At 38.9% G+C, this 72,089-nt stretch overlaps 1 protein-coding gene across 1 annotated transcript; it reads left to right on the plus strand.

Annotated features, from left to right (window-relative positions):
- The first annotated feature begins 2,977 nt into the window (after nt 1-2,977).
- EHF (ETS homologous factor) lies at nt 2,978-37,766 on the plus strand. The gene is made up of 9 exons (XM_065839687.2): nt 2,978-3,082; nt 22,453-22,552; nt 24,787-25,032; nt 25,334-25,393; nt 27,847-27,915; nt 28,007-28,075; nt 31,035-31,094; nt 33,276-33,471; nt 34,251-37,766. Exons 2-9 carry the CDS (start codon nt 22,456-22,458, stop codon nt 34,348-34,350), a joined length of 897 nt encoding a protein of 298 aa, XP_065695759.1. The 5' UTR covers nt 2,978-3,082; nt 22,453-22,455; the 3' UTR covers nt 34,351-37,766.
- Nucleotides 37,767-72,089: the final 34,323 nt, after the last annotated feature.

A 72,089-nucleotide genomic window follows, 5' to 3' on the forward strand; every position in this document is an offset into this window, starting at 1 on the left:
GAATACAGACAGATTTATATGATTTCCTCAATGTTTGACAGTTATAATTACATTAACTCTGGGCATCTGCACTGACACTTCTGCCATACCATGAATGTAGCCTCCCAGCTCCTAATTATAGAGGTTTTCATGTTTTCTCTGTCACCTAGAATTCTGTGGGGACTAAAATCATGTTAATGTGGCTGCAGAACTCAAGAAGGATATGCAGAGGGAAAGGTCTAGTCTGTCTCCAAAAGCCATCCGTAATCCTCTCTGTGCTGAACCACATGAAAGTGTCAATAAGCATACTTGGAAGCACAGGGGCAGCATAGCTGGCCAGACAGGGCAATAAATTCAAGGAGCCACCACCTTGTGTGGCATCCTGCCTTTGAAAATAGCACACCACTAAATAATGCACGCTGTTGCGCTGGCCAAGTTAGCTTCATCTTGCCCAAACCTGTTGGTACAATGTGCTTTTTTGTCTGTCTGGAAGTACTCTCAGTCTTAGCACCCAGAGCTGTCTCTGCCTTTGGGAGCTGAGACAGAAAAGGTTTACAGCCACACAAACAGAAAGTGACACACCAGTCTAAGGACAACATTGGAACAAGATTTCTTCTGCTTTTGCTGGTATCCTTTCTAGCAGTAGGAAAAGTCTAATTTCCCTATCTCTGTTGAGATTCAGTGGTCACATCCTCCTTTGGTGCTTCTGCAGCATATGGATGAGATGTATTTCAGTGTGACTTTTTAATTTCATATGCTTAGCTCAGTGGGACAATGTAAGAGGTGGGTTACTTGTTAAAGATGTCCTTCCTGGGAAGTGAAGTGCTCTTTATTGTTTTCTCATTCTTTGCTTACTTCTTAGCTTTTTCCTGTTCTCCTCCTCTGGATTGATCATTCATGCTGATATGATGATGAGACATTATGTTGATAAAATCATAGAATATTTTGGATTGGAAGGGACCTTCGAATCTCATCTAGTCCAACCCCCCTGCAATGAGCAGGGACATGTTCAACTAGATCAGGTTGCTCAGAGCCCCATCCAACCTGGGTTTGAATGTTTCTAGTGACAGGGCACCTACCACCTCTCTGGCAATTTGTTCCAGTGTTTTGCCATCTTCATGGTAAAAAATTTCTTCCTCATGCCTAGCCTGAATCTCACCTCTTTTAGTTTAAAACTCATTGTCGGAATAATGATGGTGAAAGCTTTAGTATAAATACTCACTAAGATAAGAACTGGTATGCAAATACTTAGATACTGTGACATGAATGCTTAGAGAAATCTTATAGGTGCTAGACATACTTATGAAAACTCCAAACAGTTGCCTAGCTGATTTCATTGACATCCTTAACCCTTGATGTTGTAAATACAAGACAATACGGGCATTTACAGCCTTCCTTGTTCCTCAAGGACAACTTTCTTTGATAGATGAGAATCAAGGTCACGCAGCTGTGGATCTTCACTATAACCTGGGTGAAAAATGATGAGGTCTTCCCAAGCAACACTTGTACACAGGTGCACCTTATCCATGTGAACAAAATCAACTCAGGTTTTAAAGTAATTATTGCTAGTGTGGATGACAGGAACAAAGGTGACATTCCTTGAGTCTGAGATGCACTATTTATCTTGAAATCGGGTTCAGCATAAATAACATATATGAAATATTTCTCCTACACTAACAATGAATCTTGGTTAATAATCAATAGTATCTCTGGATGTTTAAGGACAATTCATTCCCTGTGCTTGGTAAATCTTGCACAGAACGCTTGTCAGCCTCTGTCAGGAGAAAGATTTATGATGAGCCGTAGAACCAAAAGTGAACAAAGACTGGAAAATTTACTTCCCCCCATAGTCACCAAATAGTAATATTCAACACTTCTTGTGTTTTATGCATGCAAATTAAAGAAACCTCAGAAACTTCCTATGTCACTACATTTTTAGCTGTGCCTTTTCTGACTGGTGAAATAATGAGAGACAGATAAAGGTTCATATTTTCATTTAGGCACCTTGTTTCCTGCTCAAATTCATGGTTGTGAGCTGGAGCAGTAACTCACACATGGTCAAGGAAAACTTTGGACTCACAACTATTTAAACTGTCCAGCAAGCACAGATCATCTTTGAGGAAACAGCCTTCCCTTGCTTTTTACCCTAGTTGAGAATTGAACTGATGACTGAATCAGTGAGAGGCTTCTAATGCAATGCCCAGGCTGTGGCTCAGAGGAACAAGCAAAAATATTTTACCTGAATTCCATGGGCTGTGAAGCAGGTAGCTTTCCCCTGCTGATCTTAACTTTCACAATTAGAAAGGTTAAATGGAGAGAAATGTAAGACTGGGCACTCATCTGCTGATTCTCTGCCCTGCTAACCTGCATGTCGCTGAGTTTTCATACTCAGCCCCATATAGACATATAAAGATCTTTTTTTCCTCATTTTTTTTTTACTTTCAGTTACCCAGAGAAGTTGGCAGAACAAGAGATTCCCTTTTCTGCAGACTCATGCATTTTGCAGTGTGTTCAAGTATGAAAAATAAAGAGTCCAGCCCATTATATTGGCTCACTCAGTCCATACTGTGTATCTCCTAATGTTACTTCTAGACTGATTTTAATTGATGACATTTCTGCTTTTCACTTCTCCTCATTCTAATTATAATATTCTTATCTGTCTGAAATAACCTCAATTGGGAAAAAAAAAAAAAAAAAAAAAAAAAAGGATGGTCTTAAAAAAACAACTACAAAGAAATCAAACCCTCATCCATTACCAGATTTTTCTTTTGTTCTGGAGCTACACGTGTAACCCGGTTAGACCTGTTCTCTTTGAATACTGAGGACTGAGCTGGCCTTATGCAAATTCTCCCAACCTCACCTTGGTTGTTGTTGTTGCAGACCCAATCAAATGAACAGGAAGTGACCTAAGGAATTTTGCTATTGGCTGCCTGAGTGTTCAGCAAGATGTTTTAAAATTAATATCACATCCATTTATCTTCACTCCTGGGAGTCTTTTGGACACATAACCTAGTACCTGTGTTTACCCAATCTACTGCTCTGTAGACAGTTTTCCCATTGCCTCAGTTAAGGACTTCCACTCCAGAATCTGCAGCTAAATGAGGTAAGGTGTTTGGGGTATTTTTTAAAATATATTTCCTTTAAGTTAACACAAGTGAAAATAAAAAGGAAAAAGACAAGTATGTACTGGAGTCATGCCCACTCTACGAAGCCTCTCCCTTCCCACTTCGGAGCAGCAGCTAAGCTCAGTTGATCAAAAGGTTTTTTAACATTATAATAAAGACTTCTGTTTTCTTATTTTGACCTTGTATCTTACTTCTGCTTAAGTATTTCTGGTTTGTTTATGTTTTGTTGGGGCCAGATCTGCTACCTTTACTTACCCAGAATGTCACTGACTTTGAATTTAGCCAGAGACTTCATCAGGATTACTTGAAGTTTCTTTAGGATCCTTTTTATTATGATGTATCTAATAACATTCTGGGTCCTAAATCTGCTGCTTTCGTCCACAGAGTGGTCATTTGTTCAGTAAGGCAAGGGGCAAAAAAGCGGACCTTCTCAAGCACAATTGAGAGTGCTGATGTCACAGAACTGGGAGACACTTTATAATGGCAAAGTTTCTGCTGCTTTTGGTGATGGGGATTTTAATGGTGATTGTGCTGATAATAAAAAATCTGAACATACGTTTATAATTTGGCTCAGTTTTATCCTCAAGGCAATTTCTTGACATTTCTGGGATGAGGGGGGTTCTGGCAATCTCAGTCCCTTCTAAGCTAAAGCATCACGCAGAACCCAGTTCAAGCACTGGGTAGGTAAATATAATGTGAATAGAAACCTGCAGTGCATTTTCCTGTTTAATTTATTTGTCTTCCAATGGTAAAGTTATTTGAATAGAACCAGAATTGGCCCCTTAATGTGTAGACACAGCTGTTTAAGTAACAGTAGAAGTGAATGTAAAGAAGGAGTTGCTCAAAAGCTACATTAATTTTGTAAAATATGTGTAATGGGCTTAGTGATAAAGGTTTGCATTTCTCCAGATGAGACATTTTAGGAACATACTCTTCTGTATATGGTTATAAAGTTATTGTAAGGTGCTCTTGGATTACTTAATCTAAAAATACCAAATGTCATCTTTGCTTCTGAAGTACATGCAACTCTCCTTTCTTCCTATTCTTTAGACAATAAAATCAGTTCATAATGACAGAAAGGAACCTTGAGGTAAAAGTTTATTTTAGTGATTTTATTTGTACTTGTGTCTCATGGGACTGTGTTGTTGCATCAGTATTTCCCATAATTTGTGAAAACTTTAGTGGAACAAAAAAGATGCACTCCTCTAAGTTTTGTTTTGATAATAAATTTGTGGGTAGCCAGTTTTCTGACATCTGTTTTGCACTGTAGAAAATACTGGAGTTGGAAAATATAGCAGTTTTATATTTAAAGTAAATGTAGAAGCCAAAGAAAACAGTTGCAAGTAAAACTAGAAAAACCACAGGATTAAGGTGTTTCACCAAAAAATATCACAATGACAGTTTAATTCCTGGCTCTTACAGTTTTCAAAACCAGAAGTGGTTGTTGCGATAACAACATAGGACTTCCCAGAATTTTTCAGAGTTTAATTAAGTGACTCAAAGCATACTTTATCTTCCAGAAAACTTCCAATCTTGGAAAAAAAAAAAAAAAGTCCGAAAGTCTAATGATGGGAAATTCACCAGAACTTTTTAAAGTGCCCCAGCAATTAAATACCCTTCCTCTGAAAATATTTTATCTCATTTTCAGTCTTGTGTGGTCTAGCTTTAACATTCAGCCACCTGATTTTATTGCCTTTTGATGGTTAATGTGAAATTGCCCTGGGTTTAAATTTCTATCCCTTGGGTAGATAGCGGGGGACAAGTCAGTCCTTAGCCTAGTCTTTGATAATTGTGGTAGTTCAAGCTCCATAGGCTATTTCCTCTCATAGATAAACTTACACTACAGTGAAAACCTCTAGAACCTCAACCTGTTCCACTGTAAGCTTTTTCATTGTTTAATCACTTCAGTGGTCCCCTCTAATTTTTCAACATCTGCTGCGAAATTTGGATGTCAGAACTGGACGCAGGCTGCAGGAACGGCAGTGCTCAACACAAAAGCAATATGAATCAATACACTGGGAGTTCAGGGTCAGGAGTTTATAAGCTGTTTATAAGAAAGTTTATAGGCTTTCTTAGAGTCATCATCCTCCATACCTCCTTCTCACCTTTAGCATTGGTTCTGCGGAAATGAAGTTATCATTAGTAGAGTTGATGTTATTTGTTTTGTTTTGTTTTTATTTCCTAGTCCTAGTGTCATTCGTACAGCATATAAGGATGGTAAAAAAAGTGTATTTTTCCACTCATAGTAGTAAAGGATCTCATATCAGACCAGAATAATGCTTTGTTTGCCCCAACACAAATTAAGTTGCCCTTCATAGCAGTTTATAGAGTGACAACAATACATATTACACTAGTTGTGGTGAGATCAGGTAATAGAATGTGATCTGTTTAACATGGGATATTATTACCCTCTTGTCACCTGAGAGAATAAGCTATATTGCCATAGTAATTTTATATCACTTCAGATATTCCCAGGGTGTTGTGAGTTTTCAGCAGTGGTGGAAACAGACAGTTGGAGAAAGACAAAATTAAAAAATTTTGCTCCCACTGAACTTCCTTATTTTTTTTGTTCCCAATGGATTTTGTTATTAACATTCATAGTTGTTCTGTCTGGCAGATGCAAGGTAACAAATTGCAAGGGAGAGAGATCAAACTAAAATGGAAAAATCGTCCAGAGATGCAGATGAAGAGAGATTAGAGAGGAAAAATGAGGATTTTCTGTGGGTGAGTCTGTGTCAAGATAGGACTTACATGTTAGCCTGTCACCTGTCCCACAAAAATTTGCACCAAAAACCCCATGACAATGAAACTCTACACCTGCTGAAGAAGTGAATATTCATGTACATTTCTCACAGAAGAGGATTAATTATTTTATTACCTCAGTGAACTCAGAGAACTGTCCATGAGTCATGCTACCTTTCCAGAGTTAGTGTTTACCTTCTCTTCCATGTTCACCCCGTGCACATACTTCATAAACATATCTAACTTAGTCTCAGAACCAAATGATTCAGTCTTCTGCCAAGCAAATGTTCCACTCACCGCAGTGTAACCTGGATCTGTTCTGGGGACCTTACAGTTATGTGCTTTCTATTACTGTTTTACTTGCTTAGCTTCAATTCCGACTACAAGTGTCTGAGCTGCTTCTGCAATACAATGAATACCATCTCTGTGAACAGGAGCAATGACCTACAGTGCTACAGGACAGACCTGTCTGGCTTTAGAATTGGTCAGTGTGCTGAGATCAAGCTGCAGATAGAGAAGAACTACCCCTTCTTATTCTGTTGGTGATGTGACAACCCTTTGTAGGATTTTCTGTGGTCTTGAAGAGCTCTCTTTCTCACCAGCCTTCCTACAGTTGTAAAGTTAAGTATTCCTGTTGAGGGCTAGGCGTTCCTGCAGCAGGCGGCACATAAAAAGAAAAGGGTCACAAACAGAATTGTCAGTTGTCATTGCTAATGACACATCAGGTTACGATGTAGTAGCAGCAAGTACAAAGGCTCTGCTGTACATGAGGAACTGAAAAGAAATGCTAATGAATTTCGTAGCTTGTGTAGTTCATGATGTTTATTGAAGTTCAGTGTCTGATTATTCTCACAGCTTAGTTACTATTTAACTTTCGAGCACAAACACATGGAGATTTCTTCCTAAAAAGAAGCTCCTTGTGAGCACCAAAGAAGTCCAGCATCATCTTCAGCGACATGCACTGGATTCAGCTGCTCAGCCAGCTTAGTGCTCAAGGGTGCTTCAAGATTTCTAAACACAAATGTCTGCTTCTCTTTCTCCCTGTCCCTGCCTTCAGCATACTCTGCAGCTTACATATATTTTGTCCACTGATGAACCAAGGATATATTTCTGTATGTTTTCAAGAAAAGCTTACATTGTAAACTTGGTAAGAGTGAAATTCATAAATAACTCTGCTAATAGAAAGGGTAAGCAAAGAAGGGTTTGTTCACACAGCTGTTACATGGAGAAGTAAGGATTAATTCAGTTTATGCGGAAATCATCAGGAGTCTGTCTTAGTATGAGAACTGCTTTGAGTTCTACTAGGAATGCAACTTGCACCAAATCCTTCACTGAATGCCTAAAATACTTGGGACATCTGTTGGTCATTTGTCTACAGATGGGTGAAAATGAATAAACATGGAGTCATGTAGCCAGTGGAGCAATTGACTGGTATATGACATTTTGGGGGTCTCCCTCTGAGGGGCAGCCCTCAAAGACTACCTTTCCAAAAGCTGACATAGCATGTGTTTATCATTGCCTGTTCCTCTGCTGATCTTATGAAATGTGCTCTGCAGGAAAGAGTATGAAAACCAGTAGACAAAACAGCTAGCTGGGGCTACATAATCACTGGTTATACAGCAATAAGATGGAGCAATAAAAAAGAATTGCTTTGCAGTGGTGAAAAGAAAGTCATTCTACTTAAAGGATCTGCAAACACGTAGAATAGAAGTTTCTATCTGTTATGGAGAAAGGATACAGACATAAACACTTGAGATATTTCCTCAGCTCACAAGCAGTTTTAGCCAGAATAGTGTCCGGAGCACCACTAGTCTTCAAGGATTAAGCATGCTTTATTGGCCAAACTACTAATGCCATCATCAGAAGAAACGTTTTTGTTTTTTAAAACTGCTCTGGGTCTCCTTTCATCTAACAGGGAGCAGGTAACTAATTTGTATTGCTGTATAACTAACAAATCAATGTAAAACTGCCCAAGATGCTACGGTCAGGAATAAGACTAAGTTCGTAATATAATGATTACCCCCAAACTTTCTTAATGATTTTTACTGAAATATGTAATTATTATTACACAACAGTTTAGAAGCTTGCATTTTGATGATGCATTTTCAAAGTATGCTTGGTTAAGCAATTGTCTCATACATTGGCACAGCTGTGGAGGGGCTTTATCAGGGAGTCAAATTCTGACACATTCAAGGGTGCCATTCTCATCGCTTTTGCAGTGGGATCTAACGCACTACTCACATAAAGTAGACTTGACTTGCAATATATCCAGGCAGCTGCCCTGACAGAGGAAACTGAAAAAGTTTTAGAAGACTGAATTAATAGGTGGTTAGATGAGCAAGATATCTTTACAGACTTACTGAAATTCAGATGTACAAAAGAAAATAGATAAAGCTTTTCCTTTGTTTAGCGATGTGTAGATATTCAAACCATCCCTAAACCTTTTTTTGATGGAGTTGTAATAGTTTGTAAAAACAGATAGAAACTTCTCTTCCTTCTTTAAAACTTGAAATAATTAAATATTTTTGGATGATGGTCTATTGTAGTCTATTCAGTAAATTTTTCTTAGTCTGCCTGTAGCCTCTCCCGATAGACATACACTCACACAAACATACTGCACCGAGAATATGCACATGGACATCCCGTATCTCCTGCACCGGTATTCTTGCTTTACTTTTTATAACAAGAATTCAAATAATTGCCCCAATTTCAACCAATATTGTTTGCTAATCCGAATAACTCCTTCATTTAATCTTTTAAAATGCAAAGCTATTTGGTATATATGTGTATTTTGTTGGTAGGTAGTGACTAGTGTTGTCCTGCATTGAGCAAGGGACTGCTCATGCCAGAAGCCCTCGACTGAGTTGTCTGCAACTTCCATGCCTACTGTTTTTTCTCCATGCTGTGGTAGTTATTCCTGCAGGAATATGTGGATGGCCTGAGAGCTGGTGTGCCCAGTGCTGCCCTTTCCCAAGCCCCAGAATATGAGCAGCAGGCCTTCAACTCTAGCACCAGTCAGGCTCTTCTATGCTAGCACTGATATAACGGAGGGAAGCATAGACTCAAAGGTGTTAAGATAATCTGTGCAACTATGCACATGAAAATGGCTTTGGGCCATTTAGAACCCAGGTATCAGCCTGACATATCTTCAATATTAAAAATCTTACGAAGATATAATCATTAAAGGTAAAAATAAAAGAAGAAAAACTCCCCAACACCAGAAAATATCTTTTATAAGGATCTCTACTTCCTAGAAGAACGTTAAAATTGGTATAATTCACATGATAATAAATATCCTTTTGAAGAAAATAGTTGTTTGAAATAGTCTCGAAATATTTTTATCGATTTTGTTGGTGGAACCTGTTCTAGTTACCTTGAGGAGTAAGTAAGATATATACCTGTACAGGGGAGTAAAAAGAACTGAGGGAAGTGAGCTTTTTTTCCCCTGTTTCTGACTCCTCCAGCTTTCATCCTAGAGACCAGCCACAAACTCCACAGTTGCTGCAAGACCTGGCACTCTTATGCCACAGGTAGATGATTGAAGATTATGTTTTTGCCTGTTTTACTGGTTACAGGCTTATGATGGTGTTTGAAAGAAGGTTCCTTGGCCAAGTCAGCCAGTCTGACTAAGTAGACAGCAAAAAATGAGAGAGGAAAAAAATGAAATAAAAATTTTAAAAAGATTAATAGAAGAAATAAGGAGGTAGAGAGGGAACAGCAGTGAACAGTGAAAGAAGAGGAAGAGGACTGCAAACTTCCCATCCTAAGTAACGTTTGAGGCAGTCAAATCTGGTAGTCCTCAGAGGCTGCATTTCAGGATTGCTATGAGGAGGCTCTGCAGAGGGTTCTCTTGTAACCATTTGCACAACAGCCATGTTAGGCAAGTTTATTCCTTCCAGTGTAGCTGCTCTTTCGTGACTTTACTGTTTGTTTGCAGTATTGTCTTAGTTTGGTATTTGATTGTTTTCTTTTGTTTTGTTTTGTTAATAAACAATTCTGCATAATGGGATGAGTTGCACTTTTGTTACTTGGACAACTTGAATATAGGTTTTTACTTGGTAGTTGACTGGGATTGGGATCTTCCCTCTCTGTTGCCAGGATACTTGTTTTTTAAAATTCCTTTATTTCAATGAGATTATTAAAAGACAAAGACAAAGACAAAAACAAAAACAAAAACAAAAACACACCACAAACAAACAAACAAAAACACAAAACAAACAAACAAAAAGCTTTGAAACAGCCAAATAGCTACAGCTCTACTTAGCGCATTTTAAGGATTACACATAGGTCAAGGTGTCTTCTTAATTTAATACTTCATGTATAGATGTAATTGTTTGGTTAACTTTACATTTTTACATTCAAATCTCTACTAGGCACATTCAGTCATAACAGATCTCTTTTTAATAGAAAATTATTTCCCTTACTTAATATATTCTTTTTGCCCTCAGAAAAACACATGATCATTCTAACTCATCCACATGTTGAAACTTTTACTGGAAATGTGATGTAATGGATAACAATGGAGCTTGAGCTGGTAGATATGAGTTGGACCGGCTTGTCTATTGACTTGTTATATGATTTAAGCAAATCATCTCACCCCTGTGTCTCAATTTTCCTATTTGTAATGAGGAGGTAATGCTAGTTTCTCCCTTCATTTCTGTGCTTTTACTGCTTTCATTGTCTGTGTGGACTCTTCCTTTTCTGCTCTATGGTTGTCAGTGTTTCAGGAGTTATTCCATCACTGGAGATGCTTTTAGCAGCAGATGAGCCCTATAGGCTGAATTTTCAGAATAACTTAAAAGCAGCCTAGTTCCCAGTTAAGTACCTACTTCTCATGGGCATTTTATTTTATTTTATTTTATTTTATTTTATTTTATTTTATTTTATTATTTGTAATAACAGATCAAGGGTTGGAGTGTGTGTGGGTTCATATGGGAAAACAAACCTTCTTAGTGTTTCAGGTTTTCTTTGTCTCTCAAGAAAGTTCCTTTACTGCTTACACTTAATTTATTGTTTTTTCTTGCTAATTTTTGAACCACTGTTTCTCAGCTGAATTTTCTTTATGTATTTTTTATGACACCTTTTCTGACTTCAGTCTTAGAACAGCATATTACTTTGACCTGTTGAGGTTTCAGTTGATGGAAAAGTGTGGTATTGAACTGTTCTCCAACACCAGGCTATTCTGTAGTAAAGGACTATTTATGAAGTGGGAGAGAGTTCAAGTAACAATCAAAAAAGTACTTTTGTACAAAATCTTTTGGGAAAAGCTCTGTTGTCAAACCGGTCCAGGCTGTTAAGGCAGATGCCTGGCTTTAGTCTTTTGTTTATATTCCAACAAATCAAAGCTGACCCGTGTTGTTATCGGAGTAGAGCAGCAGGTGCAAAAAAATAACTCTGCTGCCAACTCAAATGAAAAGGTAAGACCAATACCCTCTGGGAGGTATTGAGAAGATAACAGAGGGCCATGCCAGCAACTGAATCAATGGCTCTATTTATGGTGGATTTTACTTAATAACCTGCTCCTAACACTGGCACATAAATACTCCATTGTATTGTTCAATGCAGTCGCTGGAGAAATCAATGGAAATAGGATCGGCAGCTCTTGCTGTGCCAGGTGAGAAGGAGCAATGCCATGGAAGCATGGCTCCTCTAACTACATGCAGGAAAGAGGAGGAAGCTGTTCTCATCTTTTACAAAATTGGGCAAATGTTTCCCACAGCTTCTTGCCTTACTTATAGAAGATATCTCAAGAGCAAGGCAAATTACTTCCCTCCATTTTCTGTTTTATTTTAATTAAAGTAGGGCACATAAATAAACCCCAGCATATATGTCATCTACTGTCCCAGTGTCATGTGGCTCCAGGAGGCTCAGAGCTTCCTTGAAGCACCAGGTGCATGGGTTCAGTGAGCCTGCTGCTACACCCAGGGTTTAAGCATACAGCTCTTGTGCAGCGAGTGTAGTGGGATGCCAGAGCAGTGGTCTTGCAATCTCTTATTCTTTACACAACAAATAAAATATAAAGAAACCACATGGATACAGCTGAGTTCCAAACAAATGTTAACTAAAAACCCACAAACGTGCAAGCCTGAATCACAGTCAAAGTAACAGTCTGACAGCAGGTTTCTGAAACAGGGTCAGTGAGCTCCATTGCACTATTTCATTCACAGCCACCTCCTTGGGTACACTTTCCTTTGCAAACAGCTGCCCATCTTGAGATACTTGGTAGTCTGAAGAAGAATGCAGGCATCCTGGCTGTAGTTATCACGGAGATGGGATTGGCGAGTCCCAGCTTGCCTTAGGGAACATGGCTGACCCAGGCAGAGGAGTTATTAGTCAGCCATATAAACTCTTCCTGTCAGCCACACAGATGATCCTTCCCACCATGAGCCCTGCACTGCCTTTGCTGTGTCTCCTCCTTGAAATATCCTTTTGTTATCATGCCAGCAAAAGTGAGATCAGATTGTGGTTAGTCAGGAAGTGGGTTGTAATAAGGTATAAACACTGCTATTGACTAGGTTAGTCAGGCCACAAGCTACCTAGTTTGGAATAAAACACTTTATGCTCAACTTCCAGATGCCCCATCCTAGCTAATTTGTGCTGTACCCCTTATGTTTTTAATGAGGAAAGATAGTTAGTTTGTTGATTGAATGAATCAACTCATGTAAAAAATAACAGTCATAATGGCAAAATTTCCATGCATCCTAAGACACTTTCCTGGTTTTAGTCTCTATCTCACATTTCTTATTCTGTTCTCAGAAACCGGCCTCAAATAGGAAACCTGCAGTTTCCAAGCAGGTGCACTTTATAAAAACAAAATGTATGAAACAGAACTTACAAAAAGGAAAACAGAAAAAAAGAATCTTTTTATTTTGGAACTAGGCAAATTAGAGGCTGTTGCTGTTGAAAACCAGACTGGTCCCATAAGAGAAGTGCTGATGATGAGAGTGATTAAAAAAAACTTCTTCATGAAATATTGGTTGCTGCAGCAGCATATGTCAGAATTTCTATATCTGAGTAGCTGTTATGTTAGAAAGACTTCAGTGCTTGGGAGACAAATATGAGTACAAACACAAAAATTATTGTTATTATTGTCATTCACTAATAACTGAACAGGATCGCAGGCTACATCAGCAGTATGGAAAGCAGTTCCTTCAATATGCTGTTAGTCTTTAATGCAATGCAAAGACAAGCGGTCATGGAAGGTAGAGGGAAGTGGCTGTGGAACTAGAGCCAAGGGAAAAGGAGAAGGTGTTAGAACATGATGGTGATATTTTGTTAACTGATGAGGTTCTTGCTTAATCATAAACATGTGGCTTGTCAAGCTACAAGGGCATCTAGAGTGCCTTTTGGCCATTTGTGTATTTAGTGTATTGTAAGAAAAATAAAGGTATTTAGCAAAAGGAGATTAGGTAGATGAGCTGGCTCCTGAATAGAAGTAGGATGTACCAGAGAGATAGGAAGGACATGAAAGGAGGTGTGGAACTGTTCCATGAGGTGTGGTATTAAGTGATGAAAGAAGACTAAAGAGCAAAGGCAGTTTTTCCCATTACTATGTTTTCCAAGACTCTGTATCCCTGAGGCTAGACTGATAAATCTATGTCAAATGACTTCTAAATATTCAGGAAAAATGGCTGACCCAAATTATCATGAACTTACTGAGGCAGTGCAGACACTAATGAAAGGAATGCCACACACTGGTCAAAGCCATGTTTTGCAGCATCAACTCCAAAAAATCAAAAAAGAAAAAAGCCCCCACCCACCCTGCCCCAGTTTTTAGTTGGTATATCTACTTGTTCCAAACATTCTAAGGACATGTCAGTGCAAAAATGACACAAACATTTATCACAAGAAATCAAACCTTTTCTTGGCTTGCTTTTGTCTTAGCTCTATGACTAGCAATTCCAACAGTAATAAACAGATCACAGGTTTTCTGCAAGAGAAGAATGAGCTTTTTGACAGTAAAATAAATGATCATATTATTGTTTTCATATTCAAAACCCAGTGTCATGTCATGAAGAGGCACATCTAGCCTGTGATGTGACAAGGAAGGATGGATCTCAAACACTGGATCCTTACTAAGCGGTAGGTTCTGGTTCACTGTTTCCTCTGCTAAGGTAGCATAACTATAGGTAAAATTTGCAGAAGTATCAACCTTTGGTGGTTACCACTGTTAGACACATCTATGCCTTGAGGACTCTCTGTTCACACTTGGCCTTCTGTTTGCTTCTGATTTAAAAAACAAACAAACAAACAAACAAAACCTCTTAAAATTCTCCCTTTTGATGAGTACCTTGAAAATTGAAGTTCATATTAGTTTGTTAATCATGGAAAAAAAAGAAGTCACAGAAAAAACAACCTATGAGACTTTGCATATCATCAAGTAATTTTTAAAAAAAAAAATTTCTTAATCATAAAGTGAACTTTCTTCTCTCTCAAAAAGGACACCGAACTATGGTTTTGTCTTGAAACTACACCACTAAAAGAGAGATAAGAACCAAACCCAAACCCTGGAGCAGGAGGAACAGCTCAGATACAGATCTAGATCCTAACTTTTCTACCCAACTTCTCTTTAGTTAAAATATATATGCAATATTTTGAAGCGTCCACACAAACATGTCCAAGCAACCACCACATATCCTATTAAAGTTACCATGTAGTGCATCATGAAAATCAGATCTTTAGTAATAAAAGATTCCAATCAAGTTTTATTTGATTTTGTTTATCATGATCCTATCTGTAATGTAGGTAAATGTTAAATGCTCCTTTTGTATTCATCTTCCTTTTTGTGATCTTTCAGTTTACCTTCATGTATACATTTAATATGCAAGGTTCAAAGAAAACAAAAGAATATATGCAACTCTTCCTTTCCAAAAGCCTACAACAGTAAATGATCAAGGTCTCAATATAGCCTCTGAAAGCTCACCAAGAGTTAGTTTTGCACATGCAAAGATGAATTTATGCATATGAACCACAGCTGTATACACAAAAAATACAGAAGCATAGGAATATGCAGTTCAGAGAGGTGTAGAAAGGGAACAAAATTGGCCCCAAAGACCCAAACCAGAAGTCTGAATACAAAGAGTTTTGGATACTATTTAGAAGATGTTCTTATAAAAATGATTCCTTGAACTTCACACTCACAATGTGATTCTGTAAACACATTTTGTTACTGTGGCCCAAAGGTACATATGATGGACTAAAAGCAAAATGCATCAAACACTCAGTATGTTTTACAACAAATATTGAGTGTGATCATAGTGCTTCTTCACGTGAACTTTCTTCAAACATTTCAAAGAATTTGGAAACCATGTTTGCAACTGTATTAGTGATGAGCCTTGAGATTATTGTCAGTCAGGTCAAGCTGCATAGGCAGTCAATCTGAATGGTACACCTTGCAGATCCCATCCAAGAGGCCCAAAGTTGAGCTTTCTGTTGTGAAGTGGATCTCTGCCAGTAATCAGCCTGAAGATGAGTTGTTTCTTTTGAGGCTTCTCTTTGTTTTTTGGCACTAAAACAAAGGGATGGAAACAAGGAAGTGTGTAGATGGCTACATGTGGATCTAAATAGCCAGAAGAGGTACTAACATATTGCAGAAAAGGTCATATCTGAAAGTGAGCTGTGACAGGGATGGTATCTTATCTGGGAGCTTGTCACAGACACCAAGGATGAAGCCAAGACCTTTGCAAAATAGACAGACATCATAGGGCAATCTTAGGGTCAGCCATGACTGTATGTATTGTCATACTGGCTCAGAATATGACCCTGGAACCGTGGTAGTAATACACATTAAATGAAAGAAAAAGAAAAAAAAAAAGGACCCAAAGCACATGGTAAGGTGCAACATTAATATATTCAGTTTGTGCCTGCCCTTGCCTCCACTGGAGATGTAAAACAGGTAGCTGGAATTTAAAGCAGCTAATTGATCATTCGCATTACAAATACAACACAATTATGTTTCCAAAGTAACCATAAGTGTAAAGCAGACCTACCTGCTTTGTTGCAAATGTTCTTTGTTTCTGGTGTCTTGATAATTCAGCTCACTTCATTGTCTTTTGATTTTTCAAGAAAAATATTAAAATTCAGATTCTGTTCCTCTGCAGCTGCAGTTATTACCTGTTATCTTTTCTTTTAGATTACTGTTGAAGTGCTTGACTGTAATCCAAGGTGCAGTAATAATCTAAAATACTAAACAGACTCTGTAGATACTTGTTGTACAAACTCCAAGCCCTGAAAAGCAGTGATTGTGTCTTTGCTGTGTACATAATATACTTCAAAGAAAATAGGCCCAGGTGAAATGTACATTTGAAGTTCATCCATGATGGTAAAAGGGGAAAAATGGGGAAGGCTCCCATAGGTAAACAGTCCAAAAGAGATCCACCCTTTTGGATACGCCAGGAGGAGCTGCGCTGAGCTTGTCTCAGCTAGAAGTTACTCTTAGATTTTGCATGACTTACGGGTGGAGTCAAAGTTTAATAGTTTCAATCAGTTTTGTCTTAGACTTTTTTTTTTTCATGGAGTATATAGTTTATAAACCAGAAAGCTGTAGGCCACCTTCCCCTATAGGATCCACACCCCTCATATTTGTAATAAATGAGACCCTCAGTTCAGTGTTGTAACATGAGCAACCATACAAATCCATGTCAGAACAATCACTCTGATTGTAGTACTTTAGGATACACAGGTTTTCTCTCTACTGTTCATACGACTTTCATACTGTGTTCAGCATTTTCCTGTCATTTACTATGAACTGTTCTTGAAAGATTCTGGCTCAAAGAAAGGAGAAACTCATTATCTGGATGTTAAGTCTCATTGGGTTGAAAGTGAAAACGGAGATCAGAGTAATATATTTTCAGAGCACACTTGTAATGCAATAAAATAATTTGCATAGACTGCACTATACAGTGTTCAAGGTTCAAGGATTTGTAAATATATCTTTCTGCAATGCTGGATTTACTCCATGGGCAGGCCATGGCTCCTTGCTCTTTCTGTCGCTGGCGTTTTCTCAGTCAGTCAAGGAAGACCAGATGAACACAGCAAATAGCATCCTGTTACTGCCAAGTTGCTGGGTTGTGTGTGGCTTGGTCAAAGCTCCTCCTGACTCCACTGAGAGCTTTCACTAAGAGAGGCCTTCAGGGTTTGATCTTTGAATACCAGCTGATGTATTGCATATAGGTGAAAGATATTTTTTTAAAATGCATTCATCCATTCTCATAGGACTCTCTCCTGAAAGAATGTTGCTGAACACCACTGCACAACTGTATTTAACCTTACTGACTGAATAAAGTGTTATTTGCTTTCGCTCATGACTGTGCAATGTTATAAGATTATACTCCAGAGACAGCTCCTCTTCAGTGGAAAACAATGGAAATGTGTGTACAAATACCTGCAATGCACACACACAAAAGTATTTGTGTGTGTATAAACACGTGTGTGTATATACACGCATGCAATATTTCACGTGTGCTTTCATTTATGATGTACTGTGTTCATGGAGAGACAGATCCCAAGATCTTTATATAGTTTTCCAAAATCTCAGCTTAGCTAGAATCCCTTTTTAACATGGTTGCCTGAAGAAGTGAGGCTTTTGTGGTTATTCTGTCTGTGTGTTGGCTTTTGCATTCAGCCTGTAACAATCTTTGAGTCCCATCACTAATTTTAGTTAAATTTGATATGGGGTAGAAGTCCCAAAGATATGAGTTCTTACAGGATTAATGAAAACTGGCTGCCAGGTACAGGAGAAAGATCTATTAATACTGCATCTGAAAGACAGAGTCAAGCTTGAGCTCACTGCTTTGAGACACCGAGATATTATGAATACCCAAACCATGGGAAAAACTTCAATCAGTGCTCACATCTTACTAGACACTAGAGAATCCAACCACAAGATACGCATTCATAGGAAACCAGGCTTCATTAGTTCCATCATTCACTTTGATACATGGCATGTGATTAAAAGAAAACTGAACATATTATGTGTCCTTCCCCTTGAGGCTTCACACCCTCTAACCAGGTTTGTCTGTACATAAGGGAGATTTGAGGATTTGGCCCTAAAATAGTGAAGAACACTTCCCTTCCAACATCCTGACTCAAAATCTTTCCAAATATGGGATGAGACACTGCTATAAGCATAGATGTCATGAACTTGTATCAAAGAAAGGCATATACAGGATGAAATGTAAAAAATCACAGTTTAATTTTCATAGGGAAAATGAACATCATACTCTACACTTCCAATGAAGGTGTGGGACTTTATACTCACCTTGAACAATGAGCTATAATAATTTCCAAGCAAGCAACACCCTTGCATTAAGATAAAGGAGGTGACTTGACAGCTGTCAAAACCCCAGTACATTGAATAATACACAGAAATTTGGGAAAGTTTGGGTTAAAGATAAATCCAGTCCTGTTCTTGTGATTAATGTCATATTGTAAATTCCTCCTTGCATGCACAATTGTTTCCGTTAGTGATACTGGAAATCAATTAAGTTGTTCTGGTTGAGATAACTTATACAGCTTTCAAAAATGGGATGGATGGATTGATTAATTTGTAAAGGAAGTTCCATGCACATTACCTGAAACTATTCTTAATGTTTTTTAGGGATACTGTGAAGAGCACTTGTCTGCTAAACTGTGATAGGTAATGAAGGTTTTATAGGAAAATAACTGAAATCCAAACCTAGAGAAAATGCTGTCGGAGTGCTTCTACTCAGATCACTAACGCACATTGGTTTTGGTTACTGCTGGGGCAGAAAAACTGTGCAAGACACATGACATGGTTTATTTAACTATCCGTAACTTCAGTTGCTGAATCAAAGTGTTGAAGGATCTTTTGGTTTGGAAATTCACCTCAATAGTTATGAAGAAAGAAAAGCAATAGTTTATCTGAACTGAATTTTCAGGGCAAAATTACACAGGAACTTGAACATAATAAATGTTTCAGTTCATATGCACACATGTTCTCAGACACATTTTTATTTACACAAGTATTAGGCATGAAAATTATGTAGAATTCCAGAAACTGCAGAAGTTGCAGAAGACAAAGCCACATAACACAGTACCTGAAATGTCACTCCATTGTCACCATATGTCACTCCAGTCATCAAAAAGGGCAAGAAGGAGGACTCAGGAAACTACAGGCTGGTCAGTCTCACCTCCATCCCTGGAAAGGTGATGGAACAGATCATTGTGACTGTCATCTTGAAGCATGTGGAGGAAGGGAAGGGTATCAGGAGCAGTCAGCGTGGATTCAGAAAGCGGAAATCATGCTTGATCAATTTGATAGCCTTCTATGATGGCATGACTAGCTGGATAGATGAGAGGAGAGCAATGGATGTTGTCTACCCTGACTTCAATGAGGCTTTTGGCACTGTCTCCCACAACATCCTTATAGGTAGGTTCAGGAAGTGTGGGTTAGATGAGTGGACAGTGAGACGTATTGAGAACTGGCTGAATGAGGTTGTGATCAGTGGCACAGAATCTAGCTGCAGGTCTGTGCCTAGTGGTGTTACCCAAGGGTCCGTACTGGGTCCAGTTTTGTTCAGCCTCTTCATCAATGACATGGATGAAGAGACTGAGTGTACCCTCAGCAAGTTTTCTGACAATACCAGATTGGGAGGAGTGGCAGAATAGCAGAAGGTTGTGATGCCATTAAACAAGACCTGGACAGGCTAGAGAGTTGAGCCTAATAAAGTAGACAAAGGCAAGTGTAGGGTCTTACGCCTAGGGAGGAATAACACCATGTACCAAACAGGTTAGGGGTGGACCTGCTGGAAAACTGCATTGCAGAGAAGGACCTGGGAGTCCCGGTTGACAACAGGTTGACCATGAGCCAGTGGTGTGCCCTTGTGGCCAAGAAGGCCAATGATATCCTAGAGTGAGTTAGGAAGACTGAGACCAGCAGGTTGAAGGAGGTTATCCTCTCCCTCTACTCTGCCCTAGTGAGGCCACATCCAGTTGTGGGCTCCCCAGATCAAGAAAGACAAGGAACTACTGGAGACAGTCTAGCGGAGGGCTACAAAGATGATTAGGGGTGTGGAGCATCTTTCTTACGAGGAAAGGCTGAGAGAACTGGGTCTGTTTAGCCTGGACAAGAGAATGTTGAGAGTGGATCTTATCAGTTCTTATAAATATCTTAAGAGTGGGTGTCAAGAGAATAGGGCCAGACCCTTTTCAGTGATGCCCAATGACATGATGAGGGGCAACAGGCAAAAACTAAAACACAAGATGTTGCATCTGAATATGAGGAGAAACTACTTTGAAGGTGGCAGAGCACTGGAACAGGCTGCCCAAGAGGTTGTGTAGTCTCCTTCTCTGGAGATATTCAAAATTTACCTAAACACGATCCTGTGTAACCTGTCCTAGGTGTACCTACTTTAGCAGGAGGGTTGGATTAGATGATCTCGAGAGGTCCTTTCCAACCCCCAGCATTCTGTGATTCTGAAAATTCTGAGATGACTTCTGAAAATGTGACTTCAGATCAATAAGTTGAAATTCAGTATTAAGTGCATACTGTTTTGTTTTTAATAAGTAATTCTACCAAACTAAGTTCCTAAGAGTGTTTTGCTAATCCTCAAGTTCTATAGTTTTCCCAGAATAGATGATATTCTACCTCACCTGTATTTGATACTGTAACAGGGCATTTATCATTAATATTTCATTCATTCATACCTAATTGTCTTAAATAATGAAAACCCAAGTTAAATAAATAACTTAATATATCATTAATCTGGCCAATCTCAGAAGTGTATATATTGACTGTCAAGCATGCATTATTGCTTAGAAGTTCTTATATATCAAGTATGAGATAAATTACATTTTCTTATATACTAAACACCTTTATACTCAGAATAATACATTTAAATGCTTCCTTACACTTTCTACCTCACAATACTAAGTCACTCCGCTTAAACATGAGACTAAAAAAATGTCATCTCTTCTAACTTGCATAAATATACTGACTGATATGGCAGTCATCTTTTATTTGGTCAGAGTGGGACAACAGGTATCTCTTTTAATTGTTAATATTTTATACCCCCACATACCTGCTATGAAAATTTCATTTCTCCTTGCTGGTGGTCACTGAGTCACAGAATGGCTAGAGTTAAAAGTGGAAACCAACTGTTAATAAAAAAACTAGCTACAAAAAGACCCTGAACTACATTATAATGTAAAGCACCATTCACTGTGATAAACTTCCTAAGGCTTTGTTTTTTTAAGCAATTCTCAGTAACCTGTCCCTCTCCTTCTCCCTCTCTAAATATATATATATGGAGGGGAGCAAAGAGAGACTTTTAAAAGTTACATAATCTATTTTAAATGACAGAGGAAAACAGTAACCCTGGACATCTTCAGGCTATTCTTTGAAATGGAGACTCCGAGTGTTTCTGTTGACTCTTTCTTCTACCAAACTGGTTCCTGGTATGAGCTTCTACAAAACTGATCAGGCTGTGCTCTCAGTGGAAGTTTTCTCATTGGCCTCAGTTAGTGAAGAGTTTAAGCTTCACAAGTCCATTCTGTATTTCATCCTCTTTTTAAATCCAGGGTGAATTCGATGAATTCTAGCTGCATACACATACCATCCTGATGTCTAATGTTTTGGTTTTGCAGACTTTGTGGTTTTCAATTTAGACTATTTTTAAACATTTTTTTTCTGTGTTTTTATAGAAGATAACAATCTGAAGGCTTTATACTATTTAACAAATTACTTTCCCAAACTCTTGAAGAATGTCTAATGGTTATAATTTATATTTTTAAACTTTGCAACTTCAAACCATTGAAAGATAATATAAAATATCCAGAGCACTTGTAATTGGGTAATTTTGTATACCTTCACTGGAATGATTGAGCATGTGATAAATAGATAACATTTTTCTAAAACATCACCTAAATGGTTTTGGGTATTTTTTAAAGGATAAATAAAACAGAGGAAGGTTTTACTCATGGTGCTAATGCTAAGTGGAAAGGAAAGTTTTTGTCACTTTGAAGAGAGAATACTGTCTTGGGTGTGGTGTCACTCCAAAATGCTGTTTCTGTTACACCAATGACTGTCTCATTTACAAGATCTTTGACAGTCCGAATATTTTGGTCATTTGAAATGTCTGATCTGTGATACTTGTTACTGAGAAGTGCTATGGACACTGCTGACACAGATTAGATAAGAAACTGGGTCAGCTGACATGATACTCCCTGTAACATTACCTCCCTGTAGCATTAACATATGGGTCCTTTTGTTTAAGGGAGTTTCTGAAAAAAACTATTACTATTTCATTTCTCAAAGTACGGCAGTTTTCCTGTTTTGCTCTGTCAGGAGCATTGTCTTTTCATTCGGCTTAATTTCTGGTTACAGTTCATTCATTTATGGAGGGGCAGCTGTTGAAACTTGCTTCTTGCATATGCAAATCAATCATGGTAATTTTTATCAAAAGGAAAGTTTGTGGCAGTGGAAAAGGGGTTGTGGCAACATGTTCTTGATTTTAGTTGCATCTTCTGCAAGTGGAATTGGCTTCCTCACTTCAACTTCAGTGGATTTTTTAGCTTAGGGTTTTTTTGCCATTTACCTCTTGGGCTAGACATTACTCACTGAGCAAGCTGTTCAATTCACTTACAGATCATGATTTTGGAAGGAACTGGCAGAATGAGTATCAATTCCAGCAGCAATTTACTCCACCAGCAGCCTTCCTGGACAGATGGATATTCCACATGCAATGGTAGGAGGAATTCAATGGCTCTGAGACATGTTTTTTGAGGTGAGGCAGAGGGAAGAGGCTACTGTATTTTTAAGCATGCAAAAGTAGTATTTTTCAGTAATAGTAATTTACTGGAGTTTCACTTCTGGTAAGAAAAATTTCCATTTGTTACATACTTGTAAAAAAGCTGAGCTCACAACACTAAGTTTCTGAAAGTGACCAGTTTATTGTTCATTTCTTTACTGGTTCTTTTTCTTAAAATGAATTTAGTGGTGTTGAAAGTGCCAAAAGTTCCCTCTCCTCAGTCCAGAATTCTTTCTCTCCTACCTTTATCCCTCACATCTTCTCTGAACCAACATTACTATTCAATGCTAATCACCCCTCTGGCTTTCCAAGTGTACAGTCTTTTAGCTCCTTCACTGTTTGCTTTTTCAGCTCAAATTGCTAGATAGCTTTCTAATTAGACTGACGCTAGAGCACTAGATAGTCTGTGATCTGAGAACTGTTTTTTTCTTACTATTTTCTGATTATCTGACTGTACATATGAAAATGTGTTCATATATATCTTCACTTTCACTATAAAAATACAGATATAGACATATATCTATATAGTGTTTAATACAATTTTTAAATTATTTTTATCTCTCAGTCAACAGACAAATCCATACTGCAGTTTTCCTTCTAATCCAAATGCTGCAACAAAACTTACAAATAAGGTACTTACTCAATGGAACTCTTGTTCTTTTTTATGTGTAATTTCTAAATACACAAAAATACAGAAGTGTGCACTTAATAAATGTGCTGACCTGTCTGTAACAGATTAATGGGAAAAAAGCCCTGGCTGAGTTTCACTTTGCACTGGATTTCATGAACAAAAATGGTGGGTTCTGTTTACATGTTTCCAGTGTGGAACTCCTCAGGATTCACTCATGTTTTAGAGGAACGGGAAGCCAAAAGCTCAGACCATTCTCTACAGTCATTCATTGCCTCACCTTCTTTTATTTATTTGCTCTTGCACTTTAAGGCTCTCCATTTACATTAGGAGTCTAGTAGCCTCTGAAATCTCTTTACCATTCTGAACTAATGGGAGTAGAAAACAACCTCCTTTTCAGTGAATACTTGACGGCTCCATCAAACCTTTATTCTCTGACATACCACACTCTTAATCGTTTCCACTCTCACTCCCCAAATCCTTCAACAGGAGGATGAGAAACAGTCCTGCAAACTTGGTAAAATACCGATGCAGATCTTCTTGGCCAATATTGATAGGGTTACTGTAGAGCTAGGCCTTGGCAGTATTTTCTCCTCCCATAATTCAACCACCTCTGCAATCTCATTTCTGCATCCCTGAATCCTTCATGAACTTGTGAGAACTTTTTCACACTGCTGTTTTTGCCTGGCATACTCCATTGTCCTCCTTTCCCAAGGAATGAATTGCACTGAACTCCTTTTGCCAGTGCTTCTGTGAGGGCAGACCAAAGCAGTCTTGCCTTTACTCTTATCTTATCTATTTATCCTATCCCCACATAAAATTTCTTTCATTTGCACATGTAAGTTATCATCATGCAATGACATCTAACTGAGAACAGTTTAAAAGATTGCCAAGAAAAGATTCAGATATCCTAACAAGAAGATTAGACAGTTTCCATAAATAAAAATGGATTTTACAACTGGATTCAGAAATCACCTTACCTGACCACAGAAATAATACGCATTCATCAGAACATGAGTTCTATCAGGAAGCTGTGGGCCATACTGACAAGCTTTTATGGTGGAGCAATATGAAAGTACCTTGTTTTTCTTTTGACTTTGATTGAATCCCACAACTCTTAGTCTTTATTAAGTCATTATTCAAAGAAAATTTCCACGTCACATTATGAGAATTTTTCAAGGCTTTTTCCATCAGTTTCTGATGCACTAAAATTATTTTCCAGCCAAAGAATCAACATACTTTTTCAACAGTCCTTCTGTAAGGTATCTCCCATTAACGCATTTTGGTGTATTTAGCCGATATTAATCAATTAATTCCTACATACTCAATCCGCCAAGAGAGGTGTAATGCAATAATTATCAGTTTTTAACTGGAAAACTGAGGTAAAAAAAGTAACAATTTCTCTAGCAATAACTACAAAGATTGAGAAAAGAATCTAGAACTGTGGACTTGCAGGGCATGCAATTTACCTATAGACCTTTCTTGTCATCAACATAATCCCATGGTCATAACAAATATAGTAAATACCTGTTTTCTTTTCCAGGGTCCAGCAGCTTCTATGGAACCCAGTGGCAAGAAATACATCCGCAGTATTGGACTAAGTTTCAAGTCTGGGAGTGGCTGCAACATCTCCTTGATACCAACCAACTGGATGCCAACTGCATACCCTTCCAGGAGTTTGATATCAATGGGGAACATCTGTGTAGTATGAGCCTGCAGGAATTCACTCAGGCAGCTGGGACAGCAGGGCAACTGCTTTACAGCAACCTTCAGCACCTAAAATGGAATGGTAAATAGATTTTAGGCAGAGATGCACATACAGTGGTCTGAATTCTAGGGTATTCAGAAATCAGTTATGTTCCTCAGAGACCTATCTGGCAGATCTCATTTGCTTACAACTCACTCACTGTATTGCTAAATTGCTTAGCTATGCCATAAGAAAAACACCTTAAGGACCATGGGAAAGGGTATGTTTCCCACTCCAAAATTAGCTCTCTGGCTCAGCTGTAGCAGTAGCTGCTTGGAGATAATACCTTTGATTCTTCTGTGCTCATTGTCACATGTTCTAGTTGCCATATGCTTTCTTGCAGGCCAGTGTGGAAGTGACATGTACCAATCTCATAATGTCATTGTGAAGACAGAGCAAACAGGTGAGTAACAGTTTGGTAACTTGTCATTTGATGGTGACAAAAAGAGGAAACTGTCCATTCCTACATATATATATATATATATATATATATGTATAATTCCAAGAGTGATATCAAAAAAATACAATGGAAAATGATCACGCAAAATAAAAGAAGTAACACAAATATCAGTCAATGACTACTTTTTGAAGTTTTAGGTAGTACCACTGTTTCTTAGTTTGCATATGGTCACTTTTCCTTGGAGACATCTGCATTATCAGCAGTCTATACTGATGTTTATAGTTGGCATAGTTTGCAGTACTCAGCGAGTGCAACTTTGTAGAGGACTTCATTGTACGCCTCATTCAGCAGACTTTAAAAAAAATTTTCACAGTATTCTTAGTTTAAAAAAATTTAGAGAGAAAAAATATTTTGTTATGAAGTACTGTTAATTCTTGAAACATGAAGAAATTTCCAAACAAAAAAACTTTGAGATAAAAAAGATGTTATATTTAAATTTCTTCATGTTTCAATGAAACTGAAATACAGGTAATATTTTTGTTTGACCAAATCTGGGTTTTTCCTGTGGTAGTTTGTTGTTTTTTTTTTTTTTCCAGTGTGTTCATAGTTAGATCCGTTTTCTCCAGGACTTCGTGTCACGAAGAAAAGAGCTCCAGCTTGGTTCAGCCTTTCTTTTCAGGCACAATTATTTTCCTGGTTCTTTTGCCGGACCACTCCTGTACATATCCAATCATTCTCTATCACACCAGTGTCAGCCTCTTGTATGTTGGTGTGTTCATGAACCACATTTTAATATCTTCTGGCAGAATGAATACAGATTCACGGCGTGCCATGTCTCCAATAAATACTACTAGTCTGTTTATTCAGGTAACCCAGAGGAGCCCAGCCTCTTCAGCCAGGGACACTGTGTACCTTCTCCTTGCAGCAGGCAAGCATTGCAATCTGCAGTCCATTCCTTGCCTGTACTGGTATAATGTGGGTGATGTGCATGCATCAGCCTCAATGATTGCCATATAGGAGACTACAGTAATTCTTTAAGTCCCAATTTATGAGATCTTGGAATAATATTGATTCCTTCTCTGGCTAGGGATATACAGTGCAATGCAAAGTACCTCAGCTGCACATTCTGGAAAGGTCATAGCCCAGGACTAACTAATGGTTGTTGCTGGGCTGAATCAGGAGTGGCATGATGGGGCTCTGGTTATTCTGACTACAGACCATAGGAGGAGGTTTAGTTCCTACATGAGCAGAAGCAGGTGCTGTGGATTGGGCCACTGGGGAAGGCACTTCTTGTGAACCTACAGGAATGGGGCTGGTGGTTTAGAGTGGAAGCCTGCATCATCCTAGCAGACCGTCACAGTTGCAAAGACAGGTACTGAAAAATGGCAGAACAGGGAGACAAGCTGTCTCCCAGTGTTTTGGCTAGTCAAAGCTTGTTTTCTGAGGCAACATTAAGAAGATGAGGTGTCCAAGCAAGCAAAAGGGGTATGATACTGTAGGAACACAAGCTCTGGGTGCCAAACATGCAGCTATTATTTAGCATACCTGCTAAATTCCTATGTCGTAAGTGTCAGCCAAACATGATAATTTAACTGTAACACAGTTGGGTGTTTTTTGTTGTTGTTGTTGTTTGTTTGTTTTTTAATTTCATTTTTATTAACATACAAAAATTGAGTAAAAATTTAGATTTGAACTTTATATCTCACCATTTCTGACCTGGATTCAAAAGAAAAATACAGGGTTTTAAGGCTTCTGACATCAAAAATGCACTCTGCAGAAAGCAATTCCTGATCAATGTACATGTCATAAAGATGATGCTTCTGCTCTGTTTATGTTGATCCATCTGACCAGATTGTCACAAAAAATTATTCCTCTTTAATCATGAAGGTGTTTTTTAGGTTAAGGATGGACACTTGAAATGTCTGGAGTAAAATTTCCCTCCATCTAGGATAAGGCTTTGATGTTTCTCACTATGTGCTTATACATACACATGAAGCTCTGTTTCAGAGGGGACTTTTGAATTCCACCATTATAGAAATTAGAATCATTATAAGCATCCTCCTATTTTACTAGATATTTGAGAACACTTTCATCTCTATGGCACCAAAGCACTGTCATAATCATGAGGGGCAGAGAATTCACTGAAGAGCCTACTACATTATTTCTAAAAGTCAGTGCTTTGTGTAAGTACATTTACCTCAATATGCAAAACCCCATCCGTAATTTGAGTGAAAGGATATAATTTCATACATGGCCACTTCACATCTTGGTTCCCTTCGTAGCTTTTTGTTTTTGTTTTTGTTTTGGTTGGTTGGTTGGTTGGTTGGTTTTTGTTTGGTTTTTGTTGTTTTTTCCTCTTTTTCTCATTTCTTATTCCCTTGGGGCTCAATATTTGCCTCTGCGCTAAAAAACATTCTTTTAGTGATCTGTTTTTCCTTTTGATACTTTACCTTCAGATCCATCATTAATGGTGTCCTGGAAAGAAGATAATTACCTGTATGACAGTGGCTATGGTAGCACAGTAGGTAACTAACATCACAATATTTCATGTATTTCTGAGATAGTTTTATTGTTGTCTAAAGCTATTACTTTAAATGTCCACTTCTTAATTCACAGAGCTATTGGATAGTAAATCATTCTGTCGTGCTCAGATTTCCATGATGACAGCTAATCACCAGCCTCCTGGTAAGGAACTAGCAATTATAGTGTTAATTGCTTGTCACTTGTCCCAGAGCTGTCATCTGTGTGGTCTTCTGTTGTAGGATTGAAACTGAGTCACCATTAATTTTAAACCAAGCAATACTGGTTCTGATAGCTTTTTAAGCTATCATTATTACAATAGCTTGTTTCATATAAATGCTTCTCTCCTCTCCTTGTAAAGACAAAGAAGATAAAATAATCTGTGACCTCTGCATATCTTTTAAAGTGCCTGAGTAAACGGGGAAGATGTAAGTGTCAGAGAGATAAGGTGTTCCAGCTGCACTACACTTTCCTGTGGTGTGGCTGAGTATGGGCGAATGAGTGTCATGTTCCTCACCAGAAATGGCTGCTTTTCCCTAGTGAGCTAGTGGTTCATGCTGAGTAAGTTGCTAGGTTTGGGGTCAGTCCAGTGGAGCATTAGGGCAGGCACCAAGTGCTCTGCCCAACTACACCAGCAGACGGTTTAATACTGGACCTCATCTCAGCTAACAGTAGGGCAGGCACCGCATGCCTCTTCACCTGTTCACAGTGCTTTCATGAGACAGAGATACAATCTCCCTGCTAAAGAGGAGGAGAAAGAGCAAATCCATTTACTGTAGTGCTCGGTGGAACTGCAGTCAGACCACACACATTGGGGTGCTCTGTGGACCATGTCCTGGGGGCAGGCATCAGAGGCAGAGGTTAGAGAATGAGGCAGTGGGAAAAGAGGAGAGCAGAAGTGTCAGGGGAGTGAGAAAGTGGGGAAGGCAAGGCAAGTCCTTCTTATGAGGCTGTTAAGCAAACAGACCTGAAGGAGAAAGCAGTTGAAGTCATGGGAGGATAAGAAAAGAAAGCACACTGCTGTAGATACAGCTTCACAGGTGCTGTCTCTGCATTGGGAGTAAACCTGTGTCTCTGCAACCAGGTGGCAGTCACGGCCTGTGTGCTTGCCCATTGGCTGCATCCCTCAGTCTCCCAGCACAGCCAGACTTGCCCAGTGACACACGGTTTCAACTAATGCATTCAGCAGTAAATTTAAAAAATTAAAAGAGAGAGAAAACCTGACCAGAAAAAGAAAACCACCAAACCTTAAAAAACCCAAACCAAACATTTTGTTTACTTCCTTTACTGCTTCCACCGGCTCTCACAAGATGGCTACCAGGATTTCAGAGCTCTCTGACAGGACTGGGGACCTGTTAAGATCCTGGCATGGTATGTTTACCTGCTGACTGCTTGAGCCTAGAGCTAGGGTGGCACGCCAAGGGCACAGCCTTCTGTGAAAGCTAAATTTGTATATCCTGTAAAAAAATGGCTCATTCCTGAATCATATGCAAATACTGTGCAACCTTTTGTCGAAAGTTTTGCAAGACAGCTTTGTTGAAACTGCATTTTAATATGTCAGGTCCCCGCCTCCTAACATGGCATGTTTGAAACTGGTCTCCATGCAGGAGTGAAGGCAGTGCAGGAGACTATTTACACAGCTGAAATACAGAATAAATCACCATCTAGGCAGAAGGCAACTGAATTTCCAAGAATAAATCTCCAGCTAAGTGCAACATAACAAACATTTGCAAGTGAATTGTGGGATTTTAAAATTTGAAGAATTTATATAAGAAGGCAAATAAAGGACTGGATCCTTCTGTCCTCATCTGGACTTTCTACAGATTTTTAATAACATCAGGGGAATCATAATCTGAGAAAAGGCAGTGAAATAAGCCTCATTTTATTTAGCTCCCCTCCACCCCATAAGCCGAGTGAGGTTCAGGTTAGTTCTTGCTCTTTGAGGGTGAGAAGGCAAAATGACTCAGAGTGCATTTACTGCTTGGGGGTCAAGGACAATAATTATGTCAGGCACAGAATATTGGAGGTTAGGCTTATCCTTATTGACCTATTCAGTTTATGTTGCCAGTTATGTATGAATAAAGCAAGTGTGTGAATAGCTTTGCATCTACCTTTTCACATGCAGTTATTACAGTTGCTTGTACAAATCAAGCAAGTTTTTATGCAAATGAATATTTCCTGTGAGTCATTTTCCCATGCAAATACCCAGTTTCCATGAAAACTATTATAATCATGCATTCATAGAAGCTGGGAAAATGTGCGTGGGACCTAAAGCTTTGCCTTATGGAATTCAGGCACAAAGTATGCTGAAAAGCAAAGGGGTTCCGTCACAGGACTATGTCTCAGGATTTTAGAAGACTTAGAGCGATCCAGACTGCTGTGGTTTGAGGGTGAGAGGGTTGAACACACAGACTGTGAGGTAGGTTACAGTCATAAACAGGAGTAACTTTTCCTTTTCTTCATTTCTGAAGAAATGCTTGTGCCAGAAACCCTATTCCTCCTTTGTTTGGCTGCAGGTGATAAAGTACCATCGATAAGAAACGGCTTGTTTCTATGGCTCTGAGCCATGAAAAAATATATGCCCATCCAGTTGCCAAAACTCCTACCAGTGCAAACCCATTTCCTCACCCTGCCTCCCTCAAACAGCCACATTTTGCCAGTTCATTATGTTTTAGTTAGGTAGGTGTTCTGTGCATCGGTACCAGTGCATACATTTCACATTAGATCATCTCTTCAGAAACAAATAAGCCCCCAAAGATACATGCTTCTGCAAAGACTAAGACATTATGAGACAATTCATGATTCCTTTTATAGATGTCATCATCTTCTTTTTCTCTCTCTCACACATAACATGAGGTGAGGTATTTGTTAATCAAATTTAGGTTTCAAAAGCCAAATGTTTACCTCTGCATTCGTTCTTTATTCATCAATGGTCTCTTTGTGAAATGTGCTAATTAACATACAGTACAGAAAACAAAACTCTCTCCCTCCTCACTTAGATTACCTTCTGAAAAGTTATTATCTTTAAAAGAGGTTTTTTTTGTGGTTTTATTTCTTTCAACCTGCTAGTCAATGGAAAGACTTTAATCAAATTACAAATAGGCTTCATTTTCCTTCTCTGCAGATTCTTCAGATGTGAAAAAATTGCAAGATCATACACCAAAGTCCCACACCAAGAAGCACAGTAAGTTGACATTCATGTTTATAATGGTTGGTTGATTTAAGGTAAATAAATACATTAAAGCAAATCACCTTTGGGAGGGAAAAGGAGGTATTTTGAAAGCAAAACTTGTTAGATTGTTATTGTGATTGAATCCTCCAAATATCTGACTGCTTCTAGTACTGTTTGCTCATGTTATTTTTGACTCAGTACTGTTATACTTTTCAAATTGTTTTTATCAGTGAGGGCTTATGGGGAAGCAACCAGAAACCAGTTGCCTCTTCTCTGTGTTGAGTTGAGATGGTGGACTGGAGTAAAGGAATGATGGAGAAGACCCAAGATTAAATCAAGAAGGTCTGTGCATGGGAATGGCCATGCTTGTGCCTATACCTGTCAGGTGCAGTATGCACCAGAGACCCTACTCGGCAACTCTTTGCAGACCTTTTCACACATGGTGTCAAGAGCAACACCTGCCCCTTATTTTTGCCACCTTCTTCTCCTCTGATATGACAGTCTTTCCACCCCCCTCATCCATTTTTTCTACTAGTTTTGATTCAACTTGACTCTGAAGACAGGTTGCCATAATTGTGATTTCTGGACATAGTTCCATTAATGTACTTTACTGAGTTTTTTATGCTTAAAATACCTTGTGTATGTCTTTTGCATCCTGTGTCATTCTCCGTTTATAATAGAAAAATCTAAATACTGGTCCTTCACTGCATTTTGTAGTATTTGAAGAGAAGGCTGAGAGATGACCTCATCACAGTCTGCAACTTCCTCACGGAGGGCAGCAGAGGGGGAGGTGCTGATCTCCTTTCTCTGGTGACCGGTGACAGGACATGAGGAAACAGAATGAAGCTTCACCAGGGGAAATTCAGATTGGACATTAGCAAAAGCTTCTTCACTGAGAGGGTGGTTGGACACTGGCACAGGCTCCTCAGGGAGGCACCAAGCCAGTCAGAGTTCAAGGAGCATCTGGACAAAGCTCTTAGTCATGTGGTTTAGTTTTACGTAGCCCTCTGAGGAGCAGGGAGCTGGACTCGATGATCTTTATAGGTCACTCCCAACTTGAGATATTCTATGATTCTAAGAACAAACCACAGCCTTGGCATGCTGGGTTAATCCCCTACATTTCCACTTTCTTCAGTACTGTTCTCTATCATGATCTGCTGAGTATGTTAACTGATATCCAGAAAGACTAGGTCCACCACATTTCATTGGTTCTAGAAAACAACTATAAGAACAAAGAAAAACAATGGATTGGTTGACTGAAATCTACTTCTACTCACGTTGCACTGTATATTGTTTTCTGTTTAGCTTTACATCTTTGACTAACTTCTTTCGTTTTTAATTTGTTCTAAACCTTTACATACTTTTAAAGCCAGACCAAAGGACTGCTATCTTTCCAGCCCACCTTGTCACTGTGTTTGTTATTCTTCATTCATAAACTACTACATCTGGCCTGTTGGAAGCTTTTTTTTTTTCTCCTGGGCTTTCTTATGCCATCTCTACAGTAACTGGAAAATGGATTTGTGCTTGAACTGCAAGGTCTGCCTGTTCAACTTAGAAATCTGGTTTTGCCTTTTTTGATATCACAGTAAAACTTTTTATACCCTTTTTACGTACAACATTGACTAGCCAGTTTTGTCACTATCACTCTATCCACTCTACACCTTCTTATTCAAGTCTACCTGGGACCAAATATTCATTGATGTGGAATGGCATTTCATGTCAGTTTAAATGCATGGAGATTCAGTCCCTGTTTCACAATTATCTTGGTCATTTCATGTACTACACGATAATATCAGGGTACATGCCATGCTGTAGAAGAATATAAGGAAAAAGGGGCAAATGAGATGACAGGAAGACTTAAACTTCAGGGCAGAAACAGTGTCAAAGGCAGAAGGAGGCAGTGGGTGATTTTGACTCTGCTCCCTCTGGTTGCTGGGGCTCCTACCAGCTAGCCATGAGTCTCAGACTGCCAAAGGCTGACATTCATGTCCAGCCTTAGTATAAAGACTGTCAGTGTCTTTTCCCTATATATCTCTGAAGCGAGACTCCTGTGCCTCAGGAGATATTGTTTCTCCATATCAAATACTCATCATTTGTAGATGATCCACTGTAAGAATATGACATAAAAATGACAAGCATAGCCTCAGGAGCTCTTTAGACACTCCTTCCTCCTGTCCCCCTTTCCTCTTTCAGACCCTCGAGGAACTCATCTTTGGGAATTTATTCGAGATATTCTTCTCAATCCTGAGAAAAACCCAGGATTAATCAAGTGGGAAGACCGGTCAGAAGGTGTCTTCAGATTTTTAAAATCTGAAGCTGTGGCTCAGCTCTGGGGAAAGAAGAAAAACAACAGCAGCATGACTTACGAGAAACTCAGCCGGGCTATGAGGTGAGCTGAGATTTTGCTGTAGAAAACTGTGGCACATAAATATACTACCCGGATGGAGAGCCTGGTTGACTTAAGAATGAATTGTCAGCAGCACCACTTGCTGTCTTTGACAGCTGAGTCTCTCACACTACTTTTTGAGACTGTAATGTAATGTCTTTTATTTCCCCTCCTGTGTATAATATACATGTGTTATATATACAATATACATTCTGTTGCTGTCCACCCAAACAGCCAATGTAGGAAGAAAACATGGTTGTATCAAGCTGAAAGTTCATGTGCTACTGAACTGGGAAGGCTTAAATGGCTCAGTAATAGCCAGAGACCTTGTTATTTCCAGCAATGTCCAGAAACTGAACGTACGCCTTAACTGTTTACAGTTACAGGTTTACAAATTCCATGTGAGGATTTTATTTTCTCTTTGCTTTAATGTTTTGAGCATTTTTGCATTATCTGTGAAAGTTCAAAATGTATTTTAAATGAAAGCTGAGATCCCTTCCTGGTCTGATTGCAGATCCTGGCTTATCTGGAAAAGCCACGAAATCTCCTAACAGTATGTAATAAATATGGCAATATTCTGTGACCTGAAATATGATGAAAATTCAACCTCACAATTCAACCTCTTTGTCTTTCAGTTATAACAACCTTAGGTGTTGTATATATACATCAATAGAAAGCAAAGACTTTTCAGGAAGCTGAGGGATCGTTTAGTTGGCAGTGGCCTTTTAGGACTGTAGGTGAATTTAATCTTAAATATTTTTCTATTTTTTTTATTTTAACAGATACTATTATAAAAGAGAAATCCTGGAACGTGTGGATGGTCGGAGATTAGTATATAAATTTGGAAAGAATGCCCGTGGATGGAGAGAAAATGAGAATTAACTATGTCAAGAAATAACATTTAAAACACCTGGCTGTAGATATTCAAAGACTATTTTCTTATATTTATGTACCAAACTGGGGTGAAAAAACAATTCTACTTCTGTTGGGAAGAAGGAACATTATCACTATTGGTGTTAAAATCATTTTATTTGAAGTATGTCCTGTATGGGGAGAAAATGTACACAGTTTTCTGTGATATAACATTATAGAATAATGATTATTTTTCCTTTCTTGTGAAGTTTTTATCTTTTTGTTTGTTTGTTTTGTTTTTTTAATCATACAGGCATAATGTGGTTTATGAGTCATGCAAGGAAAGGGAAGGAGAGAAATATTAGGGCATTTAGTATGATCATCCACTTTAAAAAGCGGCTATAAGTGGAGGAAGCAGTAAAGCATCTCTGAGCCAAGCACTCTTCTTCTATATTCATAGTCAGCTGGTTCATAGCTTTCATTGCCCAATATCACTTGTTTCTTCCCTCCTCCGATTTTTGAGTGCTATAACACCTTGCTGGCTTCTAGTTGCTTGTGTTCAGTTAGATGTTGGGTTCCTCTTCAATTGGCTTATCCCAGCTACAGAGAGCAGTGAGTCTGAAAGGTTGCTGTTGGCATATATTTGCCGAACCCATGCTACCTCCACCATTGGGACCTTCTTTTGTAGGAAGAAGTTTAAGATCTGACCTTACCTTGTACTGAGTATCCTCCCTAATCTCCAAGGGGCATTCATCTTATCTCAGGAAAAGGGCTATTTGTTTTTAACTAACATCTTTGAGATGAACTGCAGGAAGACAGTCAGTCTCAGGGACTAAAAGCTATTAACAGAAGATGATCGTTTTCTGACTGGGCAAACTTACTGAAAGGCAACAGTTTCCCAGTAGAAATACTAATACTCCTCTCACCCTCTTATATTGCTTTAATAAGCATTCAAATCCATGCCATATTGAAGCAGTGATGAGATGGGAAAGCAAAACATATGTTAATCTCATGGCATGAGGGAGCAGTCTGCCCTGCTCCTTCAAGTTGTAGGGTCCTCCTAGCAGGTCAAGTCTCACTTGGACAGATACTTTCGAAAAACCTTTGAGAAACACAAACCTCCATTGCATGTAAAAATACTAGTTCCCTTTGCTTTTCTCAAGTCTGACTCTATATTGTATTTGTCAGCTGTGCTTGGGATTCTTGGAGAAAAACCCACAAACATAAAGACACTGAGATTTTGAGGACATTCAGGTCTGGGTCAGTATTTTGGGCTCATCTCTCGCAGTGCTATGAAGAGACTGAATGTTCAGGGGCTGCTTTTTCTTTCTTCAACTCCTAAATGCTTCCCACTGGCACCAAGCACATGAGGAACATAAAAACTAGAGGATCACTTCACCAGATCACTGAGTATATGAGATGTGGGAACTGAGAAACAGGATTTTCTTGGTGATGTTAACAGAGGTGAAACCAGGATCAATTCCAACTCACTTTTTCAGGCATGGGAAATTCTGAATGCCGTAACAGGAGTTTAGAAGTCCAGGACAAGGAAAAAAAAAAAAAAAGAAAAAAGGACAAAGAAGAGAAAATAATATTAAGAATATTAAATCCATCCAATATCCATTTCCTCAGGCATCCCCTTGATCTGAAATGTTGAATTTCAATGCAGCAATGTGCAGCTGGAGGTTATAGGATGTTCCATTTTTTGTTTGACTTAAAAAGAAATAGAGATGAAACCAAGAGACAATGGAAGTATCAATATAAAGGGTATTAAATGTGCTTAACAACAATTTTTTAGGCAAATATGAGAGCCTAGGTTGTTATCTACACGTATAGTGAGTGACAAACAATAACATCACCTTCTGTACTGTTTATGCCAGAATTGTCACCATCAATTACCCACGCATGACAATTTTTGCTTTTCATAACCTGAGTGGAGAGAGGTTAATCTTATTTACAAATCAAATAATAAGCCTCTGTACTTCAAAGCATTTTTTTCTCTCAGTCTGTCTCCCCTTTTTTTTTTTTTTGAACTGATCATACTAGCCTTGCTTGCATTTGTGCAACTCAATAGTTTCTTTTTTTTTTTTTTTAGCTTGTTTAGATACATTCTACTTCCTTTACCGTCATTTTGTAGATCATATAACAAGAACCGGGCTACCAGATGAGGAGAGAACTCTCACTTTGCTCCAAAAACTGTTCCCATCCCCCATCCCATGGTTATTCGCAGCCCTTTGCTACATGCTCTTCAACCTCCTCCCTCCCCACCTGCCAATCGACACCTTGGGTGAAAATCTGGAATCAGTGGTACTGTCACAAATCTGCAATACTGTTGTACCTTATGTCAGGTTAACATACATCTTACAGCATTTACATTGTACATTGTACATTTACATTGTACATTGTACAACCTTCATAAAGCTGCTTTCTGTGAGATCTCACACCAAACTTCTTGGGAGATAAAATGAATTTGTGATCTACATCTACCACCACTGGTTACTGAGCAGCAGCTAAACCTACTTTTAAAGGTTTTGAAAAATCAAGCTTCAATTAGTAGCATACTGTAAAAATCTAGAGAGTGATTTATGCTGGGGTGCAGTATAAATGCCAGTCTTCCACTGTCACGTTTTTCAGCTTGTGGAATTGTGCAAGTTTCTATTCCCACTCTGTAGAACTTCTCAGACTAGGTACTTGTCATTCAGCATTATAATAGCACAAAGTTGGAATAGAAGCTAGCCAACATTCACTCTGTTTTACAAATATATTAACTTTTGTCTAAGGCAAACACAAAGCACTGTTTAAAACTACAGTTCTTGCCAGGGACAGATACAACAAACCAAAGGAAGTCTTTTTACCACACCTAAGTAAATGGAGAAAATGAAGACATGAATGTTTATGTAAATTACTGTTTAAACAAAAAGCATTTCTGATTGCGCTTTTATTTTATATTTCAGAGACTGAGCAATCATATTTTTAGATGCATCCTTTAAGTGAGCAGCTGCTGAACTGGTAGCACCATGTGTATAGATTTTATTGCACCATAATTTTCATATGTATAAAACCTTAGATAGGAAAGTGTGTTATATTTATATACTTACAAGCAAATGGCAATGTCAAAGGTGTTGGCATGAGCAGTGTCAAGTTATATTTCCTGTACAAAATTAGAGCAAAACTCTAAAACATCCTGAGAAACTGTGTGTAGGCTTGTGAACTACATAAATATTAAAGTGTTTAGTTACATTTTCATCTTTCCACAGCACATTGCGTAATTCCTCCTTGTTTTTCACAGCATCATCTTCAATGTATACATGTGGAAACAAATCCACATTAGATATTTCATAATTGTAAATTTCATCTTGGAGACTATGTATCACAAAATGGTTCTAAAGACTATTTTTATTTTTGTGGATATTATATAAATTCAAATAAAACCCTTCTGAAAGAAATTTCCTTAAATTTACTAATATGGTTAACAACCCATCTGTTGTGAAGGTACTAGATTTCCAACCTGTTTTTTGTCTCACAGGCCTCACTGCAATTGGATTATGTCAACACAGACAGATTACCTTTCTTGTTCAAGGGCTAAACTTTACAAAGTTCTTACTTCAGTACTGATTTAACTTCAAGGTATTTCGAAGTACGTGCAACCGCTAAACTGATTAAGAATGTAATTATTCACACTGAGCATTTTCTTTACTGAATCAAAGCAGGTAGAAATATGAAATCCTGTCCTTTCTTGGCTACAAAAACACTCAATGAACAAAGAGAACACGTGTTCTGACTTGGCCTGCAGCTTGAGAAAAAAGAGTGAAAACTCCTATATTTAAGAGAAAGTCAAAGTTGGCTCATACAGCATTAACATTCTGTGGGGGACTGTGCTTGTACCAATATGGTGTGAGGGTGCGGTGCATGGACCTGCAATGAGCCAACCTGTAGCCCCTGCTGCTGTGTTGCTGGGTATCCAGAGCTGGTTGGCAGCATGGTGCACCATGATGGTGAAGTGTGGTATGCCTGCTGCAGTGACTTGTATTTGTTGCTGTGCCAGCACATCTGGAGTTGGACTTGAATCTCAAACAAGGAGCTTCACTGCAATGGGACAAAATGACATCATCATGCTTCACAACCTGCAGACGTGCTTAATTTTAAGCAAGAGAGTGATTCCACTGCATTTGAAATTATGTATATGGGTGTTTGAGGATGGTGGCTTTAAAAATGTTCTGTCCATATTGAATCAACCTATATTCAAACCCAGAATTTCAAGGACCTCCAAAATTACATCCACCTAAGTAGCAGAATATGTTTGAATTTTAAAGACAGGTACAACCCACATGTATAGCATGTAAAAATCAGGCTAGTGCCTTGAAAGAATTGTCACATTGTAAGAACTTGGGAGTCCCAAGCCAGGTTTCAAAATAGAACCACATTCCAAGAAAGTTCAGACTGAATTTTAAATAAGCATACAGCTGGTTTTACTGTAAATGGTCAGGCCTTCTGTTTCAAGCAAGCTGAGGTCAATATTTGACATAATATTGTTTGGAAATACGCAAATAAATGCACACTAAAAACAAAACCAAAAATAAGCAAGCAAACAAACAAACAAAAAAACAACAAACAAAACCCAAACAACAAACAATAAAACCAAACCAAACAAAAATATCCCACAAAACTCTTATTTGATTGTGACTTAAAATCAAGCAAAACTTCAGCTTTCAGCTGAATTCTAAGGTCATATTAGATACAAATTCAAGGCAAAATTCAGAGTTTGCCTATGTAAATTGAGAATGAGTGCTGTAAACAGAGTCTACCAAGCTCTGGTAAACCTCATACAAGTTTGTGGGCATGCCTGCATCAAGGATGAGTGAGAATTGCTTCAGGTGAGTGAAATCTGGTACTGCAGAAAGAAGAGCAATTAAGAGTTACCAACACTAGCAGTTCCAAAGAAGTGTAAGTGGCGTATTTATAACAGTTTGAAAGACAGATCATCTATCTTGGTTTTCAGCATTTGCTCCCTTTCTCACAGAGCTTTGCACAATTCAAGCTAAGCTTTGTGCCAGCCAAGAATTTGCTCCAACAACCGCTCTTACTGCCTTTTCTCAGATATTTAGCACCTTCAGTCACCTGACTGATTCAACACATGAAAACATCAGAGAGAACAGCAGGGGGAAAAATTAAGATAAAGGAGAAAGAGACTGAGTAGATGGCCAGGTCTTACTGCATCAAGGAGCTCTATGTGGAAATACAAAGGCTGTATGCACAAAAAAAGTTTATGACATCCCAGTCCGTCTATTTATAGTCTTTCCTTCAGAGGTTGGTTGCAAAAATTAAACATAAAGTAGTGTTTATAAGACTAATTATAATTGTAAGGAGAACAAGAAATTAGAGAAATATCTGTATGTGCACTACATAATCTTTAGAGCATTAAAAATTACTTAATTATGAAAGCAAAATGACTGAAGTGCTACTTCTTCTAAAGAATTTCCCTCCTCTGTCTTCAGAATGGTGTGATATTCTCCTGTGCTTTCATCTCATTTTGAATTTTCAGCAAAAGATTCAGTTTCAGTATAGGGAATGAAGCGGGAGATGGATGGTCTGTAATGCTGTAGCAGGTGTTGCAAATAAATAGTTAAATTATAGCTTCTTCTTCCTAAGTTTTTTGGTTCCTTATTCAACATTTACACTCTTCTGGGAACAAGGTATTTTGTGTGAAGTTGGGGATAAATTTAGTCTAAATATGTGATGTCTCTAAAGTGAAAAGGAGAAATAAAACAACTTTTGAGATTGCAAATGTTTCTTTTTTCTACAGCTGAGTTTCTAACGCATCTGTCCCAATCAGTTGCCATGCAGTACTATTTCTCTCGGGAAAACACTGTTAACTTGAATAGCTAAATTTGATTTAAAAGGGCTGATTGTTTCTTTGGAAATTTGAAACACACTGAAGGATTTACATTTTGATTTAAGTAACCCATATTGTTTCTGCAAGGAAAAGCCTAACACAAAGATATGTTTTACAAGAGTACTTTCACGTTTGAAAGATCTCATTAGTAAATTTTGTAATTGAAAGCCAAATAAATTCCCAACAAACCAGGAAAATAAACAATGAAAAATAAATCAGAGGGGTTTTTTTAGACATTTTATATATAACTTTTGAGAAAAGGTCACATACTAACCCCCGTTTTATAATTTTGTTTCTACGTTTTTACATTACAGTCATTGCACCAGTAGTGAATCTACCTTAACTTCAGTAAGGCATTTGACACAGTCTCCCACAGCATCCTTACAGCTAAATTGAGGGAGTGCGGTCTGGATGATCGGGTAGTGAGGTGGACTGTGAACTGGCTGAAAGTAAGAAGCCAGAGCATCATGGTCAATAGGGCGGAGTCTAGTTGGAGGCTTGTATCTAGTTGAGTGCCTCAAGGTTCATACTGGGGCTGGTATTATTCAATATATTCATCAGTGATTTGGATGAGGAAATAGAGCGTACTATCAGCAAGTTTGCTGATGACACCAAGCTGGAAGGAGTGGCTGACATGCCAGAAGGCTGTGCTACCCTCCAGTGAGATCTGGTCAGGCTGGAGAGTTGGGCGGGGAAAAATTTAATGAAATATAACAAGGGAAAGCGTAGAGTATTGCATCTGGGTAGGAACAACCCCAGGTTCCAGTATAAGTTTGGGAATGACCTGTTAGGGAGCAGCGTAGGGGAAAGGGACCTGGGAGTCCTGGTGGACAGCAGAATGACCATGAGCCAGCACTGTGTCCTTGTGGCCAGGAAGGCCAATGGCATCCTGGGGTGTATTAGAAGTGGGGTGGTTAGTAGATCCAGAGAGGTTCTCCTTCCCCTCTACTTCACCCTGGTGAGACCACATCTGGAATATTGTGTCCAATTCTGGGCCTCTCAGTTCAAGAAGGACAGGGAACTGCTGGAGAGAGTCCAGCGCAGGGCAACAAAGACGATTAAGGGAGTGGAGCATCTCCCTTAAGAGGAAAGACTGAGGGAGCTGGGTCTCTTTAGCTTGGAGGAGACTGAGGGGTGACCTCATTAACGTTTACAGATATATAAAGGGTGAGTGTCACAAGGATGGAACCAGACTCTTCTCGGTGACAACCAGTGATAAGACAAGGGGTAATGAGTTCAAACTGGAACACAAGAGGTTCCACTTAAATTTGAGAAGAAACTTCTTCTCAGTGAGGGTAACAGAATACTGGAACAGGCTGCCCAAAGACGTTGTGGTGTCTCCTACTCTGGAGACATTCAAAACCCGCCTGTATGCCTTCCTGTGTAACCTCATCTAAGTGTTCCTGCTCTGGCAGGGGGATTGGACTAGAGGATCTTTCGAGGTTCCTTCAAATCCCTAACATTCTGTGTTTCTGTGATTCTGTAATTTTACAACCCAATGGATCACTGCTGCTACTTTGCTTACCTTCCTTTCTACCACAGGGCCTTCTTGACATTTCACTGCCATCCCTGATGCATACCCCTAATATCTTCATGCTGCAGAGTATTCAATCTAAAGTGTTCCTTTGAATACCAGATGAAAAAATGGGAAAATCTGGATGCAACCTGTAAAAATCTAAGTACTGCAATTTTTTTTTCCTCTCAAATCTTGAGGAACAGGGAGACAGGCTGTGCAAGAAGTGCAGTTTCTGTTCCTAGAGCTGACCTGCAAGGCCTGCTCAAGAGCAACACAAAATGTGGTTTTGCCCCATGTCTTTACAAGCAAGATTCTTGCATATGCAATACTTCTTGGCCCTGGGGAAGTAAGAATGCTTCATAATTATTTCTTAACCAGTGTTATACGTTGTGTGTATGTCTTGAGTTGATTTTTCATTTGTATTTGAGTCTGCAGTTTTATGACTCTCTAAATGTTGAAATAGATTCTTTTTCCAGTGTTTTAGTTCAAGTGATTTATTAGGTCAATCAGATCACAAAACGAGATTGGCAGGTGGACTATTTATTGCAACTATCACTCATTGTGAAAATCACTTTATTTCCATTGACAGGTGTTTCTTAACCAATCCCGGGTTTTTAAAAAGTATATAATATGCACTGGGATTTCCTCATTTCAGGCTACGGGTAGTCCAGTCAGGAATGAATGCGTTTTTAAGCAATGTTTCTGGTATCAGTGACATATCATGAATTTTACACAGGAGCCTCCCCCTGTCTCCTCTGAGAGTGGTGAAGAGACCATCATAGCATGAAGATTCTCTGAAAGCCTCTGTCTTGGAACTGAGGGTATTCGGAGGCTGAAGACAACACCTTACAAGCTGCTTTTTAAAGCTCCTTTCTGAATCTTGAAAACTTCGGGCAATAATGTGACCTGCATTATGTGGCAAGGAGATTATTGTGCTTCACAGCTCTCTAGGGAAGGCTACAGCATGGCTCCATAGCAACCTATGGTAAGTAGAAGCACTGCATTCATTCAGGTTGCAGACTCTGAAGACTGTAGGATTCACTGTGTAAAAACGTTCAGTGCCATTGTACACCTTCATCTTCCAGGCTGCAGGTCCTGCATTTCTCAGATGCGCCGAGCAGATGTAGGCTGAAGATCTTTAATGCTGTTGGAGAAGCACCCCAAATGAAACAACTGTGTGTGCTGCAGAAATGTCAGAAGATTGATGGGAGTGTTGAAGCTTCTGAAGGTGATGCTGCCATGAGGATGCTGAGACACAGCCCTTCTCTGGAGACCATGAAATACTTTAAAAGAGTGGACTGCACCTTCTCCTTCAAGACTTGCTAGTTTTTCTCACTGTTTGCCAGCTCCTACCTCCAATCTTTTCTCCCATCCCCTTTTCCCAAGTGTGGCAGTTGTCACATTTTCATGGCTTGCACCCATGGAAATTGCTCTTTCCCTGGATAAGAATGTAAAGAGTTTGTCCATCAGTCCCCTGGTCTTCTGAGTCAGTTTTCATGGACTAAGACCAAACTAGCCCTTTGGCTCTAGCTCACACAATTATAGGCTGTGAATTTGCCAAGTTAGGGAAATTTGAAAGTGAAACCCAAATCTGCGACGGGGGGCTCAGTGACTGAATCATTGTAGTTCAGAAAGACTGGAGGATCACACCACAGGACTGATGCTGCCCTGTTTCCTGTGGACTGTGGTACTTCTCCTCAACATTACCACCCCACCTAGCCTGTGTTTGAACACTGACAGGAGGAGAAACAACATTTGCCACCAAAGACTCAGAGACTGCAGTTTTATGCTAAGATCCCTGTATTTTCAAAGAAAGCTTAAACAGACAGTTGATTAGAGAGAGGAAAAAAAAAGTGTGGGGAGAAACGCCTTGAATTTAATCTTTCTCATGGCAGATAAAATCATAACATCTCAGGTAATTAGCTTTGCCTGAGATGATGATCACTCCTTTTAGGAGCATGTAAAATCTATCAGTTGCAAGGTGAGGCAACTTGCAAGTATCCATGCATCCTTCTAGAGTTCCCTCTGTACTCTTATCTCTCTCTCTCTCTCTAAATCGTACCTCCTCTCCTGGGGGAAGGCTTACCACAGCTTATCAGATTCAATTACTGCTGTTTCATATCAATGTTCTCATGTGAAACCAGAATACAAATAAGCCAAGACTACCTCCATACCCTCAAACAATTACAAATGCTCATGATTCACCAGTTATTCATGTCAAACCAATATTTTTCAGTATTTCGTACTTCATGAGTGAAACTTTTCAGCATGTTCAGGCTGAAATAATTGGCATACCAGAAAGTATCTAATGGAGAAGGCCACTGTGTGCAGATGCATGGCATATTCAACAGTTGTCACACAATCACATAAGGCTTATGGATACTTTGCTTTGCTAGTATGTTTGGGGGTGAGTGGATAATAAAAGTTATCTTTCAAGGAAATTTATCTGATGATAAAGCTAATCCAGTCTATTACCTTGCTGCCACTGGAAGAGGGACACATTTTGCTCTTCCATCTCCCCAGACTTATAATCTGGTGCATTTTGGCTCCTGCCCACTTCTGTGACCCCTGCCCAGCCATACCAGTCCCCATGGCTTGGAGGCTGCCTGATGCGCCTGTCAGCTGATCCACTTCCATAGAGCTCTGTTTGAGTTGATGCGGATGAGGGAGCAAACCACCCCATTGTGTCAGCTCTTTTCATACCCGACATTGTCAGTGGCTGCAGAGGACCGGTAGCATGTTGTATGGACCGATTCTTTAATTGTGCTATAAAAACAGAGATCAGGGTTGTCAGTGCTGAAAATGTGAAGGACTAGAGGACTGCAATAAATTCTGAGGCTGACAATCACCCTTTGGCTCCCTAAAACCTGAGTTTGGTACTTTAATGAAAGAAAGTAATTCACACACTGGGCTGTGGGCTTATATTGTTGAGGAACAATCTAGTGTTATCAAATTTAAGGAGACAGAATACAAAGACCCATTGTCAGTGTCCCAGAATCTTAGCAAGCACTGTGTCATCCCAAGTATTATCTGTTGCCATGAAGTATGGTCTTCCTCAACAGTTGTGATGAGACATGCCCTTTCTCTTGGCTTCCATCAGATGTAATTTTTCAATACACATAAAATAAAAACTTATGTGTTGGAGTTGAAACCCCTTTTTTCTGGTGTGTAGAAAGAATTTAATTCACTATGCATGCATAACTCATTTATTTATTATAAAATTAAGAAGAAAGCCAGGTAATAAGCCATGCTGTCACCTTTAATAAAAGGTTTCACAAGATAATGACTCCATGAGGTTACACCCAAGGGTCATCAGCATTTTTAAAACCTCTTTACATTTCAAGAAAGTCACACTGTAAGAGCCAGCAACACCGTGGAAGAAATATTACAACCTGATATTTTAGTTGGACATGACAGCTATGAGTTACAGGGGACCTGTGGGCACAGAACCTTTAAGCAGATCATAGAATAGTTTGGGTCGGAAGGGACCTTCAATGATCAGTTGCTCTCCTGCAATGAGCAGGGACATCTTCAACTAGATCAGGTTACTCGGAGCTCTGTCCAGCCCGGCCTTGAATGTTTCCAGCGATGGGGCATCTATCACCTCTCTGGGCAACACGTTCTAGTATTTTACCACCCTTATTGTAAAAAAATTCTTCCTCATGTCTAGCCTGAATCTCCCCTCTCTTAATTTAAAACCATTAAACCTTGTCCTATGACAACAGGCCCTGCTAAAAAACCTGTACCTATCTTTCATATACTATCCTTTTAAGTATTGAAAGACCTCAATAAGGTCTCCTTGAAGCCTTCTCTTCTTCAGGCTCAACAACCCCAACTTCTCAGTCTGTCCTCATAGGATAGGTGTTGTATCCTTTTGATCATGTCTGTGGCCCTCCTTTTGACCCCCTCCAACAGGTCCATGTCTTTCCTGTGCTGAGGACTCCAGATCTGGATGCTGTACTCGAGGTGGGGACTCCCACCAAAAAGGATGTACGCCAGCAAAATTTTCCTCAGTTTGGAGGAAGTCAACGCTGGAAGTGGGGCCTTATTAGAAGCACATGTCCCAACTCAACCACCATGTAAAACACCTTGAGCTTGATCACAGACTAATTGAGTCATGACTTGTTTAAGCTGACCTGAGATCCTTGCTGAAAAGGCAGCTCTGCCTGCCTGGTCTTGTTGCTCTGTGCCTGTTGTTGTCTGCTGTTGGTACCAACAATGTTGCATGGGCTCGCCTCACTCACTGATAAATCCTAAAATTTGGCTGAAATGAGAAAGGGTAAGTTTTTTGGTTGGATCTGCACACCCCAAGGTTTCAGGATCATCAGTCACAACTCAAGGCAGTCAGAGCAGCAGGAGACTTCCTACCCCTTTAGCAGCCATTTTCAGTTACATTGATGTAAGCTGATTTGTGAAACTTCAGCTGCTTCATGGAGAGGACTGGGGGTACATAGATGTATTATGCTTTAATAAATGTAGCAACACTTTTCTTTACATTTTCTATTCTAATGAAATAACTTTGTGGTTTACTTTTGCCAGGATGTTCTCCGGCCTTTAAGAGTGCTTTTTCACATCTAGCAAAGCACAGGTCTCCAGGGACCAGTGAGACTGGGGTGTGAAATCAGGGAACTGCCCCTATGCCCCACCACTGAACTCAAAATGTAAGAATCCAGAATGACTGCAAGTCTCCTCTGGTAAGTGGCAAGAACAAGTTTGTTGAGGAGCTAGTAACACAGGGTGTTAGTTTTGGAAAGATACCTCCCATCAGTGAGCGTTCTCACAAGATGGTGAGGAGGTCATATGAGTCACAGGAATCTCTGAAACTTTGACATCCATGCTGCCTGGGAGATTATGTACAGCCCATGTTACTGAGGAAGGGAAGAAAGGGAATCAAAGCTACTGATACATGGGGTTGGGTTATAAGTGGTGGAAAATAAGAAAAGGAGAAACCGTGAAGATTAGTTTTGGGAATAACTTCTTTATTGTGGATTTTTTGCTTCTGAAGGGCTGATTGTGTAGCTGGAGGTGTTCGACTGCAAAGCTGTGCTGTGCTCACTATGCTGCAGTGCATGATCAGAATTAGAAACCATTATAACTGTAATGACTGAAATTGCAGTGTGATGCATCTAATCCTTTTGAACTCTGGATGCTGCATTTTTATATTAATGTCTGAGAATAATCACCTCATGCCTCCTAAGGGAAGCAGTTGAGGCACCATCACTGAGTATCAGTAGGGCTTGATTTTCAGAGGTAGTGAACAATCACCTATCCCATGAAAAAAAACAGGATGGAAAATAAACTGCAGATAACAATCTGGTACTGGCAGAGGGATGGGATGGGATAGGATAGGTGTGACTTATTATGTTTTTTTCCGTCTCAAAATTTTATGATTTGGCTGTATGTATTCACCAGATATGACTGTTCCTCAATCAGTTCCCACACCTTAATTCCTCAGCCCATTCAAAGGGCTTGGTTGAAAAAAAACAAACAAACAAATGAAGAAACCACAAGTAGTGTGGATCATCACAACACAGAATGACTTGATTGCGGACAATTAAATTCTTTGGACTAGATTATTCTCTGGGCTTACACATCTATCCAAAAGACTGAGACAGAATAAAGCATCTCCCACCTAATGCTGAACAGCAGCTACATGTTCGGGTTCAGGTGTGATGCCTAGGTCAGACATCTGTTCTGCACATGTCCTCCCAAGAGCAAAGGTGCAGGGGCCAGGTGGAGTAATAGAGATATTTCTTTGGCTCGGGTGGTGAAAAAATAGAGATAGGAATTGCTCTGTGAGGAGTAAAAGATGCTACTTACTCACAGAAAAAGTCAAAAAAGAAAATATGACTCTAGCTCTAGCAAAGTAGATTTGAGGTGGTGGTGTTTCATGGTGTTTTTGTTTGTTTATTTGTTTTGGTTGGTTGGTTGGGTTTTTTTAAGCAAGATTACTGCAAGTACCCTTTCAATCTAGCCCTATATAGGGAGCTAAAGGTGGAGATCAAGGTAGTAAGAAATCTACGGTCAAAATGTTTGGTTAGCAGAAAGTGGACCTCTTTGTAGCTAGGGAGACTGAGATACTCCACTAAAAGTGTCCATTCTTTTATGCCTGCCACATTCTGGCAAACAAGCAGGCAATTGCACTGAGGGTGTCTTACAGTGGAAAGTGACAGCATTAAAAGATATAAAAGTTTTACCAGATGTTCCTGAGTATGTTATTTTATATCTACCAAATGCATTAAAGTATAAATCATACATATGATCTTGGTCATTACCTGTATATGAAAATGTACCTATGTGGTCATATATGAGTGCTTTCCCAGAAAAAACCAATTATCCTATGAAGGTCAAACTTGTTAATCACTCCGGCATGTATCCTCTCATTTTCTGGTTGGGAATGTCTGATTTTTTTTCTCCAGCTGTTGTGTTAAGATAATGGAGCTGGAGGCTTCTTTTTTTTATTTTTCCTTTAGTGTAATTGTAAATGTGCTCCTCCTAAGTAGATCCTACTTTTGATAAACAGGATAGTATGTTTATACCTCTGTGGAGTGCTATGTGGTTACTTATTCAGGACTTGTTATGTGTGTAGGAACATAAAATGTGCTGTATTGGTTTTGATTACTTGGAGGGATTTTGCAGTGGGTGCTATCAGCCATTTCAGATGGATAATCTCCTGTCTGTCATTGTGCCATATCATATTCCAGACAAAAATCTTTCTCAGTGCCTCAAGTGATTGTAGATGAAGCACTACATACAGAAAACTGTCTTATGACAAATGTATATGTGTGGGATGTGAGAGATCTAGCTGCAACACTTGGTCTCACTAACATATTTATGGAGTGTGATATGCTTGAAATGTTATATCTGCAATGCCTTGAAAATAAAACAGATAAATGCTTCTCTGTTTATTGCACACCTTCATTTTCTGCACTAATATGGAGAAAACAATAGTTCACCAAAGGGAACCAGTACACTCCACAGATGAAACAGCTCAGGTGGTGATCCCTGGAGTTGTCTGGTCATAAACCTTTAACTCTATTTCACCATGTAGAAATCATAGCACAGGTACTGACAGCTTATAACACAGCCTTTAAATCTTGATACATGTTGCATGATATGGAAGAGGAAAGTTGCTACTAGTAAGTTTTCCTTGATGTATGTCCCAGGGAAAAACAAAAAATAAATACTAATCTTCTTAAATTAATCACAACCTTTTAAATTTTTTTTTTCCAGAAAGCATGTTATAAATAAGTAAAAGAAGCCACGATTTATAACTTCTGAAGTTTTAACTTTTTTTTTTCTTTAATTTTCTTGAAAGTGGGTTTTATTTGTTTGTTTGGGGTTTTTTTTGGGTGGTGGCGTTTGTGTTTGTTTGTGTTTTTTTAATTACACTATAAAAAAGTAATATTTTTCAGTTTTGGATGGATTTGTTTTCTTTCTCCTTTTTTCACCATTCCCATCTGACTCATGAGAGCATTTTTAATTTCTGAAATTTTGCCAGTGGAAACTTGGTTGGACTTCTCACCAGCATGCCCACACAAATTAAGATCACAAAAAAAAAAAAAAGAAAGAAATGAGATTTCAGACTGGAAAGGTGAAAGTATATGAGTTAGGTGTTTCCCATAAGCTGGTCTTTTCAAAATCCATTCAAAACTGCTTAGGAAGATGTCAGAGACAAACTTTGAGTTGTTTACAATGTCATTCAAAAAAGAAAGGTAGAGATCTGGTAAAGAGAAAAATATAAATATAGAAAATATACTTTAAAAGGGGGTGGTGAGTAGAAGATAGGTCAGGAAAAGTGATTTCAGCTTCTCCAAAACCATTGCTAAAAATAATGTATTTGCAAAACACCTACAAAACCTACAGTGGATTTCTAAGCACCATACCAACCAGTTTATTCTGTGATAGCATGACAGGCTGACATTTCTTTAGGAATAGGAGAGAGAACATGCTAGGTTCAATGCGCTAGGCTTTCGATGTTAAAAAGCTTCACAGGATATTTTCATAAACAAGGTGTGGAAATGTAGTCTTGATGAAATCAAACTGTGTTCAAACTGGTTGGAAACTTTCGGCTCCGCTGTGATCTGTCATTGACCATGTACTATTCAACATTTTCATTAATGACTTTGCTCATGCTTTTTGCTGAGAGTCAGTTTACTGAGTTTATAGGTCATGCCAGCTGGGAGATGCAGTAAACCCTTTGAAAGAGAGGATGAAAATTTAAAACTATGATGACATATTACAGAAGTGGTCTGAAATAAGTAAAAGGTCATTCCAGACAGACAAAAGCAAGATCAATGGCTCAATACATTGCACAAATATGCAACAGTTGCACAAATATGTGATGGTAAATGACTTACTGGATGAGTGTTTTGTAGAAAAAAGGAATGTGATATTGCAGTGGAACACATGTTAAAACTGACTTGGAATTGTCCTACTGTTTCGAAAAAATAAATGAGAACATAAAAACAACATTGCCCTTCCAGTCTACTCAGCAGCTGTGAGACTAGCTTTAGTTACAATATTATGTCCGACTTTGGACACAGTATTTAAAAAAAAAAAATTTAAAAAATGAAAATAAAACCAGTAGCCTGGTAGTGTAGTAAGAAGGGCCAGAGATTTAGTAGACATGTTTTATAAGGAAAGATCAGAAAATCAGGGTTGTTTTATAGAAAGATAGTAACAGTCTTCAGCATAAAAAATTGGTAGAAAGGAGACAAAACTTTCCCCATTTCCAGTGACACAAAATGAGAAATAACAAGCCTAAACTATAGCAAACAAAATTCAGGTTAGATGTATGCAAGACATTTGCCATAGTATGGATAGGAATTCCAACAACAGACATTTATAAAAAGAAGTTAGACTGAAAATTTTGGGGAATTACATTAAACATTAAATGCAGCTGATGTTTCCTTTGGATGAGGGATGGAATGGCACAATCTTAGATCTCTTTCAGCCTGGCTTCTTATGACTCTGCAATATGTCTTTGTGAGTCATGCGGGCTTTGATGAAAAAAGAATACCTCTATGGAAATATATTTTTTTTCAAAAATTTATTTTCAAAATATTTTTGCCAAGCTGCATGCTTTGACAGTTCATAAAGTTGCCTTTTGCTAGGATTTCACTGTTGTATTTGGCCACTTGTTTCTCTATTCTGTGAGAAATTACAGGTGTTTCTTGGAGAGAACAGTAGGATATAGACATATCATTTAAATTAAAATATGGGCAAAATTCAAACTGGCTGAAGGGAACAAGGTGGAGAACAGATCACAATGACCTACTAGCTATGTTTAAGCCTCACCTATCTAACCTGTTAGGTAATTCTTTCCTGTGTATGGTTTCCTTGCAGGTGAGTGATAAAGCAAGTTCAAGTTTCAAAAGGAACTAAGAGAGGTTGCTGATGTCATTAGATTGTGGGCAGCATTAACCTAGATTGTTCTATACTTCTGCACTGGCAGCATCATGTGCTGTAAATAACTACCCTTGTATCTATAAAAAGACAAGACAAACATTTTCCTGTATGCATATAACACTTAAATATCCCATCCTGGTATAGTATCTTTCGATCCTGTCCTAAAAATATTACTGTCAGAAACAGAAGTACAATTATCTTATTTTTACAGGCCATTTATACACAGAAAATAAAGTCAAGATTTATTGGGTAGTTTTGAGATGATTATGTACCAGTGTAGACTTGAGCTGAAGCTACTTCCTCAAAGTCATACAAACAGAGAGATCCTGAATGCAAATGCATCAGCCAGATACAGTTAGCTGCCATGCTCTGGGGTTGTTTTTTTCTTTTCATTTAGCTGCCATGAGGCACTAAACTGCCTAGCAGAAGCTCTCTCTTTTCTAATGAAAGGTTTTTGTTTCTGCTGAAAATGTTAAAAAATAAATATTTGTTTGTTTGTTTGTTTGTTTGTTTGTTTTAAAAAAGAGTCTTATGAAAACTTGCTAAGTATGTGAAAAATGGGCATGAATAAATGATGAAACATCTGTGCAAAACATACACTGGCTCTGGTGTCAACCAGATCAGTTTGCAGCAAATATAGATAAGTGCTAACAACTAATTTACCTAGCACTACTAAGGTAGTCCTACTACTTAGGACAAACCTCTCTCCACCTTGGTGTTTGGAGAATTTCAGTGCAAAATCAAAAGAGAGATTATCCAACAGTTAGCAAGATGAAAACATCTTACTGAACTTGTCAGACCACAGCAAAAATGATTTTGGATATCTAGAATTATTTGGCACATGGTACTGTCATCCCCAAGTACATGAAATATTGTGGGATTTGGATGTGTCAGGAAGCAAGGACTGAGCCTTATACTGCTTATCTTCTAAGGATAACTTGCTCTCTTCACGATGCCTAATACGAATCAGGATATGCCTTATCAGGTAAACCAAAAGATGCAGAGATTAAACTGCACCATTACTACACGGTAATGAGATGACTGGAGAAGATCTCTCACATGCAACACCTTCATTTCCATGCTTAAATTATTTACTTCTTTATTAAGTCCACTTGAATCAGCATTTCATCCAGCGAAATTAAATGTATCTGGAAGAACAGGTGGCATTTTGACCATAAGCTATGCTGTGGATGAAGATTTAAATACAGAAGCCTGCAGAGTTAGATGTGACTAATTAATGAAATAGAGCAGAAAAACTGTTTGCATATCCTTACTCTTGCCAAAAATGTTACAGAAATCCTGAAACGTAAATGAAGAGTATTTAAAATATATAAGAAAGCAGATGAATCACCAAATATAATTTCTCACAGCACTGCAGTCTCACTTTACAAGTAGACTATTGATTTCGTCAATGTAGGAAAGGTGTTACAATTATCTAATTATAATTATGATCCTCACAGCTTCAAGAGTCTGTTACTTGCTATCTGACATTCTGGGAAAATATTTATAGGTTGTGAATACCTCTGTCTTACCCTGTTCCAGACCATAAACAGTCATGATATTTTGACATTAAATGTTCTATTTCTAGAAACTGTTAAGGTGAAATTTTGCTTATGATTTCTCTACATTTCATTATATTTTTAAAATCCACTCCTGCCCACCCCTCCTCAACCTCAGGAGACAGGAGGAGGGCTGGAGAGGTGATGCTGGAGACAACAGTACTATTAGGCATCACCTTTGTGGAGCAGGGCTGAGGACACTTTACTGACACAATCTGGCAAGAAGTTTTAGTCGTTCCTAATGTGGGCTGTGAATTGGAGTTGGCTGCTGCAAATGAAGGACTTCATATTCCAATTACTCACTGCCCAGCTATCTAACACACTTTGGCTTTTCAATTTCTAATAAAAACACATTTCGATCTTGATTCTCTGGAAAGAGGGCAATTTGTTAATCATGACCTGATAGGATTGCCTCTTGTCATAGAGAATAGTTCAGCTGTGTTTTGAGAGCTTTGTAAATTCACTGTGCAACAGAAACTGGAAACTTCTGCTGATTAGAGTTTTGCCTTGCATTTGCATGGAAGTCACCTAAAATTTCAGCACAGATTTCAGTTGAATTGTCAGTGAAACGAAGACATCAGGTAAAATAATAATTAAGAGGCATTACAAGTCAGTTATGGGCTCTTTACAAAGAGCTATTTGCATTCATATGAAGTGTTTCAGATTAATATTGATCTGATTCTGAATTGATAACAGATTTACCTTGCTGTTGTAAAATGAAGTTGTAGAGACACATGGAGAATCGGTCATCATAACTGGCTGAGGAACTTTAGCCCCTTTCCAGAAACTGACAAGAAGGGGTGCACAGAAATACCAGGTGATAAGCTTTGATGTTTGAACTTAAAGCAAACACCCTGAAATGAGACTTATAGTTGGGCTGTTGGCACATCACAGCCATCATCACAGCACTCATCACCTATTGAGCCTTGCCAGGCAGAGAACAACATATTTTACTGAGGGCAGATCTGCAAGTTCACACATTTGCACAGGGGGGAACAGGAGCTGTCCCAGGCCATGCAGGCAGTGCCAGGGTGAAGATATTTCTGTGGCTTGCCTCTAGTAATCTGATACATTTCTCTTCATTGTGTGGAAGAAAACAGTCTAAACACACAACCAACCAACCAACCAACCAACCAACCAACCAACCAACCAACCAACCAACAAACACTGACAGATGGGTGAAAGTTATGAGGTATTTCAAACTAGCAGTGGAAGGATTTTATACAAAAAGGTGGGTGATGAAGCATTTGAGACATTTTCGCAAGAAAATGTCAGCAAACCACCATTTTCTAAATGCCAGGAGGAAATATTTGGCAAAGTGAGCATAGGTTACTAGGGAGCTCTGTGGTAATTACATGTATCTCTGTGGACTTTTGGATGTGTCTGAACAAAATCCCAGCAGTGAATACCTGCTGGAGGCTGGGAGCTTGCCAGTACCATGGCATTTGCTGCAGAGTCCTTGTAGGTCACACAAGCTGACAAGAGCTTGCCCCAGAGCTTGTTCAGCAATGCTACAGTTGCTTTTGAATCAGGTAGACAAAAATAGCCAGAGTTATTTCTAGAGTTGACTGTTTCTCTTGGCTGTAGTGATGTGTGCTCTTGATGGTGAGGGGACACAGTTTTGTGCAGAAGGCATAGCTGATGACTTTGCTTTCTCAGTCCCTCCTGTTCAGACCCTGTGTTTCCTTCCATGTAAAGTTGCAAAATGTTTGGCTGCTCTGTTGGTGGCTGGTGGCATAACCCAATGGTTATCTTGAAATGTAGGTGCTAAACCAAGCACCTGGGAGGTAAACCTTTGTTCCCTAGCAACTCTCCCCTCTAGTTTCTGTATAAAATAAGGTAATTTTCTTTATATCTGTCATTTGGTTGTGTCTTTATGTTATACGTGGTGATACTAGAGCAAACTTAATGAGAAGACGGTGAAGTTGCAAAAGGAGTCAGTTTATCTGATTTTGTTTTCCCTCACTGTTCTTTAAAAAAATTATTGTATACGATGTGTAATATTTGCTGTAGCCTGGCAATATGTATGGCAGCAACAAATCAGATTCAATCTCAGATGAAGCCATCGTTCTCAACTGATGTGTATGGGAAAGGTATGCAGACAACATTTTCAGCCTATTTATTCAGTTGTGTAACAGCTTTTTCAACATTTTCCATTTATGGTCTCTATTTACTCTAAGGCACAATGGTTTAATGTAAATCCAAACCATCATATATACCAGACAGCTCAAACATAAATCATACCAACCTTCAGTTTTAATGCATTTCTTAATCAATGAAATACCAAAATGTCCACTACCTGCCCTTTCAAATGAGGCTTGAGAAAATAAATCATTCTGATTACTGCATAAAACAAACCGATTCAGGGAGACTAGGTCTTTGCCTATGACAAGTGCAATAAAGGTTTAGAAACGCTTCCTTTAAAAAAAAAAAAAATTACACTCACCTTTTGTGTCATCTGGCTTCAGTTGTGACTGAAAGAGAAAACATGGTGGGGAAAATCACTCCTGCAGTATAACTTTCAAAGTCTCCAAAGTCAGGAGCAATGGAAGGCTCTTTTTGCAAGATTTCCCTCTGTCTCATTAAAGGAAGTTTGGATTGGTGTCTAAACTAGGATATTTACTGAATTAAGCAAAACTTTGGCTCTACTGTTAACAAGTCATAGCATGAGTTTCAGCAGTATGTGCTTCCTGATTTATCTCCACAGTAGCACTGTACTCTCTGCTTTTCCAATCACCATGTGCCTAAAACACTGGTTGAGGACTTATTCTTTTCTGTTAAACGTGTCAATGGTGAGTTACATTATTTGAGCTCCAGCCTTGGAGTCAATGCCTTTCCTTCCTTTCCTCCTCCCTCTAGGCCTGACACCAGAGACACAAACCACAAAGACTGGCTCTAGGAAACATAACCCAAACCCTGTGGTTTCCACTGAAGAGAAGCACAGCTCAGCACAGACTCTGACAGGTTATGCAGTGCAGTCAGGCCCCTCTGTAAATTGCACCACATACGTCTCCCCCAAAAATGAGCAGAAGTGTTGAGGAACCTGCTGATGCTGGTAAGAAATGTGTTTTTAAGAAAAGCATCATAGTGCACCAAGGCTTCTCTGAGCAGCAAGTTCAGCTTGGGTGCAGCTCAGGGCAACATGCAATGCTGGGATGCCCTGGGTCATCGTGAGTGGCCAGGCTGGGTGCTGGAAGCGGGCTAGCCAGAGAATTAGCACAGCCTGTCTTCCGAACTGACCATGCACAGCTCCCAGTGTGGTTCAAACGCATTCCAGTTAGTTTTACACTTGCTGTCCAGGGTTGTTGTAGCTCCTTAATTGGCAGGGTTCATCTCTTACATAATTAAGTAGATTGCTGCTCTAAGAGTGATGTTGTTTCTTGTGTCTGGACTGGCTTGCACACTTTTATGTGGTGTTGCCTTGCCCTCTGACAGACAAATTTTTGTCCTTGTAGTGGGACAATGAAAGGGACATGGACAGTTACTCCCCTAACTTGTCAGTTTTGACAACCCATGTCATAATGGAATATGTCAGCTACCCATGCAGATGGACTCTAGCAGCTTTCATTTAGCCTGTTCCTGTTCTGGTGGCATTTGAACTAGAACTGTGTGGCCAACAGCCAAACCTGCCTCAGAATGGGGTAAACCCCTGAGTAATTAGCCCATGTAGTCTATGCAAGCACAGCTACACCTGCAAGCTCTGAGTGAAAGCAGCTGGGGTTTGTCTCCACTGTGTTGCCTGCTGTATGCCCTCAGAATGCATTCCCAGTGTCTTTGATACTCCTGGTATTGACACATACAGCAGGAAGGTGAGGGATGAGTGTGGTACTGATGAGCCACCTCATTTGAGTACCAATGGCCAGAGGTCAGTCTGACCCTCTACAAATGCTCTACAGCCTTTACCTGAGATGCACCCTGCATTCTTCTTTCACATTTTCTTCGTCACTAGAGTGGGTGTATTAAGCTACAGTAGGCTATATAGCACATGCTAAGCCTCTGATGTCTGATTATCTGTGTGGGTGGCTCTCTTTTAGTTGCAGGCAGAGTTGGGGACAAAGGTCAGTCCCCTGCTGAAGGTCTCTGGAGAGGTGCTCCCAAGAAACCAAGAAGCTACACGGTCCTTTTGTCTGGGGGGAGAAGTTGGACAAGTCCCTTCTGTGGCATTTCTGAGAGCTGTGCACTCTTGTGAAAAAAACACAGATCTTTGAACTTCAAACTCCCAATATTTCAGCCCGAGAGGCTGGTTCCCCAGCCTGTTAAGAGCATAATGCAGAGGGAGAGTGAAACTTCTGGGCCTACTTCTTTGTTAATGAAGACAGATTGTACCATATATTTATTCTTTGTATTGACTTTATCAGATTGAAATCTGATGGGTCTGGTCTTTTTGTGAGAGCTTTGTGTGCATTGTTCTGCTGTTTGGTTTTGATAAAATGTGGTATTGTACTTCATGTTCTTTAGCTACGTCAAACGTTCCTTCATGGCATTAGTCCATACCACAAGTTGTGCAACATATTGCAGCAAAAATATTGATGCTTCTTGGGGACTAAGAGTGCTATTTCAGTACAAGTTTAATCAAAGAAGGGAAGGCATATTTGGAGGAAGAATAATTTCACCACAAAATTAATTTGGGCAGTTTGATTATAAGCAAAAAGTCACTTCTGTTACCCATGCAAGCATTATGCATTCATCTTTCTAGAAACAAACTTTTTTAAAAAAACTTTTCCGTTTTAATCTCAAGCTGAACCCAAACAATAATGACAAAAACCAAAAACTTTTGGCTGGAAGCCCTTCTGAAAGCAGATTGAACCAGTGCTAGAGGAGAGAATGACAAGAAATTTTACAGTAGCTGGTCTCTCCCCCAGTGAGTATTCTCAGTTAAGTCTCAAAAATTAGAACAGTTCAAGCCAGTATGAACCATGCAGTGTTTCTCTCACCTGACCAAATTCCTATAATGCTGCTGAAATGAATGGGGTCATAGCAGAGGTGGATTTGAACTGTTCTGCACTGTGCTGGTTTGACTGAAAATGAGTTAATTTTCTTTATGCAGTTAGAAAACTTTCTTTTTCATAGATAGCATGGTCATTATTTGGACTTAGTTTGAGACCAAGAAGGTAACACCCCAGGACAGAGTTAATGTTTTTAATTGCTCTGTTCTGAGAGCCAAGGACATTATGAGCGCTCTGCCCACAGGTGTGAGGCATCAAGGAAGGGGGGCATAGGTGGGTCAAACCTTGACTGACATCCAGACTGATCAATTCCATGCCATTAGTTTCATGCTTCATATTTAAGGAGAGTTTGGATCTTCCAGTCTCCCTCTCCTGTTTTCTTTGGCTCTTTGCTCTCAGGGGAGTGCTGTTTGGGACTTTTGTTATTTCAGCCTTTTGCCATCCTGTTGCTTGCAGAGGTCTCTAGGCCTTCTTGCCTTTTTCTCTCTTCTCTCTCCAAGATTGGCTGCTGGGACCAGGTGTTGCTTCCTGGGACTGGCTGTTCAGTGTGAACAGAGTTCACAAAGAATTATATTGAGTATCTTTTATTTTATATTCTATTTCTCTTATATATATATATTTACTAGTAGTGTATTAGTATTTTGTTATTTCATTAAACTGTGTTTATCTCAATCCAGGTTTCTCCCTTCCCTTTTGATTCTCTCCCCTACTTGGGCAGTGAGCAGGGACATGAGCGAGCAGATACCGTGGTTGTATTGCTAGCTTGGGTTAAACCAGAGCTAGTACTTGGATATAATCACTCTGGGAAGCTCTGAAAGGAAATAAATACATATGGTCTCTGTGGCTATATCTGAGCTGCTGAATTTGTCAGTGAAGAAGGACTCCTGCTTGTTTATACCATTACACTCTCACAACAACCCTGGCACATATTTTGTCACTTTCTCAAGGAGTTCCCAGCATGTTTTAGGTCTAGTTGTTCCCCTCTAGTAGCCCACATGGGGCAAGTGGGTTTGATGGCCCCAGGGACCACAGGGTTTAGTTTGCCTGGTGGGCGTAGTGGCAAGATCTGCTAACTGAGTGGACTTTGCAGTCCTGGCGAAGCAGGGGTGACAAAATTGGCTAGCACTTGGGCACTTCAGGCTGAAGGCTGCCATTTTAGCTGAGCCCTTGCTGAGCTTGCACCACTGGGTTTTTAGCCTTTATAGCAAGAACATAAAGTTAATTTCCCCTGCAAAGTGTGAAGCCCCTTCCTGTCCTAGTGGTGCCGAATTTATTCTTCTCCTTATGTTTCCTAGGCAAGAAGGACACAACAACACAAATGAAATGGTCCTGCTTACAGGAGAAATGCTGCCTCCATTTCTCTAGGTAGCAGCAAGATAATGCTGTCACATCCACCCTTTGGACTCATGAGATCTACCCATTCATGCTGGGCTGATTTAAGAGATTACCAGCATGATGGCTGCCACACCTGCCTGCCAGGGGTTAATTGTACTGCAAGGGGGGAGGTGAGAAGGCAGAGTACCAACTTCAGATTCTCTCTAGGTGATAAATGCACACAAATTGGTCTTCTGCTTTTGGTTTGTGCTACTCTGCCTTTAAATGTGGCAGTGTGAGGTGGTGATTCATGATCCATCAGCTGCAGCTAAATAAAATCTGAGATTTCATTTCCAGCATAACCTCTTTGACACTGACTCTGTCTTTTTATTTTTTTTTTTTCACAAGGCCCAGTCCATAGTGAGGCTGCCGGTTGCTACTCTGATATTAGCACTACTACTATCAGCCACAGCAATAATAACAGTAGTGACTACCTACATGACCTAGATGATGAGCTTATGGGATGCCACAGACACCTTTTATCATACAATGCAAATGTTTATGTCATACAGCCTAAATGCCTTGGTTCCAGCTGAAAACCAGATTATTGGCTTTCTTCCAGAGTATTTCTGGGTATCAGTGTTGGGGTCATAGCACCACTTGTTAGCACAGAGTCAGGCTATCTAAATCCAGCACGTCAAAGAGAGATGTTCCACACTTATGCAACAATTTGTTCCACTGAGATGACTCCATCTTGCTCTAAAACCAACACTTATACATATTAAAGGAATCTCTACCCACTAGAGTTTTCATGTGGTGTTTTTGCTTATTAATTTCCTGAGTCCTCGGGTCATCATTTGCATTGTTTATCTTCCTCTCTTTTACGTATGAAAATACTGAGGCTAATTGCTCTGCTATTACAAAGGCCTCTTGAAACAAAGCAGGTTTGGAGGATAATTCAGAGCAGGTGCTCAGTACACAGGAAGTTCAGTTGTCCAAGTAAAAGATACCACACAAGTTTACTGACTCTGGTATTGGTTATGTTAGTCTCTAGTAGTTTCAAGGCTTCATGAAGAAAGAGGCAGCAACCTCCATGAGTATCTTCCATATCTGTTGCTATGAACATATAATTAATTTATGTTTTGCATAACTATGGATCTTCTTTTGGAAGTAGGTCTGCCTTCATTTTACTGACACTGTTTTACAGCTGTTGATATCTTTAGGGACATAGATTCAAAACTGTGTTTAAGCACTGTGGATAAGTTGTCTTGAAAAGATGATGGGAGGAAATCCTGCGAAGTCTGGTAGAAATCTTTTCATGTGATACATATTTTTTTTGTAGGTTGTTGTAATACATCCTACTGAACTTTAAATAATTATATTGCTGTAGAAGAGCTTCATAGATTTTTTAAAGTTTTTACAGAGAAGTTAGCCATGAAATTCTACAGTATTTCCAGGAGGAAAATGAGAATATATGTCTTTATTATGACTACTTATCCCAAGGCTGTAGTAAGATAAACAAAAACTTTAGCCAGTGAAAGGAGAAAAAGCTGAATATCCCATTGCAGATTCCTTGCAAAACCTGTCTTTTCCTTTAGCTGCAACTGTTAATTGCTGGAAAAGCATAGCAAGAAATGTTGTAGTGAAGCAGGAACCATATAAAAGGCACTGCATTTCTAAAAGTGGCTCCTATATTTATATGACACAAAGGATTTTTTAATATAAGCTTTGATTATTTCCAGGGAACCTAGTAGTTGCAATCAAAATGGAACAAATCTAGTAATGTCAGAAATATTACTATAAATTATTCATGAAATACTGAAGAAAAACAAGATGGAAAACAATTGTAGACATCCATATGAAGAGGCTGGAGGGGCGGTTGTGCTTACATATATTGAAAATATTTTTTTCTTCTTCAATAAAATATAAGTAACACAGGAAAACCTAACAATGATGTGGCAGTTGCCAAACAGATCGTGCAAAAGTTGTGCCATGATTCTACCCTGAAAGAAAAGACGGAATATCTGTGTTTAAACTAGTCTATGAAATCTAGTGTTTGATTCAGATGGACATTTCAAGAAAATTACTTCCACATAATATGTTAATACTTCAACAACAAATGAACTGGCAACTGCAGCAATAACCAACTAGAGCATTCGATAGTCAAACAACATTATTCTATGGTAATTACCTCTGATAGAAATTATTTTGTGTTAATTTTATGTTTACTCTAAAGCAGGCTCATAATAAAGTATGCTTATAATGGCATGACTTTTTATAACTCTATATATTTGCATACTGTACCTCATCAATGTAAAAAAAGCCCAAAGAAACCAAAAGAAATAGTCATACTTAGCAGTAGAATGGGTAGGAGAAATTTTAAAAAATAACAAAACCTCCAAATTACATGGAAATAAACATGTATCTCTCTTCCTACCTTGATGCCTAGATGAATAAACAAGAATTACTTTCGCTTTCTTTTGGTAACAGATTCTTTTGCAGAGTTATGTATGTTTGGTTCATCACCGAATTATGAGCTGTAATTAGGTGTTTCCTATGTACTGTGCAATCACAGAATCACAGAATGGCTGGGATCGGAAGGGACCTCTGGAGATTATCTAGTCCAACCCACTTACTAAAGCAGATACAACTAGAACAGATTGCACAGGAATGTGTCTAAGTGGGTTTTTAGTATCTCCACAGAAGGAGACTCCACAACCTCTCTGGGCAGCCTATTCCAGTGCTCTGTCACCCTCGAAGTAAAAAAGTTACTCCTCATGTTTAATTGGAACCTCCTATGTTTCAGTTTGTGCCTGTTGCCCCTCCATCCTGTTGCTGGGCACCACTGAAAATAATGTGGTCCTCTTGACACCCACCCTTGAGATATTTATAAGCATAAATAAGATCCCCTTTCAGCCTTCTCTTCTCCAGGCTGAACAGACCCGGCTGTATCAGCCTTTCCTCATAAGAAAGATGCTCCAGACCTCATCTTAGTAGCCCTCTGCTGGACTCCGGGAATTCATAATGTTGTAGTGACTTTCATGTTAACCCATGTATATATGCTTGCAGTGCAGTCAGCATTAGCAGCTAACTGATGGAGTAAATGAGGTGCAATTACTGCATGTGAAGTGTTAATGAAGAGTTAATACACTCTACAGTCATCATTTAGTGTATCACTCAATTACATACCTGTGAAGAGGAGCTTTTAGCCTAATCAGAGGGTAATTTTGCGGATCATTTATCTTTTTTAAAGGCCTGCTAATTTAGCATTTCTTAGTTGATAAAGCTGATCTCCATAAATACACATGGTAAGAATTCAGTAGAAATTATAACTAAATGCATAATGGTTTTAGAATATCCATTTATATTACATATATTGGTGCCTACTTCCTAACTTCCAGTTAGGATATATATGTATGTATATATGTGTGTGTTATGTGAATGGCTGTATTTATTCATGTTTTTAAGAAAGTTTTTAGAAAGGAATCCAAATATTTATGCTAGTTTTAGGAGTATCATAAAGGTAGCTTTCTTAATAAATAGCTCATTTTCTTTCTAGATGTTATGAATCATATTTTATGTTTCTTAACTACCAAGGAGTAGTTCATAAATAATCAGTCATGCTAAGCTGTCACACTTAAAGAACTCTGTCCTGGGTTTACTGTCTCATTGCTTTATATCTTTAATTACCTTTGTTTAGCCAGTATAAATCACCTAGAACACATGTTCTCCTAAGCAGCCGTATTTCTGCATGTATTCTGCAAATACTGATTGAAGTTCTAGCTGAAGTGCGAAACACAACTGTATCTCTTTTTCTTTGGCATGTTTACAGAACTCTCTTCAATACTTCATGATCCTTTTATTCTGAAATAACTCCTTCTTTCCCCCTCTGCTCTTTCTTGGACATTTCATTGCATCAGTATTCTTGCTCAAGTTGCCTTCTTATATAGGTACACACGGTTTTCTTTCATGCAAAGTCCCCTTCCACTACTGGAAAAAACTTCCTTAGATATGCAGCCCAAAATATGTTAATGACTTATTCTACCCTTTTTGCAATTGGATTTGTACTCATCTGTGCCTAAAGTGCTCTGACTCCAAACCTGCCCCACACATCTAGTCTCTAGCTGACAGCAAGAGACTATACATTTAACAAAGCAATTCACTCAGAAGTGGTTTGATAACTTCAAACACAAACAGTACTTTCATAATAAATGTCTGGAAAAGCCACTTGGCAACCTAACCTACTCAGTCAGGTAATCGTAATGAAAAAGTGATGATGGGCTAAAGTGATAGTAACTAGAAAAGCCAGTCGATGACTGCCAGAAACACATTCAGGCCAACATGAATGTCACTTCCCATTTATTTTCTCATAATCTATTGTCACAGTGGACAGACAGGTTTGCTATAATGGCTAGTGTCTGCAGATTAAATGTGATTAATTCTCAAAAATGTAAGGAGTACATCTTCATGCAAAAAGTTAACTAGGCTCTAAATATTGTCTTGTAAATCTGCAAAGGAAACACAGACAAAAGACAAAAAGTTAAATGAGCTGGATTATTTCAGGATGATAATTTAGTGAGATACATTATTTTGAGTTCTCTCTTTTTTTTTTTTAATATTTTAACTTATGTTCAAGGACTACAGGTGACTATGTATGTGTATATGTGAATATAAACAAGTGACTATAGCTGAAAAGATGAAGTCAGGTGTCCTAGTTTCTAGTTCTGTAACAGGTTTGTGACAAAGGACAAGGTATTTCATGTTTCTGTTCTTTGGACTAAGTATATGTGAAGATTCAGACAAGCTTTCACTTCTTCCCCGTCCTCTCAAGGTTTCACCCTGTTTTCAAAATTTTCCCTTGAAACTTCCAGCTTGTGAATAATATGGCAGCATCTGTAAAAAAAAAAAAAAAAGTACGTACCATAAAAATATTTGCTAAGATATAGCAAAGATATATCAAACACATCATCAAGTCATTAGCACCCTAAGCTTCTGACATCAGTGATGCCTGCAATAAGACTGGTAGAAGCTGCTGTTCTGGCTGGTCTTGCTTTTTCAAATTCCTCTTTGCATTCACTGCCAACTGTACAAAACCGATATGCCTTTTTGATGAAACAAAGGAAATATTATTGGACAAGCTGTTGATAACAATATGTTGTTATTTGCATATCTAAATGCTGGCTTGTGAATAAGTACTGTTGGCCTGGGAATGGATAGGTTTCTGTTAGAGTGACTCAGACTGTAACTTTGCCTAATATGGGAGATTTAGTGAATAATAATCATCAAGTATCCTCCCATTGTAGGTACACAGAAAGGTAGGAGCCACTCTTTCCAGTCCAGGAAAACTTTTGTCACTAAGTATATAGAGGAAAAAGCAAACCTTTGCTCTAAAGTGAATTTTTTTGGTGTTCCATGAAAATGTTGATAATTTTCCTCACAGAAAGTTTCATGAAATTTTCACAGAGATTTTTAACCAGTCTTGGAGTTTCTGATATCCAAAATTATTAAGACTTTTGACCCCACTTTAGTCCATTTATTTGATTTTTCTAATGAAAATGTGTCATCTATTCCAGGCCTTACACAATGCAGCTAACAAGATCATTTGTGCCTTAATTTGAATGTATTACCCCTTTAATTGGGATCTAGTTCAATATTTTTCCACTTCTTTCTCTTCCCTACCTGCTTACCTTACCTGCCTTTGATACTATTGCTGTTCCATCTTTTTAGTGATAAATATCAATGTCCCCTCTGGCTCCCCTCCTCCAGTTCCTGTTGTGCTTCCAACATTTCTATCTATTTTGCTAACGAGTTGATAAAGCTTCTCTCTTGCACATTATACTGGGTACATGAATTCTAATAGTGCAGGGCAGGGATGCTATACACCTACTGCTTATTTATTCCCTCCAAACTAAAGCACACTCTTGGGAGTCAGGCTGACTAGAAAGAGCTCCAGGTACCCACCCTTTGAAGGGAAAATCCCAGGTAAAAATCAAAATGACACAAACTCTTTATGATCTGTGTGCCTATTCCTTGTGTAACAGGTGTTTCTGACACTGGAACTTCAAGTGCTTTTTGCACTGCTCCAGGCTTTGGAGATGGTCCAAAGCTGCTCTTGGAAGACCCTGGTGAAACACAGGTGTACTTTGCATGCAATGAGCCATCATGTAACTTGTCCTCAATTTCTCTGAACTCCATCATTTCCTGAAATAAGGGGTGCTTCCTTCCGATTCCTCTGATGGATGATGGTCTTTGTCAAGACATTACAGCTTCCACTCACAGAAGAAAGCAATTTGGAAAATTGGTGGTGAGGCATGAGTGAAAACTCTCCTGCCCTGCATTTAGCTGAGGAGCAGGCGTTCCCTGTGCCATATCTGGGCACAGACGGGAACATGAGTCCTGTGTCCTTATCACAACCACACCACTCCTGGCTGTGGGACTAGAACATGGTGGTGATATGGAGGGGTCAGCACGTACCTGGGTTTCACCCTGCTGTGAATTTGTGTGTGTAGCCACGTCTATAATCAGATTCAAGGGCTCAGAAGCCCCCTGACTCCCAGTTTGCATAGGCATGCTTTACCTCCAGCAAAGCTGTTCAACTACAGATGTTATTAGGGAATCCTGGGACAGCTGGGGTTGTGCTCATGGTAATGAATACCAAACCACGGTGATGACCCACCTGGGATGTTCTAGGAAGCACAAGAAGCAAGAGAGAAAGGTATAAACAAAGAAGGGGGGTAAAGTAGCTGTGTGCAAATACTCAAGTCAACAGTTGGCCCTTCTCCCCTGTTGCTTGTAGTTCATGCAACACTGAGATCTTTCCACTAGCATGCTCACTGTAAGAGCGCTAGTGTAAAAATGTGACCTAGTTTTTTGTATGAAGATACATTCATGATTAATCTCTGTGAGATGGTTCCCGTTCTTAGTCTAACAAAAGTAATATCTTCTTATAATCTGTTCAGCACTTCGTCTTTCCGAATTGCTAGGGAAATCTGAAAATTCACTATGTGCACAGTTTTACAGATGACCTACAAAGAAGTGAGACTATTAGGCAGTTTATGAATATCTTTGTTTAGTAGTGCCATTTTTAAGGGATAGTTAAGCAGGATCTGCTGTGCAGGGGTGGTTGCAAAGCAGATGATAACTCTAACTAGGGGGCAAGTGCTCCAGGCTTCTCCAGTGCTTGTACTAAATGCTAGAGTGCTGAAGCCAAGTACTCCTGAATTCTTCTTTCTACTGTGGTCCAAAATAGGCCATTTTTCATTATGCCCTGCACGTTCCCCTCTGCTACGGCTGTGGGAAGAACAGGAAAACTGAGTTTTCATGGCTCTGCAGGGGGCAATCCTACAGGCAGCAAAGTAGTTGCATCCATTCTGTTCCCTGATGAGCTTCTGGAATATGAAAACGCTAACCTGCTCTGCAGGTAAGATTGAGTAGGTGATGATGCCCTCTAGTGACTTCCCAAAGAGAAAATAGGATGGTGTAACTAACAAGGGAAAGTTTTTGATCTAGTATAAGACCTATGATGATAAAGAATTGAAGTCCTTGGTGTTTATTTTTTCTTTCTGACTGAATGCAGTTATTGCATTTATTGCCAGCAGCACGTTAAATTGTTCCAACTCAACAAGAGCTTTGTGAAATATCTGGCTTGTCACAGTTTGAGTTTTATCTCTCAAGTTTTTCTGTTATAGAATTTTGCTCTCCTAGATTTGCATAAAACAAAATTTGCACAGTTATACTAGTCCCCATTTAAATAAGGAAAGACCTTTTTATAATACAAGGACTACGTCTTTGTGCAAACCTGTTTAGTGTTACTACAACTGTTTCCTTGCCGTGGGAATACTTGAAATGCAGACTAACAAATGTAGTAACTGGATTTATTCCCTGCACTCACATTTTGGAATATCTTCACAATTTCTTTATTTTTTCCAGCTGAGTTAGGTGAAATTTGTATCAGACATTTTATAAGAATAGCTATGTAAGCAGTGTCTTCTGACTGGATAAAATCAATCACTTTTGAGGAGTGCAGGCATGGTAGACATAAAACGTTGATAATCACTAAGTTTTCATTCAAAGGAGTTCTGATCCACTCACCTCCTCCCTTTACTATGCCCTTATTTTTTCTCGAATCTGTCCCTTCTGCAGAGGTGATCGTGTTTGCTTCTACACTCCCACATCTGTGCAGCTTTTCTTATTTCCCCCATAAATGAACATTACGATTTTTAAAGCACTGCTTCCATTCACTTACCACCCTTAAAGAGCCTCTACTGTGAAATCTAACACACACTGTTAAGTATCATTCTTGGATTACGATTGCTGTTTGGTGTTCCTTCTCCTGGGAAGAGAGCTCTTTGGCAGAAGGACTTTTAAATTTTTTTTTTTTTTTTAGTGTGTGTTTCTATTACTGAAACTAAATAAAAACTTCCAGATCATCTGAAGACCAAAATCTCTAGTAGTTTCCCTAGTTGTTTCACCATGGTTGTTTATGGCTTTGCTTAGCCTCAGTCTGAGGTGAAGTTATACAAGAATGAGGTGGGGAAAATACATTCACATTGTGCTCGGCAAAGTAGTCACTGCCCTACATGTTCAGTGCCTCTTACTTGTTCCAAGAATGCATGAAAATGGTCAAATATATAGTAAATATGAATATTTTACCTCGTACCCAATCTGTATTCACCTTGTCTGCTTCACTCCTTGTGTCTTCAAATACTTAATCTCCAAGATCTCTAGGTGAAGACTGTCCTCCTGTTCTATGGGTTATACCCAGTCCAGCGTGGCCCTCAGCCCTAAATAGATCAACACTGTGCCACTGGATGGTGGATGAGTTCATGAGGACTGCGTGAAAAGCTTACAGGCAAAGTAAGGAGCAGCTAGTATTGGAGATGGGAGAGGTTAGAAGGGATGCAAAAGGTGAAGGGACACAGAGGACAACAAAAGCAATAAATTGAAAAATGTAGGGAGAAAAGGGAGGTACATTTGGCTTCAAATTCAACCAGGTTCTTTGTATCTCAATGCTTCTCCTAAAAGCTCGGAAGCAGAGGCACATTTGCAAGGAGTGAACAGTAAGGAGGAAATAAAGGAGGAGAGAAACAGAACAAAGTAAAATGTGTTTGAAATGGGGCAGACAAAACCAGGTACTTGTCATGAGATATCCGAGCATTTTATCTTTGCTGTCACTTGCCAAATGACCATCTGAAATAATTAGAGGGTATTAATTAGATGAACAACAAGAATTCAGTAGGTGGAAAAGTGGGATAATCTGCTTATATTATGCAAGTCAGCAAATATGACTTCTGTGCTAATTCGAAGCGTCCATTTTGCCAGTCTTGGTTGTTCCTTCAAGCTGACAGAAAAGTGATCTGGGTGGAAACAGATGTATTTAATTAGGAGCAACACCAATCGCTATTTTACTACTTCCAGATCTCAGTCAGAAGATGGTTAAAACTGTGCTGGAGCCTGTACTAATAGGTCCCATAAAAACAGCATTGTGCCTGCAGAACCTCCCTTCTGGAAGGATGAAGTGAGGAATGAAACATAGGGAGATGTCTCTATTTGGTGTTTGGTGTCCTTAAGTAAGAATTAGTCTTATGCTTTGATCATACTTTTTTTGGTGTAGGGCCTGTTGCTTTGTTATGTACTCAAATTCTTTTAAAAATTAAGGCCCTACCTTATTCATACTACTATAATTCAATTTTTTATTTATTAGTAGCATTTTGCGTACAAGTTATTTATTAAAATATAGATAACATTCTGAAAAATTGAGTTCATGCGTTACTGGAAGAAGAGAAAGCAAGCCTCTGCTGATGAGTTTCAATTAATAGGTCTCTTTAGGACATGTTGCACAAGCTTAGGATTGCATTGTATGGTCTTACCGGCCTTTCTGTCTGCACCTGTGAAATTCCCTTCAGCAACTGCTTTGCCTGATTCCCTCCTATGGAAGAGCATTCCTTAAGGGAGTACCTCGCCATCAATAGAGGACTGTTTCAACACATTCAAGTTTTTCCACACACAGAATTATTACAGAAGGTAGAGGCTAAGGATGCTATGCCTGTATGCCCATATAGGGTGAGGAAGAAAAGAGGTTTTCTCCTTGTCAGACAGGGTGATGCAGAAGCAGAAAGACTCGCTGAGATATAGGCTCAATATAGAAGCAGAGATTAAAAACAGAGTTGGGAGTGCCTCACTGCTATGTCCTTTTCATCGCACAGGAGAAAAAGTATTGAACAAGTTAGTATTTGACTTGTATTAGGAATTTTTGGGGGAGGTGTTATTTGTTTAGCTTATCCCAGTATAAGGGTTTACTGTGGACCTGGGAAATTCTGTTTCTGAATTCTCACAGTCCTTGTGTGCTGATATGGTGGGGTTTTAGGTTGTTTGGGTTTTTTTGCATCAAGTGATTATCTCTGCAAATCAGGTCTTTAAAGTATCTCAGTGCATGTACTCAAGTCACAGGGCTTTCAAATTCCCTCTTTTTCCTTAGTTTTCATTGGTTCATGAATGTTTCAGTTTGATGAATCAAAACCAGTTTTCTTAAAGGCTGTCCTACATTGCTTCAGTTTAGATTTACCAAAAATTCTGTTCACTGCAGTTCTAGTGATAAGCCAAGGACCAGTCCTAGATCTCAGTTAGGCATTACTATTCTAAAATATCCAACAAAAACGCTGTAAACTTGCCAGATGCTGCAAAACAAACCTATAATCTCTCTTGTTCTTGTCATCGGGTTTCTCAGAAGTTCAGTCCCTGAGGTACCAGAACTTTTCTTTCTATTTTTCCTTCCTTTGGTACTTTGAATGCGAGGAAAGTAATTCTTTTTTTTTTCTTTTTTCTTTTTTTTTTTTTTTTTTTTTTGCATTATAGTGACTGCTTAATTACCAGTTCTTCACAATTGCATCATTTCCCTTGTGGTCTATATTGTGAGTATTTTGACTTGCTTACTTTTTGGGTCTTTGCTGCTTCCTATACTGGGTAATTCTCATATCAGTTTTAGCCTTTTGCATTTTGTGCTTTCAGATCTACAGTTACTTTTATTGGCTAAAGTTCCTTTGATTATTTCAGCTAATTGCTGCTGAAGTACATACAATTTTGGAAGCTAAGAGAAGTCCAGCCATCCATATTATTTATATAATACTCTACTCTTTTCAGGATACACTTCACATACCAACTAGTCTTCCAAATACTTTTTGTTTTGTTTTGTTTTGTTTTGTTTTTAAAAAAAAAGTTATTTCATACTGTTCTTGCTCTGGCTATAAATGGTGGAGGAATACAGAATGTTATGACGGTGCTTGTACGAGAGAGTTTATATTGTATGTCTCAGATAAGAAATGCCAGAGGGTCACAGAAGAAGAAAAATCACAAGATGCCAGCAATGTAAACATTATTTTCTTCAGTAGGCATTGAAGGTAAGGAACATGAATGAACTTTTGTGTATGAATGATATTTTTTATTATTAATTATGCCTTTTTTTTGCCCCCCCATGCTGTACCTGAAAAAGCAGGATAGATAAGAGGAGCTTGTCATCTTTCCAAGGGAATCAACATTTAGGAATGGATGGCTCCTACACTTAAGTAAGTTGTTCTTTGCCCATTGTTGAAATATCACAGAAAGATTGAAAGGAACACGTCTGTGCACGTAGAACTGGGAGCAGAGTTTGGCTGCAAAGTCTTGATGACTGGTGAGAGTACACAGAAGGGCAAGGAACTGTGTTTTATTTGCATAACTGACAGTTGAAAAAAACCAATGCTTTCAATTATAGACTAAAAAGTGCACAAGAAACCCTGTGATAGTGTTTCCTTTAATCCTTCACTTTCAGTCACGTGATAGGACAGGACCACACTTTGAGTCAATCTGATTTTCTTCCCATAGTTTTAGGATTCTACTGCAATTCCCTAATTGCTGTGGAATGTTGGTGATAACAAGCAAGACATTATCACTCCATCTGGATTGTACAGTACTAGAATAGTTTGCATTTCTTTAGTCTCATTTACCATGGGGAATGTAGATGTAACCTGACTGGTGAACCTACATGATTGGTATTCCCTTTTTAGGAGTGCAGAAACTGACATGAACGGTGCTGGTATGTTTTTTTCTTCTGTGCTGTACAGACTAGGAAAACCTGAGATTAGAACAAGGTCTTCAAATCCTTAAGGGGTTAATTGCTTTAACCCCTAAACTCTATATACAGCTTGCACAAATATCTTCATTCTCACTTTCAGTCTCTTGGGCATACTCTGAAGAAATTCATAAGAGAAACTTGTTTAATGGTGTAACACAAAACAAATTTTCTCAGACTTTCAATATATACTGCATTTTAAAGAAATATGTAAGAATTTGTTTGAATACTGAGAACATACATAATTTCTTATTCTTGAAACCTGTTTTGTGAATGGTCTTATGGCTAGCATGGTTATTTGAGCTGTCAGTTCATAGATCTGCCATTCCTTCTAGGGTCTTGTTAGCTGATGATTTTCACTACACTGTAAGACAGAAAAAGATTTGAACTAAGTCAAACTTGTAATGCTATAAAATCCACCTAGATTATTTCTAAATATCCCATTCTTTTGAGCAAAATATAGTAGCATCTTTACAACAAAATGCAGAATTTCAGTTTCTCACAATCAAAATTTGAGAAAGGTGTTGGCTTTTTTACTGCTCTGACAGGTGGGATTTACAATTTAATTGAAAGTGTGTCACGTTGACTACTTTTTAATGCTTTATTATTTTTATTTACTTTTTTCCCACTCACAACCTTCAAATGCAAGTAGTACAACAGAATTGTCTGGATGGTGGTTAACAGACAGTGGCAGAGAAATAATCAATTATGTTTAAGACATGAGGACCATATGTGAGGCTTGAACATTCCGTGTGAGATGCTCTTACCATGTTAAGGTGCAAGGCATGAGAGGGAAAATGACGATCTCTCACTTGCATGCAAGTCTGCAAACAACTACATAACCTGTGCTTAGGAGGAGGAGAAAATTTAATAATTTCATGGCTATTCTATTTCCCAGTAGCACAGTTACCAGTAATTCCCATAATGCATTATACATTGTGACCCACAAAGAAGCAGCTTTTTGTCTGAATTAGCTGGTGAGAGCTCAGGACCCTGGATGTGTCACAGAATCACAGGTTCACAG

Source organism: Patagioenas fasciata, chromosome 5 (assembly GCF_037038585.1).
Source record: "Patagioenas fasciata isolate bPatFas1 chromosome 5, bPatFas1.hap1, whole genome shotgun sequence".
NCBI classification, from domain to species: domain Eukaryota; kingdom Metazoa; phylum Chordata; class Aves; order Columbiformes; family Columbidae; genus Patagioenas; species Patagioenas fasciata.

What these genes read in the sequence shown, in the direction of transcription:
- EHF (XM_065839687.2), top strand. Translation starts at nt 22,456, where the DNA reads ATGATTTTGGAAGGAACTGGCAGAATGAGTATCAATTCCAGCAGCAAT. An exon ending in TCAGCACCTAAAATGGAATG is followed by an intron (nt 25,033 to 25,333) that starts GTAAATAGATTT and finishes GCTTTCTTGCAG; the next exon opens with GCCAGTGTGGAAGTGACATG. An exon ending in AGCTAATCACCAGCCTCCTG is followed by an intron (nt 28,076 to 31,034) that starts GTAAGGAACTAG and finishes CCTTCTCTGCAG; the next exon opens with ATTCTTCAGATGTGAAAAAA.